The 72,089-nt window shown below is 32.9% G+C and overlaps 8 protein-coding genes across 10 annotated transcripts; 4 read left to right on the top strand and 4 right to left on the bottom strand.

Annotated features, from left to right (window-relative positions):
• The first annotated feature begins 21,368 nt into the window (after nt 1–21,368).
• LOC145119002 (uncharacterized) lies at nt 21,369–26,193 on the top strand. Its single transcript, XM_079054642.1, has 3 exons — nt 21,369–22,160; nt 25,677–25,765; nt 25,953–26,193. The coding sequence occupies exons 1-3, from the start codon at nt 21,497–21,499 to the stop codon at nt 25,986–25,988; spliced, it is 789 nt and encodes a 262-aa protein (XP_078910768.1). The 5' UTR covers nt 21,369–21,496; the 3' UTR covers nt 25,989–26,193.
• Nucleotides 26,194–27,136: 943 nt separating this feature from the next.
• On the bottom strand, nt 27,137–27,872 carry LOC145120516 (zinc-ribbon domain protein). The gene has a single exon (XM_079056323.1). The coding sequence runs from the start codon at nt 27,725–27,727 to the stop codon at nt 27,407–27,409; it is 321 nt and encodes a 106-aa protein (XP_078912449.1). The 5' UTR covers nt 27,728–27,872; the 3' UTR covers nt 27,137–27,406.
• Nucleotides 27,873–34,557: 6,685 nt separating this feature from the next.
• Nucleotides 34,558–35,991, top strand: LOC145118596 (agenet domain-containing protein). Its single transcript, XM_079054297.1, has 2 exons — nt 34,558–35,144; nt 35,450–35,991. Exons 1-2 carry the CDS (start codon nt 34,686–34,688, stop codon nt 35,909–35,911), a joined length of 921 nt encoding a protein of 306 aa, XP_078910423.1. The 5' UTR covers nt 34,558–34,685; the 3' UTR covers nt 35,912–35,991.
• Nucleotides 35,992–44,371: 8,380 nt separating this feature from the next.
• LOC145121411 (uncharacterized) lies at nt 44,372–45,304 on the bottom strand. Its single transcript, XM_079057161.1, has one exon. The coding sequence runs from the start codon at nt 45,302–45,304 to the stop codon at nt 44,372–44,374; it is 933 nt and encodes a 310-aa protein (XP_078913287.1).
• Nucleotides 45,305–45,324: 20 nt separating this feature from the next.
• Nucleotides 45,325–53,600, bottom strand: LOC145121410 (uncharacterized). The gene is made up of 12 exons (XM_079057160.1): nt 53,437–53,600; nt 53,261–53,329; nt 52,945–53,177; nt 50,374–50,516; nt 50,027–50,254; nt 49,489–49,728; nt 49,258–49,338; nt 48,913–49,113; nt 48,361–48,799; nt 47,545–48,263; nt 46,276–47,258; nt 45,325–45,804 (listed from the first exon to the last, which is right to left on the bottom strand). The coding sequence occupies exons 1-12, from the start codon at nt 53,584–53,586 to the stop codon at nt 45,325–45,327; spliced, it is 3,966 nt and encodes a 1,321-aa protein (XP_078913286.1). The 5' UTR covers nt 53,587–53,600.
• A 26-nt stretch (nt 53,601–53,626) lies between these two features.
• Nucleotides 53,627–55,550, bottom strand: LOC145121409 (replication protein A 70 kDa DNA-binding subunit B-like). The gene is made up of 9 exons (XM_079057159.1): nt 55,404–55,550; nt 55,014–55,281; nt 54,817–54,907; nt 54,619–54,740; nt 54,433–54,517; nt 54,207–54,342; nt 54,048–54,137; nt 53,929–53,999; nt 53,627–53,841 (listed from the first exon to the last, which is right to left on the bottom strand). Exons 1-9 carry the CDS (start codon nt 55,548–55,550, stop codon nt 53,661–53,663), a joined length of 1,191 nt encoding a protein of 396 aa, XP_078913285.1. The 3' UTR covers nt 53,627–53,660.
• A 2,406-nt stretch (nt 55,551–57,956) lies between these two features.
• Nucleotides 57,957–58,909, top strand: LOC145119106 (protein AGENET DOMAIN (AGD)-CONTAINING P1-like). Its single transcript, XM_079054737.1, has 2 exons — nt 57,957–58,170; nt 58,232–58,909. Exons 1-2 carry the CDS (start codon nt 58,141–58,143, stop codon nt 58,670–58,672), a joined length of 471 nt encoding a protein of 156 aa, XP_078910863.1. The 5' UTR covers nt 57,957–58,140; the 3' UTR covers nt 58,673–58,909.
• A 5,933-nt stretch (nt 58,910–64,842) lies between these two features.
• Nucleotides 64,843–71,406, top strand: LOC145120687 (uncharacterized). 3 transcript variants are annotated; one of them, XM_079056488.1, is made up of 9 exons: nt 64,843–65,180; nt 65,295–65,387; nt 67,212–67,316; nt 69,854–69,947; nt 70,029–70,276; nt 70,379–70,510; nt 70,594–70,687; nt 70,779–70,867; nt 71,053–71,406. In XM_079056488.1, the coding sequence occupies exons 1-5, from the start codon at nt 65,125–65,127 to the stop codon at nt 70,053–70,055; spliced, it is 375 nt and encodes a 124-aa protein (XP_078912614.1). In that variant the 5' UTR covers nt 64,843–65,124; the 3' UTR covers nt 70,056–70,276; nt 70,379–70,510; nt 70,594–70,687; nt 70,779–70,867; nt 71,053–71,406. The 3 variants fall into 3 exon arrangements, with proteins under 3 accessions (XP_078912614.1, XP_078912613.1, XP_078912615.1); XM_079056487.1 differs by having other exon boundaries at nt 70,379–70,687; XM_079056489.1 differs by lacking the exons at nt 64,843–65,180; nt 65,295–65,387 and adding an exon at nt 65,433–66,636 and having other exon boundaries at nt 70,379–70,687.
• The last annotated feature ends 683 nt before the right edge of the window (nt 71,407–72,089 follow it).

Below are 72,089 nucleotides of genomic sequence, written 5' to 3'. Positions count from 1 at the left end.
GGCCCAATGCCAAGTCCATAACCTTGAAAGTCCTTATGCAAAGCCCATTATTGGCCCAATTTACCAAATTGGGTCCAACTCCCTAATTGGGCCTAATTCCAAGATCCATTATCAAAACTTGGCCCAAAACATTATATTCATAAAGTCCAGAAAAGGCCCAAACCCAACTAGTCCATAAACAGCCCAAAATCCAAAGCCCAGTTGTCAAAGGCCCAATAGAGGACGTACGTGGGGCGTACTTATCACACCCCCAAACCAGAACGGAGGAAACGTTCGGAGGCGGAGGACGTCATGTTCACTATCATAACAATGCATAATAGTAAAACAAGCAACAACATCATCCATTGCATTAATAATATAGTTAATACAAGTGTGTTCTGAATGTATTTGTAAGACACCAAAAATAGAAATATCAAAATAAAAGACGAGTCTTGAATGTGCTCCGTCTTCTCAAAACCTGGTCCTGTGTACCTATCTACTGGTGACCTGAGAATACAAGTTATTTTGAAAGAGTAGATCAGCGTTTAAGCTGGTGAGTTCATAAGTATTTTAGTGTCAAATGTTTGCATTAGTTTGATGAAAATGTTTGTAAGTGTATGTAAATGTTTGTATACTTCCTAGAAAATCCTATATTTTATACTAAAATGGAAAGTAGTCTTCTACCAAGACCTGACTGTTTTGGTATGTTTGTTCTTTTGTAAAAATGAGTGTTTTCCCAAGTATATGACTATCATTGCCAGAAAATAGTTTACATTACCTTTTATGTGAGAAGATCACTATATGAATGTAATAGGAAAATGAAGATGTATTGTAGTATTGTATAAAGTAACTACAGATGTACTAACTACCTTAAAATCAACTTGTTTAATTAAGGTAAAATGTGATGAGGTTATAACCATGCTTGATTGACTAGTATAAAACACGACGTTCCAAAGACATCGAAATGGTATGACATTTGTCACCCGTAGACCTGCAGGTCCCACTGTAGCTAGCAGCAAGGTGTAGGATGGTCAATCCCGTATAGATCTATACACAAACTCACGCTCTCCCTCCAGGAGACTCTGGTTAAAAAACGTGACACAGCAATATATTGCCATGCCATGAAGTAGTGGCTCACATTAATGTTATCTTGTTCTTGTATTAGTATGAATGTTCCTTCCAGTTCTAGTGTATATTATGTTCCTTCTGTTCTAGTTTATAGTATGTTCCTTCTGTTCTTGTTATAGTATGTTCCTTTTTGTTCTAGTTATAGTATGTTTGAACTGAATCATGAATGAACTGACTCTTGTAAGTTTCATTGTTTTAGAAATAGTAAGTAGTAATCCACTAAACTATACCTATTATAGTTTACTAGTATGATTTTTTGACTGTTACTGATGTATAGAAAAAACTCAATTACTTACCAAGCAACTAAGTTAAGTATAATCCTTAAAATGGGTTTAATATTCACATATCTATTCAATAAGTATAACTATGATTTAACCGACATTCGGACTAGTGATCCTACCTCGAGCCAACAACCAAACAAGGAACAGGAGTCAAGGTATCTAGCAATAGTCCTAAGTCTGTTAAAGCATACTTATACGTTAATAGATAGATGAATATATTTTGACATAAAAGAAGTTTATAAAAGCTTTAAAAGAGTTTTCAACAAGTTTGAGTATAAGAAATACTTTTGAATGTAGTTTTCACATGTAAATGATTAACACAATTTCATTGTGTTATACTTGTATCCCCCCCCCCCCCCTAAAACCATTTAAAAGCATTTAAAAGTGTAGTTGTAGGGGTATGAACTTACCTGTAGTGAGTGATTCGAATGTAAGATCGATATAGGATGCTAAGTATGCCAAGTGAAGTCTCGAGCACAAACGGATCCTATTAAGCATATAATGACACATATATGTATATAATTAGTGTATACAACAACTAACATGCTAAGGTAAACAACCTTAGGAACTAGAAAACACTTGCAAAGAAGTGTTACAATCACATATGATTGATTTAATGGAGTTCACGGTCACACAAGGAACGGCCAAGGAGTGTTCACGGCCAAGGATGATTGAAGTGTTTACAGCCCAAGCTTGGTCTATGAAGTGTTCACGACCATGGATGAAGGGTTCACGGCCACACCCATTAAACTGCCATTTTATAGGCAGTAACCTTATACCCCCCTTATAGACTGGCTTCGTGAATGAGGCCTACTAACGGTAAGACTGACTTTACTCTTATACATATATATAAATATTATTAACTTATAATATTATAAAGTATAAGGGTTGAATTTTAACTTTTCAAATTCTAAGGGCTAACTTGGAATTAAAGTATTCATAAGTGAAAACTTTTCAAATTCCAAAACTTGAGGGCAAGTTTTGAAACTATTCAAAACTAATTAATTTCATAACTTATGAGTTTAAAGTAGTTTTAATTAAAAAAAAAACTCTTCAAGTTCCATAACTTGAGGACAAGTTATGGAAGACTTTAAACTAATTAATAAAAAAAATAACCTTTTTTTTATTGTAACTTATGGAACTAATTAAGGTTACACTTTTTTTTTAATTTAATGAAGAGACTCTTCATTTTGTAACCTTTGCCAACTTTTATGAGTTTTATGATTCTTAAATGTGACTTTTCATATAACTTGAGGACAAGTTACAAAAACACACTTTGGAATCAACTCTTAGATTAAAATGGATTGAAAACAACTATTTCACACAACTTTTCTATTAATCTAAGAACCTCATAAGAACAAGATAATTCAAATCATCAATCTTCAAGAAATTAGCATGAACATACAAACTAATACAAATCTTGAAATTATGACAATTATCTTAGAAATTGGATTAGCATGAACATTACCACATCAAAAACAAGTTTATAAGTCCAAAAACATCTTAGGGTAATGTTCCTAGTCCAATTCCAGCCAAAACAATCGAATATATGCATCCAACTCGATTTTTCAGCTACTTTTGCAAGTATAACAAGAAAACAAGCCTAGGCTCTGATACCACTGTTGGGTTATGAGCATTCTAACACTCCTAAGTGTACATGCAACCCTAAATACCTTGGATCTATGTTTTCTCTATTATACATACAATTATGAACATCCAAGGTATTATCCTAATCTAGCATACAAAATAATAAATATAACAAGATAGAATACATACCTCTTTGATGTAGAATGCCTTCATGAAGCTTGAGTGCCTAGTGCCCCAAGTGTGACACCTCAAATGGTTCACACAACACCAAATACACTTGGAATAACTTGAGAGAAATTTAAACACTCCTTGAAATCGTCTAGCCCTCACACTCACACATTAGTGCATGATTTCTTGAGCCATGGGATTCTTTTATATGGTGGCTATTAGGGTTACACCATGTAACTCATAACTTTACCCATTCCTTATGCTCCATGGATTTTAACCTCCATGGAGTATCCATGGGTCACCCCATGGACTTAGTCCAACATAAGGAATCTTGGATCACAAGCCCACATATATAAGAATGAATGATTTACACAATCAACTCATATATTTAATTAGTCTCCTTTTGATCACTTAATTAATTCCAAATTAATTCTTGATCAATACTAATTAAATAACCTTATTAATATATTAGAACTTATAATATATTAACCAACCTTAAGTGTTATTTCTCTCATTATAGTCTATCCAAATGCATGATGCCATGCAACCCAAATGGACCATGCCGGGTCGGGTCAAGTCTTACCAATTATAGTTATGGACTTAGACATTAATCCAACAGTCTTCCACTTGGATAAGTCTAAAACTATTATTGTGTATGACTTCAGGAACCGATCAGCAATCGTAGCTCTCAAAAGCTTCTGTCGAACTCTGACCTTGTCGATGAACTCTGACCTTTGTCAATGACTTGTCCATTAGATAAGGGATCATATATTCCTCCATTCTAGATATCATATGGACTGAGACATGGATTATCAATCATTCTCTCTGTCCATTTGTTGTTTCCCGATTTCCGATTCATGATGACTGACTGATTGAACAAATCAAATCAGTCCTGGCTTGGCCAAGCACTCACATGTATCATCTTTAAATCATCGAGGGGCCCACAGATATCGCTTTTAGCCCGAAGGTAAAAGGAATGGATAAACTTCGACTCATATGGCTTGTTCTACTACTTGTTGAATCATACACAAAGGCACGTTTTATAACATCGAGTTACCAATGCGTTTTCGTGCAATCAATGTATAACCAACTCATAGTAACAACTCATATCTCTAGGTTTGAAGAATATAAGATATTATCGTCTCATGATCACTCGTGATAAAATCCATGAAGTGATTCAAATGAGCACGGGTTGAATCCAATACTCAGAACTTATGAGCACTCATGAGTGTTGTAGCACCACTTTGTCCACCAACTTGGACCTCTACAAACCAACCCATGACAATCTTGATTCATATCTACTTCCAACATATGACCGACTGTGGATGGTTTGAATAACTTAATCATTCAGGAAGAGCGAATTAGTTATTCTGGAAGTCAAAACATGCAAAGTGAAACACAAGAATAAATGAATCAAATATGGTATCAAACCCTATGAATATAAATAAACACTTTTATTTATCACCATACTGATTACTCATTATTCATTGTTTCGGTTTTATCAACTTTATACTTGAATTTAAAACAATAGTTGTCCCATGCTCCAAGCATGTACACTATGTTTTCTAAACACTAGTCATGCCATACACCAAGTATGCATACTATGTTTGTCTATGATCTTTACTTTGTAAAATAGATCAATTGAACATCACTCCAATGATCCTCTTTTCATAGTCCAAAATCCTTACTACAAATGCAAGAATTCCAAATTCATGCCATTTACTGAAATCTGTTAGATTCTAAACTTATATGCATTGATCCTCTTAATGATTATGCACAAAGTCAGAAAGACTTGACTACAATCATTACAGAGCATTCCAAAGGAGATCAGCTCCTTGGAAACATCCTTCTTTCATTAAGTTTCCTAATCTTACACAGATTGAATAATTTCTAACTTTGAAACATTTCCATATTCCATTTTGACTATCACTTCTGAACAAGAGTTGCCTCCTTACAGATTATGTCAATATGGTCCTTCCAGAATTAACATTATACTTCCAACTGTCCTTGAGCAACCAATCTTTGGTAAACCTTAGATTGTCCTCGACAATTGCTTAATCATTTTAGTCATATCCAATTCTAGACCTTTTCCCTTCATAATGCCCCAGGCATTTGGAAAATTTTAGAAAGGATGAATATAGCACATGTAATCGATCCTATATCCGAAGCATATGGGACACGATTCATGATGTCTCACATAAAGACTAAACCAGTCTTTTGCTATAATATTTCCATTTCAATTTGCCAAGTTCTCAAAATTCAGATTATGAAAAGGGATGCCGTAATCATAATCGAATTTTAGAACGCAAATAATGGACCCATATATAGAGTTTCCTTATGTTGAGCCATTCCAACATGAAATTCATATATATATCCTTGATTAAATACGATTAAAATCTCAATCTAAGCTTTTTAGAATTGAAATGAAGTATAATTTCCTCTCCTTTAATTATAGCAAAACAACTTTTTCAACCCCTGCAACCTCACGAATTGAAACTTTTGTTTTATATAATTAACATTGCTAACTTGCAACCTTTGTCATAATTATCATGCTCCCACTAACATGATGATTATTAGCATAACACTTATGCTCCCACTAGCTTTGACATGTACTCAGAAATCAGCTGACTTTCTTACCAAAGTTCAGATTTCTGATACTAGATTGTTTTGATAAAACTTTATCAAAATCATACACCTCTCTTAGATAGCTCACATGTATGTCTAAACAATTTTAGAACTATGAAAAGGGATGCCGTAATCATAGTCTCAATTGTTTAGACCTTTGCCACTTCTCACAAGTCCATGTTAGTGTGCCGGTAAACCACACACGCTCCACTAACGACTTTGAGAATGCAAATATCACAATTGCTATCTAGCTAAAATCTACTTAGTGAAAGTGTTTCCTCACCATCATTTTCATGAATCGGAGAGAAACCTTATGACACTTAGATTTAATAGTGTATGTGTTCTTATCCATCTGAATTTGTCAAAACCATAATCACAAGACAAGGTTAGTGACAAATCCAAACTCATATTGATTAAACTTGTGCAATCTTAAATTCTTGCCATTTGGCAGCTCAGGTGCCTGCCATTGCTTCCAAGTAGTTGTGCAACCAATTGAGAACTCTCAGAACTCCTATGCAAAGCCAACTTGAATAGGCACAAAAATTTCAACACGATAGGTTATAAACCTCAAGTCGTGTGCTAGTGAAGGACTTTAGGTTTTATTCTTGATTAAGTCTTGAAACTTTCAAGAGCTTTAAGACTCCCACTGTCCTCTTGACATATAAGACTCCCTTGTCAAATATTCAAGAGATAGTCTACTTTACACAATTGGCCTAAGTTGGTCTCTGTTTTATCCAAAACATCACAACTTACCAATTTCAAATGTACAAGAGTAGATAACCTTTTACTCTTACATTTGACTAGTGTTAACAAACCCTCTTTAAGATATGTCACTCAAGTTACAATCTTGGAGTATGACTCTAAGAATTGTTTTGGAACGAAGTATGACTCATCTTTTTGATTTAACCATTTCAACAATTCATGACTCCTCTTCTTGACTTTAGAGGACCAATTGTGATATGGTATCTTAATCATTAAGATGATCATAAACATGATACTAAAGTACTCTCCCATCTTTTCAGATTTGAGAAACTTTTATCTTTCTGCCATACTTTGATTCTTCTTATTCGTTCTGTCTCACATTGAAACTTCTCCAATGCTACAGACTTATACTTAAACTTATAAGTATAACCATATTTACTGAACTTAAGTAAATCATGACGAATACTCTTCTTGATCTTTTGTGGTGGACTTGACCAGTGCACAAGAATGTGTACTCGATCCCTTAGTCCTTTCCTTATTCACATAAGGAATTAGTCTTAATTTTCCAAGCTGAAAGTTCTCATTCATCATACTATACAACTTGCATGATTCCAAGTTTCGGTCCAATTGAACCTTGGGTGATGAGAATCTTTCCTTATTTGGTAATATTAGACACTACCACAACCGAAAGAATCAAATCCATTTTTTCAATATTGCTATCAATGGAATCTTATAAGCAACAACTTTTCACAAATTCCATTGTAAGGATACTTAAAATAAATAAAATCAAAACCTTTTTTCTTTTATTTTAAAACTTTGCGGAAAAACTTATCCTTACAATCCATATGAAAACCTTGTTGTTATCTATTCCTAAGCAATATAAATATCATAACTCTTAAGTAATAGCCCAAAATTCTGATCACCGAACCATGCGATTGAAATCCATCTTCGCGATCAGAATCAGCATGTACTTAATAGAGTTAGACAATGGACTTTACCTGAAGTAGAGCCAAACTTATTGACTTTAACATCCTTAGGTAAATTTGGCAGCTTCGTAACCAATGCCCCTTCCTTTGGCAATAGTTACCTATGGATCCTTGATAATGGGACTATCTCAGACTTCGCCTCTCTCTTTACCATTGGGTCAACAGAGTTGACTATGGCCGATCCCTTTCCATTGGGAAGAGAGAGCTTTACTGGATATCCAATGGCATCATTGTCAATGTCCATAGCGTTTTAGGAAGTTGATCTTAGCAAATAGATAAGATCATTAAGGGTCTTGTCTTAGTCTGTTTCATAGGATTCCCAAAAGAACTCACTATGTGACTTAGAAAGTAGTTGAGCCACCAACTTTCTCAAGACTTTGACACCCAACTCTCCCGGCTTGTCAATATGTGACTACATCTCCAAGATGTGATCACACCTAGACCTTGCCTTGCCAATAGGGCTTAAGTGACCTTAAACTTTTTAGGAACTTGTGGGTTAGGGAGAATAATTAGAGGAGGTGAAAGAATTATGATATCCATGGGACATCATCTTCATTTAGGAAAGCTTGTTTCAAGAGATTTGGGAAGATCATAAATGTCTAGACCAGACATCTTTTTGGGAGATATTCAAGATAGTTGATTTAAAGTCCTTAATATGACACCCAATATGAAATATTAAGGCTAGGACCCAACAAACTATTTTATAACTTAGAAGAGGGATGCCGTAATCCAAGCTATAAAATATTTGAAGGTAGGTGAATGACGATTCACCAATTTCCACCATGAAAAACGAAATAATTTATTAGGTTTTAATTGGATTTGAAAGTCCTAGATCTTTGAGATTCATTGAACTGTTCAAAGGCATGTTTCAATCTCGAGTGTGCCCTTCAGGTTTTGTGACTGGGATGCCGAGGATCACAAAACAAGGTGTGAATAACCATGCAAATATACTTGGTACCCTTAATATTTACCCCTTAATCAGTGTGCCGGTTAACCACACACGCTCCACCGATACTATGATAAATATTAAGTTACCCTTTGCCTACCTTGTTAAGTCCAGGTTAGTGTGCCGGTTAACCACACACGCTCCACTAACGACTTAAGCAAAGTGCAAAGTGTAATTTCATGGGTTAGCACCAAATTCACATTTTCCTAAGTAACTAAGATTGGGTATTAATAAGAGTTTAGTTACTTAGTATTTATCATTAATACTTTTAATGAAAGGAGAATTATAGTCCTCGTCCTACCCGTTCGGCTAACGACCCTCCACCAGTCAAGGAAGCGGTGGGTGAGAGTGGACACCCATTAAACTGCCATTTTATAGGCAGTAACCTTATACCCCCCTTATAGACCGGCTTCGTGAATGAGGCCTACTAACGGTAAGACTGACTTTACTCTTATACATATATATAAATATTATTAACTTATAATATTATAAAGTATAAGGGTTGAATTTTAACTTTTCAAATTCTAAGGGCTAACTTGGAATTAAAGTATTCATAAGTGAAAACTTTTCAAATTCCAAAACTTGAGGGCAAGTTTTGAAACTATTCAAAACTAATTAATTCCATAACTTATGAGTTTAAAGTAGTTTTAATTAAAAAAAAAAAAAACTCTTCAAGTTCCATAACTTGAGGACAAGTTATGGAAGACTTTAAACTAATTAATAAAAAAAAATAACCTTTTTTTTATTGTAACTTATGGAACTAATTAAGGTTACACTTTTTTTTTAATTTAATGAAGAGACTCTTCATTTTGTAACCTTTGCCAACTTTTATGAGTTTTATGATTCTTAAATGTGACTTTTCATATAACTTGAGGACAAGTTACAAAAACACACTTTGGAATCAACTCTTAGATTAAAATGGATAGAAAACAACTATTTCACACAACTTTTCTATTAATCTAAGAACCTCATAAGAACAAGATAATTCAAATCATCAATCTTCAAGAAATTAGCATGAACATACAAACTAATACAAATCTTGAAATTATGACAATTATCTTAGAAATTGGATTAGCATGAACATTACCACATCAAAAACAAGTTTATAAGTCCAAAAACATCTTAGGGTAATGTTCCTAGTCCAATTCCAGCCAAAACAATCGAATATATGCATCTAACTCGATTTTTCAGCTACTTTTGCAAGTATAACAAGAAAACAAGCCTAGGCTCTGATACCACTGTTGGGTTATGAGCATTCTAACACTCCTAAGTGTACATGCAACCCTAAATACCTTGGATCTATGTTTTCTCTATTATACATACAATTATGAACATCCAAGGTATTATCCTAATCTAGCATACAAAATAATAAATATAACAAGATAGAATACATACCTCTTTAATGTAGAATGTCTTCATGAAGCTTGAGTGCCTAGTGCCCCAAGTGTGACACCTCAAATGGTTCACACAACACCAAATACACTTGGAATAACTTGAGAGAAATTTAAACACTCCTTGAAATCGTCTAGCCCTCACACTCACACATTAGTGCATGATTTCTTGAGCCATGGGATTCTTTTATATGGTGGCTATTAGGGTTACACCATGTAACTCATAACTTTACCCATTCCTTATGCTCCATGGATTTTAACCTCCATGGAGTATCCATGGGTCACCCCATGGACTTAGTCCAACATAAGGAATCTTGGATCACAAGCCCACATATATAAGAATGAATGATTTACACAATCAACTCATATATTTAATTAGTCTCCTTTTGATCACTTAATTAATTCCAAATTAATTCTTGATCAATACTAATTAAATAACCTTATTAATATATTAGAACTTATAATATATTAACCAACCTTAAGTGTTATTTCTCTCATTATAGTCTATCCAAATGCATGATGCCATGCAACCCAAATGGACCGTGACGGGTCGGGTTAAGTCTTACCAATTATAGTTATGGACTTAGACATTAATCCAACACTTCCTACTCCATGCATGGGACATATTAAGCCATTGGGACCTCATTTTTATCACTCAAAACCCCTTCAAGAGTCTAGAAGGACAGTTCATTTCGTCCAAATCACATCATGCACCATCTTGGGACTTTTTGGGACAATAAATGGTTCTTTAAAGCAAAAATGGCAAGATCTATACATATATGCATAAAGTTTGAAGCTTTTTTACCTTCTGGAGCATCTAGGGCACAGACCAACTTCAGATCTACAAGCTTGATCTTCTTCTCCAACTCCTTGATGCAACACCTTCTTCTTAAAACACTCAAGAAACACCCAATAAGCTCAAACACTCAAGGAAATGGCTAGGGTTTGGGGAAAACGACTCTAAGCAGTAGAGGCTGGGGTAAGGGAGGGTTTTGTGCTCATAATGTTTCTTATATAGCCCCCAAACCCTAAATATTAGGGTTTCCTTCTGTCATGAGTACGCCCAGCGTACACAAGAGTACGCCCAACGTACTAGGGCGCGCCTAGTACGCTCAGCATACCTTTATGTACGCGCAACGTACTCCTCCTAGTCCCAAAGTTGCAACTTAGCCCTTAGGCTTTTCATGGCTTTACCCTTCCATCCCCACGGACTATAAATGACAAATCTTGGGGTGTTACATATATTTATCTGACATAGGTGACTCTTATGAATTTACATGTATTGAAAGTTTTGTTTTATTTTGAATCTAACCATCCATGTAATGAAATACATAACCATGAGGGATGATTTGGAATGAAATACACATCTATCATCTACCGCATTGCCCTTTCTCATAAATTGTTGATTCTAACTACATGTTAATGGATTTGAAAAGTATCACTCTGATTAAAGACATGGATCTCTTTAAAGATGAGTATACCAACAAGTCGTCCGTCATTGAGACAATCGGACGTCAAAAACTGGGAGGAGGTCTTTTCAATTAAGATGGACATAATGGATCAAGAGGTAGGTACCTTATTTAAATTAATATTTCTTCAGTTCAAAAAAACATGTACATCAAAAATAAAATAAGTTAAATTACTATAGTAAATAAAGTAATAATGTCCCATTTCTACACATCAATTATGGCATGTACTTTCAAAGCACGATGTTTTATTAAGAAAAAATAAAATAAACAACTATAAACAAAACCTTTGTAATGCATAAAAACCAACCTCAAGTAATTGCATCAAGTAACAATACAATCCATAAAAACCATAATAAGCTTAAGTCATTTAAAAGCAATTCAGAAGAAAGAAAAAAAAACTAGATATGTGCTTTGATAACTTATCTATTAGTTCCTTTCATTTTAAATTGAATATCTTTAATGCAGGTTCATCAATAAGCTTAATACCATCAATCCATTCCATTATAAGCACAACTTTACAGGTTCCAGTATATTTTTGGAAGTTTAACCCATTTCTCGTTCAGAGAAGTTTCTACCTCTTGGATAGCATAAAAAAAGACTATGCATAAATTGTTGTGCATTGTAACAATTGTAGAAACGAGCACTGTTGAAAGTCCATCACCACTTGAGAAAAAAAAGCATATCGACAAATATGGAGTTGAAAGTTGAAACATACTCTTAATTATGTTTACGATCTTGATGATACCACCGAATCATCTTCAAAAAAAAATCTGGAAGTATCCATCGTTGGCGACATGGAAAAATATGTAGGTTTAAGAATGAAAAACATTGTTTACTTTTAATTGGATTTTTAATGTCGGTAGAATTTTTGTTAAAGTACATTTTCATTACATTTGCTTTAACTTTGGTTAATTAATCTATTTTACATGTTTTCTATTGATTGTCGATTTTTCTCTTTACTATGTTTAATATGTATGAAAAGTACTCGGCTAATACAAGTATACTTTTACAAAATATTCAACATCTTTCCAAAGTACTTGGCTAATCCTTTATTTTCAGAAGCAAAGATTTTATAGCATCGTACTATATAACCCTTTTGAAAGTATCATTAAATACATTTTATAGCATTGTACTCTCATAATCATTTTACAAAATTGTATCTTATTATATCCTAAAAAGGTTTTCTGGGAAAAATAGGAAATATAATATCAATTATAGCTAGCATTCTACTTTAAGAAACTAACGTTCATACTTGGTACGATACCGATAACATTGTACTTTGTAAAAGGACCAATATTTAACTTTAAAGACCACTAAACACAGAAGAATATGTGTTCTACATTTCCATTAACATCTTTCAATTTTGCAAATAACCAAAAAAAATTTCATCATAAGATATTTTTTACATAAAAACAAGATGCTTAATTTGAGATCAAATGAGTAAATCTATAACTATTAAGAATCATCAAACATAAAAACATATTATTTATATGTATTTTAAGTTGTCCACCCGTGTATCACGGGATTATAACCTTGTGTGTGTAATTATTCTTATAAACAGTTCTTATAAACAGGGTAGTTCAATCTTTAGGTTTCTACAATAGTTCGTCATATCTTTTTCATCATGTTGGTATTTCTTCGTGATACATTCATTCCAGCAGTCTTCTGTGCGTTTGGGGTATATGTTTTGTTTTACGGTTTATCTCTCTATTACTATGGATCTTAATGTTTTGAGGAGGTTTTTTAAGGTGGGGAATACCTTTTATCTTGGTGTTGCATAACTATGCATGGGTTTCATCAATAGGATCATTTTTTGGTGATTGGTTATTATATGGGTGAGATCCGTTGAGAACTCATAATTTCACGAAAACTAAAGGTGGAATATTAGATCAAAATTCATTTGTTAATGACGTGATCGTCATCTTACCAATCTTATTTAATATTTAAATTTTGGTGTTATTAGAAATAATAATAATAATAAGTCTAAAAATTATCATAATAAATCAAAATTTCGGACTTTTTTTTATAAAAACAATAATTTTTGATTTTTTTAAAAAATGCAGATTTTTTTAATTTTTTTAGAACACATGAATTTAAAAAAATGAAAATAAAAATATATTTATAAATAACTGCAATGTTTTTCGAAACAGTAAATTTTTAAAATCAATAAATTAAAAAAAATATAAAAAATAAAAGTTGAATATTAAAAAAACTATAATTCTTTTAACCAAAAAAATCAACGTTTTAAGTGCATATATGCATATTTTTTCAAGTGTATATATGCATATTTATTATATTACAATATTCGTAAGTAAATTATAAAAAAACTCATTTTTATTTACTAATGTATTAACACAATAGTACAAATATTTTATTCGATACAAAATAAAATATAAAAAACAAAAAATGTTACAAACTTTCAAAGCATTTTCATGTCTTCGTGTCAGATTTCCATATTTTCTTAAATTTATCACTTTTCACCTCTTTATATTTTCCATAAATTCTTCCGAATCTAAAAGAAAATTAAAAAAAAATGATTAATGCAGGAACACTCATAAAAATACATATGTATATATACCATATAAGAACATGTGGTTGTATCTTTTAAGATTCAAATGTGAAATTCACAAGACAATTTTAAAGAATAATTAGCGAAGAACACTCACACAAAATGCTTGCCTGCATATAGATATAATTCATATGTGGTTCACTTGTGATTTACATGTGAACCACATGTAATTCATATGTGATTCACTTGTGATTTACATATGAATCACATGTAATTCATATGTGTGTCACATGTGTTTTAAATGTGATTCTTATGTGAAATACATGTGATTTACATGTGAATCACATGTAATTCATATGTGATTTACATTTGAATTCGCATATAATTCATATGTGATTCACTTCTGATTTACATGTGAATCGCATATAATTCAGTTTGTAGAATTACCTGATCAATCTGGAAAAGGTACAAATCACAAATCAGATTCAATTTTGCTATTTTCTCCGTGCAAAAAGACATGAATGCCCTCTTGATCCTTATCATTGAAAATAGCCCTAGAAAGTCTATATAGTCTTACCTACCATGACGATGCCTTGTGATGCCATAAGATAATATTCCTTCTGATGTTTCTATGTACAAATTTGCCTCTTTTGCATTACGTCCTGCAAGGGTTACCAAACATTTACATAATACATAAATATTCCTTCAGATATTTTAAGTATAATGGATTTTCTTTTTCCATTGATACATAAAGAACGACTTATTAGATGAAGCAAGTCAAGGAAATTAGATTTTCCCTATTAAGTCTTAACCTCTTACAAATTTTCAGTCATTTTACAAATAAACCGTCCGAATGAGCGTAAGTAATCATTTTATCCTTGATTTCCAACAAAAAGACTTCACAATACATTAAGCCAAGTTTTTGGCTTAACCTATTAAGTCATTCTATCTAAATTACGTAAAAAAGAAACAACCATATATAGTTGTCTAGATTAAATGCTTAATCCATAAAGCTCATTAAGCAAAAAAACAGTTATATAAGTAACATGCTCCACTAACTCCAGAATTTTAAAGCAATATATGTTAAAATTTCTTGTAATAACTTTTAAAACTTGAAGTGGAAGATAATTGTGATACCTCAAGCATATTTCTCAAAAATTGTTCTTCATAGAAATAATCTCTACGTACAAACACAGAAGGTAATTTGTATGTCAAAGCTTCACTACAAGTTCCATATCCAATTTTTCCTGAAACAATTTATGTCAAATGAGTTTGGAATGCAAAAGGAGAGAAAAAAAATTATATATTTTTATCACTGACCAAGCATGCAGTTAGATGTAGTCATGACATCAGGGGTATACACGTGTTTTTCCAGCTTCTTGAAACTGTAAGAAAGCTCCTGTTGATCATCATGTGCCCCACAAATCTGAACCATAGAGGTAGATTTATGAACTCAAATCTGATCAACTCCGTACTTTACCAATTTATGAAATCAAATGCTCCAGAAGGGCCATTAATCAATTCCTCATAAGGAAGAATTAGGATCAGAGAATAATGGTTTTCAATTTCGAGTCAACCTAATTATTCACAGTACTAGATCGGGGAAATTCGATTTTAAACAAATTATTAACCATTGAGGTAGATTTTCGCCACGGAAAACAAGAAATTCAAAGATCACTAAATCAAATATTCATAGATAGACAAAAACATAATCTGATAAAGCAATCATCAAAACTAATGTATTAGCAACATACCTCTTTCGACACTCAACTCATACATGAACAATTGCATGTGTTCCATTTCTCCGATTTCAAAATAGGATCACAAATCTTTTCACTCCAAATGATAAGTAGAGAATGAAATATCGGTTGCAAAATCCGTTGTGGGCGATCGTCAATCTGCACTATGTGAGTTGTGGATTAGGGCATATTGTGGGATCGATCATTGAGATCGAGAGATCGGTAGATCTCTCGATTATTGTACAATCGTGCACCAAATCTGAATGTTGCACAATCATCCAGATCTGGCGAGGATGCTATCGTCGCCAACAGAGGGAAAGACGGATCAGACGTCGTGGCCGGAGAGAGGAAGGAGATGGTGAGGACGACGTATGTAAGAGAGATGAGAAAAAGAAGGGTTATTAGTTTTAGGGGTGAGATAATCTCATTCCTACTTTACCCTTATGATTTTTGTTAGAAACCCACATACACTATTTAGTTTTTTATTAATTACGGGATTGCCATATAAAATCTCAGCCTTTAAAAAATTTGATCTAGTGGTCCATTTTTAGTTTTGGGTTCTCGGGAATATATGAGGTCTCAAATGATCCTTCTCATATATATATATATATATATATATATATATATATATATATATATATATATATATATATATATATATATATATAGGAACTCAAAAAATGGTAGGAACCACGAGAACAAATCTCGAACGTTTATTAATTTAATTGGATGGTTTAGATCTAATGTGAAAAAACGATTAACCTTTATATCATAAGGGTTATTTATGTAAATACGGGAAAGGTGGAGGGTGATTAGATAAATACTAAAGGACATTAACGTAATTCAATTTTTTTTTGAGCGTTACCTCCAGCAATTCATCGAAGTTCGGACGAACGAATCATGTGACGTGCCTAATCCCCCCACCCCCCCCCCCCCAAAGACACGTGTCATCCTTATATTAAGTGGGTTTTTTTATTTTTTTCAATTTCGTTTTTTAGCTAATAACTTTTTTTTTCTTAAAAAAAATCCAAAAAAATCAAAGTTTTTAAAATTTAATTCTCTATAAATTGAGCACAGTAATGAAAATTTGAAAAAAAAATATTTTATTAATTTTTATAATTATAAAAAACCCAGAAAAAAAATCTCCAAAAATTATGAAAATTTAAAGAATACTTCTACTCACTATTCTAATGACTTTGTAAAAAATAATTTTAAAAATATGGTGATTAAGATACCAAACTTGATTTTAAAAGATTAAAAGTTTTTAAAAAAATATTGAACATAATATGATGCAAATAGAGATGATTCAAAATATTTATAACTCAAAAATACTATTATTCAATATGTTTATGATCCTTAACTTTTTCTGATCTAAATTATTTTGATTCAAATATTTAGTGATCCTTAATTATTATATTTTTTATGATTCAAAATTAAATGATTCAAAAATATAATGATCCAAATGTTGTATTATACAAAAACTTCATTTAATTCAATATATTATGATCCAAATTAATATGATACAAAAATGTATGATGCATAATATCGTTATGATTCAAAATATTATGATTTAAAATTTTATGATCCAAAAATAATATGATTAAAAAAAAGTATGAATGGAAAATATTATGATCGTTAATATTTTTCTTATTTAAAATTTTGTAATTGTTAAACATTAAAAAACTCAAACAGATATTTAGCTTAAAAAATCAAAAAAATAAGAAATAAATCAAAAAATAAAAACAAAAAAACCTTACTATCTTCAATTATGTAGTAAAGATATTAAAAAAACGACAAAATTGCAAAAATGGTCCCCGTGGTTTGCCAATTTCTTTGGATAAGGTCCAAAAAAAAGTTTATTAGCAAAAAAGGTCCTTATATGGTGGTTTAGTTGTGGTTTTGGTCCCTATTTCGTTAACTTTAACATTTGGCTGTTAACTTTTTTAAAATGACAATTTTACCCTTAGGGACTATTTTTGCAGTTAACTCTTTTTACCAAATTACAAGGACCATTTCTACAATTCTTCTTTTTAAATTTATTGAATTATTATATATTAATTCTTCTTTCTTTTTAATTTTATTGAACTATTATACATTAATTCTTTTTTGAATTTTTTATTGGATTAATTTTTTTATCTGATTATTACATAGCAGTTAATTATATTTTTAATATATAATATTTATATATTAATAACTATTATATTAGTATATTATTAATATCTTTTAACTATTTTTTTAAATTTTTTTATTGGATTATTTTATTTTAAAAAAAAAATTAGGTTTTTTTATTGGATTATTACATTTAATTTATTATATGCTATATATAATAAATAATATTTTAGTGGATCATTAATTTTTTTTAACTATATACTATTAATTCTTTTTAATTTATTGGTTCTACCAAAAGTCTTCGGAATACGCAAAAACACCGCATCCCGTTGTCGAAAATCATCGGGACCACCGCTAATCACCTTCATTGGAGGTCCGATGGAAACACTACCAACATGTTTCACCCAACGTCGCTATCCAGTAGCCACTTGCGAAAACCTCTTCAGAATTCGTCAGAATCCTTTATATTTTCCACTAAGCCCAGCATACGCTCCAGTTACACCATTCTCACTCATTTGGTCTTAACTAGTTAATACCTTGGCTCATATTACAGATCTGGACTCCCTAATAGCTCTTAACCTATAAAGTCAGTGACTTTAAGCCTTTGCATGGCTGAAATGGTCACAAACACACAAAATACTCACTCTTTTATCTCAAGAAGCTCATAACTCATGCATGGCTTGATTCCAACGACCAAGATTGGATTTTTATGACATTACACCACTAATACACTCAAAGAGGGATGGTCCTAGTCTCTGGAGCTCAAGATCTCATAAAGTCTCCACCTTTTTGGGACAAAACCCTAAAATACTCTACTAAGATGCACATAAAAAAAGAGTGGGAAAGTTTGAAGCTTTATACCTCTATATGAAGCTCCCAACTCTGATGTGCTCAGATCCAAGAGCCTGGACTCCCACTCCTTCTTCTCCAAAGCTTTCTCTTCTCTTCAAGAACACACAAGAACTCTCAAGGGCTCTCAAATGCACTCACAAGCTCTAAAACGAGGGTTAGGGCACACTTAGGGTTTGTTGTCTGAGAAAGGTGGCCAGAAATGAGGCCATCATATCCTTTATATAGGGGACTCACCCTAAATTAGGGTTTTCACTTTGGGCCTAGTACGCCCAGTGTACCCTCTGGTACGCCCAGCGTACTAGGTGGCTTCCACGTCAATTGCACGCATATGAGTACGCTGAGCGTACACTCACGTACGCCCCGCGTACTCATTCACCACCTTATCCCATAAAGGGACTAAAAGGGACAATCACTCAAAGACCAAGGGTTACGAGGTATACCTGAACTCGGGATGTTACAGTAACAGATAACGTCCGACTTAACACATTATTGGTTGCCATTAAGTCGGTTGTTTTTCTGTTACATTCAATATTGTGTTAAGGAGGTCCGATCCAAACACCCCTGGTCAGTTCCTCCATCGTTGCTTTCTACTACCTTGCGTTGCCACATTATCTTGTCAGAAATCGTCGATCGTTGCCTACAATCCGTAATTCTCAACCAAAACTACACCAATTGACTACCCACACTGTCGTCAATTGCGACAATGTTAGATATTGGGTTTTTCAAACCACCAGATCCACCGCTAAATCTTTTCAGGTAGTGCAGGCTTGAAGCTTTGATGTTATAAGGTTGTGCATCGGTTTGTGGAAGGCAACGAATGGAGGAACTGACCAGGTAGTATGATTTTGTGGCGTAAGCTGGTAAAATGCAACAAATGGAGGAACTGACAGGGGTGTTTGGGCTGGACTTCTTGGTGGTTCAAATAGTGATGGTTTTAGTGGAAAACGATCGGCTTAGTGGCAAATATAAAGGATTATGACGGATTGTGAAGAGGTTGTCGCATGTGGCTACTGGATAGTGGCATTAGGTGAAACAGGTTGGTAGTGTTTCCGTCGGACCTCCGATGAAGGTGATTAGTGGTGGTCCTGACGATTTTTGACAATGGGATGCGGTGCTTTTGCGTATTCCGAAGACTTTGTGGTAGAACCAATAAATTAAAAAGAATTAATAATATATATTTAAAAAATATTAATGATCCACTAAAATATTATTTATTATATATAGAATATAATAAATAAGATGTAATAATCCAATAAAAAAATCTAATAACTTTTAAAAAAAAACAATCCAATAAAAAAATTTAAAAAATAGTTAAAAGAAATTAATAATATAATAATATAATATTTATTAATATATAAATATTATATATTAAAAATAGAATTAACTGATATATAATAATCAGATAAAAAATTAATCCAATAAAAATAAACATTAAAAAAGAATTAATGTATAATAGTTCAATAAAATTAAAAAGAAAGAATAATTATTATATAATAATTCAATAAATTTAAAAAGAAGAATTGTAGAAATGGTCCTTGTATTTGGTAAAAATAGATAACTGCAAAAATGGTCCCTGAGGGTAAAATTGTCATTTTAAAAAAGTTAACAACCAAATGTTAAAGTTAACGAAATAGAGACCAAAATCACAACTAAACCATCAAATAAGGACCTTTTTTGCTAATAAACTTTTTTTTGGACCTTACCCAAAGAAATTGGCAAACCACAGGGACCATTTTTGCAATTTTGTCAAAAAAAAATTTTAAAAATGAAAAAATATAAAAACATTAAAACCGAGCATATATCTATTTACAAAAAAAATTGAATTTTTTTAACGAAAAAAAAAATAATAATAAGAACAAAATAAATGAAAAAAAATAGAAAAAACTCATTTAAATGACGTTCCATTAACGTTCGCCACACATGATTATTTCCCCGGGTTCGTATTACGTTCCATGCACGTGTGCCGCGTGTGAACACGTCACGACCAAGTAATCAGTGGCGGACGCAGAATGTTTTAGTAGGGGTGTCGCCCGTACTTCATGCCGGTGCACCTAATAGAAAAAACAATTTTTTTTTACACTACGTGCCGGAAATTGAGTAGTGGCCCTGGACCCCCCGGGCTCCACTAAGGTCCGCCCCTGCAAGTAATGTGTTTGACGTTTGTGCCCTTGACGAAATGATTGGTTGGGAATAGTCCCTGCGGGTTCCTACTAATTTTTGGGTTTTATATATATATATATATATATATATATATATATATATATATATATATATATATATATATATATATATATATATATATATATATATATATATGGAGACTTGGTATTTCGTTGGTTGCTTTGATGAATTTTTAAGTTGAGATCTAGAGAAGTTGGTTGCTATTTCAAGTGCTCTTCATTGAAAGTTAGATACTTTTCTACAACATGGTGTAGAATCGAAACTGATGCACTGATGTTTTTTTTAAAGATTAAATGCATTTAGGTATAATAATAATAATAGTAATAATCACTGCCTACTAAGTCCAACAACCTCTACTGTCTACACATTAAATATAAATTGTGCCGTCATACAATTGCCGTCTAGCGGAGTTTTCCATCTTTTTAAACTACTCAATCCCACTTTTAAGTTTATAATTAATCTCATCGTTTATGTCCATTAAAAAATTATTTTAAATCATCTCATCAAATATTCTTTACGTAAAAAGCGGTATTTTCCAAGGCCAGCACATTTTTCTAATAAGAAACTGGCAAACCACTAACTGAACACAACAACACAATCATTTGCTCCCATTTCAGGCCTGCATGTCGCTACCCTCGAAAACCAACAGAAATAACTGAACATACACGAAATTACCAAAATACCCTCCACTCTCTACTTTTGCATCATATACCACACATACCCTCAACGAAACCAAAGGCAGAGAGAGCTTCTGAATTTTTCCTTTTCACACTCTCTCTCTCTCTTTCCTTTTGTCTCCCTCCTTCCTCTTCCCAAAGTTGTTTCCCACCAAGAAAAAACAAAGATGGGATGTGGGAAATCAAAACACGCAGTTGTCACCGAGACCACCATCGTGAAATCCACAAAATCTGATGACGGGAAAGAAACCCGCAAAACCAAAACCGTCACGGAGAAAGGCGACTCGATGTCCGTACAAGAAGTCGAAACAACGACATCTGTTGTCGAAGACACCAAGAAGGAGACCACCACAACAAAAGTAGACCCCATCGGTACTGCCAATGTAGGGGCCAGTTTGGCCCCTACATTGGCAGACGAAGAAGTCACAAAAGAAGATGAGAAGGTCACCGATGTGGCCCCCACAGATGATGTGGACGACGTCATGAAAGCCGTGAAGGAAGATGAAGAAGTTAAGAATTCAGATACCACCGACGTGGTCCCCACATCGAATGAAGGTTGTGCGGAAGTTGTGAAAGATGACGAGAAGAAAGAATCCGCAATGACAGATGAAAAGGAGGCTAAGAAAGATAATGCGACTCCCACATTGAGGGAGAATGTTATGGAAGCCACATTGGTCGTGAAGAGTGACAACAAGTTTAAGGATTCCAAAGAAGAAATGACCTATGAAACACCAATGAAAGCCACCGAAGATTTTCCGATCACCGAGTTCACAACCCCAAAAGTCCAGGAACTAAAAGCCAAAGAATCGACCAAAGTGGAAACAAAGAAAGGTATGAAACTTAGATGATCAATTGAAATTCATTATAAATTAATATCTAAATGGTCAAAACATATAAGATCTTGATCGCCGCATGTTTGTCCTAGCAAAAATCAAGTGAGAATCCATAAATAAGGTTTCATCTTCAAACATAATATCACCTTCTGTCATCCTTATTCTAGGGACATTATTCTAGGGACATTATGATTTATCTCCCTTATATGACGCGTTCCCTTCTAAAATATATGATTAAGGGACCCTTTATCGTTAAATCTTACATGGGTAAAGAAATTGAATAGGTAGTGATATCCGGATAGAGTGTTGAATAAATGAGATCAGTTTTATGTTAGACGAATAAACTGTCCGAATCTGACTTTATTTTTAGAACCGGCAATTATTATTAGCGGACCACTACCTAGCAAGGTGCTAGGCAGGCCCAGAAAAAGAAAGTTACATTTGAGTTTGAATTACAAACAATTCAAAGGGCAAATACACCAATCAGCCCATTTAAAACGACAATCTACTCTCCTGTGCCTAAGCCAAGTGAATACAAGAGACTTAACACTATCAATGATCTGGAAGTGGGAAATTCGTATGCTCCTGAACACCCATTCACATCTTGTTTTCCATAATATCCACTTACACCAAAACAAACACAAATTAGGTTGTTTCTCCTTCTCCAACATCTCCCCCAAGTTTTCACAAACCCGATAAGATCCCCAATGGTTTGGAATTGTGGTTTTGGAATATTGCACCATTTAAATATCAGATCCCAAACATTACTCGCCACTGGGCAACGTATCAGAATGTGCTCCGTATCTTCGTCCTCAAGATGACATTGGGAACATGATGCGTTTATAATTGTGACTCCTCTCTTTTTCAACGCCAGGTTGGTTGGGATACGTCCCAGATTAGCCTTCCAAATAAAGGTATTGACCTTTATAGGGATATCATGAATCCACGGGATGATTACTTCGTTGATTGCCGGCTCTATATTATCAATTTTTAATTTGATCGCCTCTACGTGAAAAGTACCATCATCTGATAAGGGGCAGATCCATGAGTTCGGATCTGGAGATGGCCGGTGCTCACCAATGGCCTCGTACAGCATCTGAAAGCTATGAATCTGTTCATCAGTTACAGGGGTTGATCTCCATTCCCAAGTATAGCCCTCCACTTGCACTCTTTGACTAATCCTGCAAGCTTCACGTCTTTCAAGTTGATATAGTTCTGGGAATTGATCCTTTAGTGGCTCACCATCACACCAATCGTCCATCCAAAAGAGGGTATCGTCACCATTCTTCACTTTTTTCTTTAGAATGTCTCGAAAGCTTATCCCAACTTTAGATAGTTCATTCGTCACCTCCGCGATATTGTTCCACACACCTGCAATAGTTCTTTTTGATAAGATATTAGCAGGTTTGTTTTGCAGATTATGAATACCCATAATTACACGACTCCATAAAGTTGTTTTGTTTGTTTTTAATGCCCACCACCATTTGACAATCATTGATATGTTGAAGGCCCTGAGTGATCCAAGACCAAGTCCCCCTTTATCCTTTGGGGCAACGATCTTTTCCCACGATACCCAAGCAATTTTATACTTGTTATCACTCCCGCCCCATAAGAACTGCCTACGAATCTTTTCAAGAAGGTCAATAACTCCCACCGGGGCCACGAATATAGAGAAATAATACGACGGTAGGCTGCCCAGGATTGCTTTGGCTAAGGTTAATCTCCCTCCAAAGGAGAGTGCTTTCGATTTCCAAGGCGAGAGTTTAGAGTAAAAACGATCAATTATAGGCTTCCAATGCTTCTTTTGCTTCATGTTCGCGCCTACCGGGACCCCAGGTATGTGAAGGGTAGTGACGCTGGTTGACAACCCAAAGGTGCAGCCCATCGAGAAACCTCAGCCATGTCAACTCCGACACCAAACACCCTGGATTTGTTAAAGTTTACCTTTAATCCTGACGCCACCTGAAAGCATCTTAACACCCTTGCTAAATTTTTTATGTTGCTTTGACTCCACTCACCCACAAAAATGGCGTCATCGGCATAGAACAGGTGAGAGATTGACATTTCTGTATGTGGTATTTTTATACCTTGAAAAAGACCCTTCTGGCAAGCTGTTTTCATCGCAACGTTTAATCCCTCCATGACAATTATAAATAAGAATGGTGAGAGTGGGCCCCCCTGCCGTACACCTTTTTCCATTCCAAATTCCACCGTTGGAGACCCATTTATGAGTATTGAGAGTCTAGCTGATTGGAGGCATCCCTTAATCCACATACGCCATTTGTCTTCATATCCCATTTGGATAAGTATCGATTCAAGATACTCCCAATTAACGGAGTCAAAAGCTTTCTCTAGATCCACCTTGAAAAGTAGAATCTGTTTTTTCACCTTCTTGGCCCAAGCACATAGCTCATTTACAATCAGCGATCCATCAAGGATATTTCGTCCCTTCACGAAAGTCGTTTGAATCTCTCCGATGTTCTTGCCAATCACCATACTGAGTCTGTTAGCTAAGGTCTTGGAGATTATTTTGTATAGAGAGCCAATTAAGCTAATTGGCCTGTAATCACGTATGTGCAGTGGGTCTTTTATCTTTGGTACAAGCGTGATGAAGGACGAGTTACAACCCCACTCCAACGTTCCGTATTTCTCAAAATATTTAACGAATTCCATAATATCCCCCTTCAATACATCCCAGTATTTTTTTATAAACTCAAAGGTGAATCCATCTGGGCCAGGTGCCTTATCCCCTCCGCACGCCCAAATAGCTCCTTTGATTTCTTCAGTTGTGAAGGGATCTTCAATTTTTGATCGAGAGACCGAGTCGAGCATGCTAAATTCACTGCTGTTAAGTTTTGGCCAGGAAGGCCACCTTTCTTGAAATTTTTTCTGATACAACGAAAGAACTTCACCTTTAATTGCTGCCACATTTGTGTTCCAAGATCCATTGATAATCAACCCATGAATGTGGTTCTTGTTTTTCTTGTTGTTTAAATACCCGTGGAAAAAACGGGTATTCTCATCTCCATCAACTGTCCATCGAATTCTAGCCTTTTGTTTTAAATCAAGAACAACCAATTTTTCAAGCTCGGTTATCCTTTGAACACCAAGTCTCCTCTCCTGTAATTCCAAAACTGATAGCGATTTAGTTTCAGCAGCTATATCTAGTTCCTGTAACCTGCGTTTAAGCTTTCCGAATCTGACTAGATTATCACTTTACAATCTACATTACATTCCAAGTTTCCAATACAGTTTTTACAATATTAAATGATTTTTAGCAAAATTTATTAGTTTGAACATTAGAAGAGTTTGGTGGGAAAAATAATTAGCAAAAAAAGGTAAAGGTTGTTATCGTAATACTTTAAGCAATGTTCTTTTCTTTTTGCTAAACTCATTTAATTATTTTTGACCAGATCGAATAAAAAAGAAACAACCACTTATAACTGTCCAAATTAAACGATTCACTAAGTTCTCGTGAGAAGATTTTCATTTCTTTTTTCATTATATGTTGCAGAAGAAGATGTGAAGGTGACAGGAGCAGACATTGCTAAAACAGAGACCTCACCCGCAACAGAACCTAAGAAGGTTCCCACCACCGATGAGGTGCATATTTTTCCTTTATTTACGTCTTTTTTTAAAAGTCAATCATGCCATTTTTATTATCAAAAGCATATTTTAGTATAAATTTATAACATAAGATCTTCAAGTAAAATATCAAATAGACTAAACGTATGTTTCTTTTGGGTGAAACTTGTCTTTATGATAACTATTCTACAATTTTCATTTTTAGGCAAATGTTGTGGAAACAAAAGAGACAGAAACATGATACAAAAATGAAGGACAAGATGAAATCCTGGACAATGCATAAATGTGGCTCACGTCATATCATATGGTCGTGGTTTAATGTAATATCTTTGGAAAGTTGCTATATTTTTAGATTGTATACTTCTAGATCTACTGTGAACATACCTCAGAGATTACAATGTATGACATTTAGAAGTTTTCAAATATCCAGTTTCGTTCTTCATCTTTTTATTACCTTATTTATTTTCGAACAATACAAATAATGTCCTATTTGATTAACTCGACTAGAAAGTTTTGCGTTATTGTCATAAAAACCCTACAAACTGATGCCTTACGTTTTAAAAGTTACCTAAACTAATTTTGTATGTTTTAAGCCATTAAAATCAATAAATCTACGTCAAAGGAACCCTTTCGTAAAATTTTGAAGGGGTCATCCGGTAAATGTTGCTGATATGGATTTTGACCATGTAAAGGTCATAGTTATGCTGAAGTGGAGATGCCATGTGTACCCCTAGCTTCCAAACGTTGTCCTTAAGTTAAGACTTAAGAGTATCACCTCCAAAATCAGTCGTCTCCATCGCCTTCAATATGCCAAGGGAGAGGAAAGAAGTGGAAGTATGTAACATCATCTAAGCACTGCCACATCAGCATCCCAGGTGTTGTCTATGTGGACAAGATTTAGGCCACATCATCTCGATTTTACCTTATAACCTGTTCCATTCCCTTGTTTAAGAGGTAATTTTATGGTTCAATGCCTTAGAATGCACAAAAAAACACTAGAGTTTATGAGGTTTTTATGGCAATAACCATAAGTTTTAGGGTGGGAAACTTTGTGACGTGATCCAATGCACACCAAAAGAGCATATGCAATAAATTTGCAAATAGAATGGAAGAATTGTATACTTTTACTAATTTCATCCATAATTATAAATACATCTTATCACATGAAATCGTACACATTGAGAGAAAAATTCTTCAAAATAGAAAAGAGGGTAACTTTCACACACAACACATATATTATACAAAATCAAAATTCAATGGCATGGCTTTTGCATGGATTTGAAAGATTTGTTCTGTTATGAAGAAAACCATTGTACCTTACATTCTCTTCTATCAGATTATCGTTTATCTATGCCTTAGAGCTTGTAAATGTAAGCAATTTTGCACAGATTTCGTTCAATGTCATCATTCAAAATGTATTTTCGAATCATCCGACAGAAGATTCCTAGTTTTGTACATTTTTATTGGGGATTTAGTTTGGTGTGGATCAATATGACGAAAACTAGGGCTCTGCTGCCAATTCAAACTCAAAGAACACCTCATCCATCGACCTACATGTCGATGAAATACTACATGCTAACATTATACAAACTGAACATTGGTCAAGGCAAATAAATTGCTTATTGATATGACTAATTTCGATTACCAGCTTCAGTTAACTCAGAGAGCAGAGCCACAAAAGGGGCAAAATCTGAAATCAGAATCGACCTCCCGTGCGCAGAATTGACATCGGAGGCTTTCCGATGGCCGAAAGTCGGAAGAAATCGGAGACAGCGACGGCGGATAGAAAAGGCCGCAATTGTTGCAGTGCATGAGTTGGTCTTTTCCCGGCCACCGCCAAACCGGGACGAAAAAGAGTTTTAAGACGTTATTGGTGTCCACAAGATCCGCCGGTGACCGGCAATTGATACACCTCCCCGCTTCTTGCTTCAGCACCTGACGGACCTCTTGAGTAACTCCTCCTACGAAGAAGAAAAACATGCTGCATATGTGAGGAAATCGCGTTGCAACTATATGCTGTGAGCCTGAGTTTAGATTTATAAGGACTCGAATAGGAGGTTTCCGGAGGGTTCTACCAAAAGCAGGGCAAACACCAATCAATTTTTTTTTTTTTTTCCTTTCTATGTTTTCTATTTTCGAATACCATTGATAGAAAAAAGTTTTACACACACATACTTGATAAACACAAGCTGTACCAAAATCTCTTTTTGGATAACAAAACTAATTCATTTAAAAACAATATTTATAAATCTTATGGTCATAACATTACTATGCATGACCCGTTTGACTCTATTGAGGAGCTCCACAGTTTCTGACGCAAGGAAACCGAAAGTATCAAATACAAAAGGTATAAATATGTGTTGATTTTTCATGCACGCTTTCTCATGTTTTGCCACTTTGCGTGATGCAACTTTTAAAGCAGCTTGACTCATAGTGAAAATCTCACTCCTCAAGTCTACAAGAGGGGAAACATCTGCTAGATCCACGCATGCATGTATTTTGTTATAAATCATTTTGGTAAATTACATCAATCGTTTTTTCGTGTAGGTGCTAAAATGCACGTTCAGTTTTTATTTTCAAAAATTAACTCGTATCGTCTCTCATTGATTTAGCTTTGCACGCGTCACCCCTAAAAGAATATTTTGTTGCAAACTTAGTCCATGTTAGATTTGAAATTACCTTAATTCATTTATTTTTTATTTTTCAATTAACTTGATTCTTTTATTATGATTTTCAACTAAAAAAAATAAAGTTCTCTCCCCTTCACTTTCCCTAACCCATCCGCCCCTTCTTCGCTGCTAATGATCGGGAAGAAAAACACACAAGCGTATACAAGCACTGTTCTCCATCTCTCCATCTCCGACGATCCTCTTCCATCTAAACTACGACTACTATCTTCGACGGTCCCTTCTTTGTCTCCGTCGATGCTGCTATAGGGTCGTCGCTACTGTCACTGTTATTTGAATCCAAACTGTCGATGGAGATGATGTCGGAAACATGGAGGAGGAAAATCCATATGAATCGCACTGCAGAGGGGGAGAGGTGGTTTCCGACGGGTTCTACACATAGATAGAGATGATGCCGCCAACTAGGGTTTCAAATCGAGCTTCACCGCTTGTTTAGGTTTAGTAACACAAGAGATAAAATATGCAAGATGAAGGGGTGGTTGTCGGAGGTCCGATTCTTCACATTTGGTGGATTTCAGCATCATCGATATGAGGTTCCAAGATAGCAGTGAGATTCAGGGTGACCACCACTACGTCTATCTAAATCATTTTTCTTCTCCCACAACTTGTGGGTTTCGATTTACAGGTTTATAGTTTCATTTTCAGGTTTAGGGTTTAGTTAGATTTGATTTCAGGTTCTAGGTTTATCAATTTTATGTGGATCGTCGGATTTTGGGGAAGGAAAATGGTAGGATGGGTTAATAATGGTCGAACATAAGGGTCATCTTCCAAAATAAGTGGTGGGAGAGAAATATGAGTGATAGGTGTTGGTGATAGTTGGTGATAGGTGGTGGTTTCTGGTGGTGATAAGTGGTGGTTGTCGGGGTTGAGAAAGAAGACTGGGAAGAGAGATGGCAATGATATAATAGTGGTGGTGGTGTTTATATTTAATTAAACAATTTCTTTTAATAGATTAATAATTAATAATTAATAAAAAATCAAAAACTAAATAAATAAAGGTAAAATGGTCTTTTTATGGCCGGAGGGATGGAGCTTGTAAATTTTAAACTAACGAGGAATGGTCGGAATTAAGTTTTAAAAATAAAGACTAAACGTTTATTTTGGCATATGCACAAGGGACGATTGATGTAATTTATCAAAATAATTAACAAATGATCATACAAGTTTCACATGAATAAGTCGATTTGGTCTTATTCGAATTCGGATTTAAAAAAATAAATATGAATAGTTCAAATTAAATTAAAATAAAATATGAGACAATTAAATTATAATTTGATTAGATATTTAGATTGATTTTTCCCTTTTTTTTAAATTAAAATCATTCCAAATAATTAGTTACTTTTAGAAGAGCCGAAATTTTATTTAAACATATTATTCCATCATAATTAAACTTCAATTAATTTGATTGATCTATTAATTAGAATTTAGAAAGATTATGTTTACCTTAAACTTCAAAACTTAACACATGATAATATCAATTGGATATACAAAACATTTGAATCTATATTTATACCATATGAGATCAATAATTAGATCATTAATTTTGACATTTAGATGGATCAAATGATTATCAACTATTAAGAAACTCAAAACTCCATTAAAACCTTCATATATAGCTTCATAATTAACCAAATAGATTTATGTAACATCCCGTTTATTAAATAAATAAATAGACAAATTAATGAATGAATAGTAGCTCAAAAATCAATAATAATATAGCAAGGTGTTGGTCTCGAGGAGTTAATTGATACAATTTTGGGAGTTGGGGGTTAAAAGTATAAATTCCGGAGTGGTTTGTAAATATTTATGAAGGCAGGGACTGCTTGCTAAATTATTGGGATTTAATTTGAAGAGATTTGAGAGGTTAAGGGGTTGAATGGTAAGTTTTGGACCGAAAATGAAATGAATATATGGAATCAGGGGCTAAAGGGTAAATGTTGGATTAAAGCTGAAAAGATTTTGTGAGGAGGGGTTGATTTCGGAAATATGGACAAAGCTGAAATGAGACACGGGTTTAACCTTGTATCTTTCTTTTCTTTCCCTCTCGTTGGAATATTGGAACCCTAACCCTAATGAGAAACAACACCCGCCACCTTATACCTCTTAGCCACCGGCCGCCGTCACCACCCATCTAATTCATTTTTCCGACCAGCTAGCGGCCACCGAACGTCCACCACGTGAAACCTATTCAGCCACCGCCCAGCCGAGATCGTTTGCCGCTGCTTGTCGATGATCGCCACCACCACAATTTCGCTACCGGTGACACTGGGAGCAAACGGGACGACTGTCACTGCCCTCCTCCGGTGAAGACGCGACCAGTATGCCCCGCTACAACCATCCCCTTTCGCTTCCCATCTTCATGCCGTTCCACCGCCGGAAATTCACGGTAAGCCTTATTTCCTCCTTGTGTGCTTGACTTGGCCGTTGCTGCGTTTTTCCGGCGACGCCTGCCGCCCAAGCGGTGGCTGTAGGTTTGTATCTTCAAGTGTACATGTCGATTGCTGCTTTTTTGAGGATTATACATAGGTTATTTTGCCAGAAACCGACCGCCACCACCATGAGGTGGTGGTTGCCACCACTTGCTGCCGCCTACCACCGCATGGGTGGCTGTATGCGGGTCGTTGGAGTGTGTAAGTATGTTTCCTTTATGTTGGGTTGTTGATTGGGTGATTTGGCCGGAGAAAAGTCAAGGAAAACTACCACCACCACCGTTAAGTGGTGGCTGCCGTCGCCTGCCGCCGTCGACCACTACTGCCCGAGGTGGCAGTGGGTGGTGCACGACATAGTAAAACCCTAATCGGCCCAATAGCTTAATTTAGACTTAGTTGGTTTGTGATTTGGGTTGGAAACCCTAATTAGGGTTTAGAAAACCCTAATTTTAGAAAATGTTGGTTTGGACCTATCGGGACCCGTGTGTGGACCAGTGGACTGAAGTTATGACTTATGTCGATTCCATTGTATGATGGCTTAGTGGAATAATGGACTTAATGGGTTAAGTCCTTAATGGGTTAAGTGAGAACACTTATCCCTAATCGTCATTTCATGTGAAAACCCTAATTGTATTGGGTTTTGATTTGGGCCTAGATGTTTGGACTATTGATGGGCCATCCAAGAACAAGTATGGACTAGAATATTGAATTGGGCTTTAGGATAAGGCCCATTGGAAAGCTTTGGGCCCAATTTGGAAAATTGGGCCATAGTTGGGCCTTGGTTGATTATTTGACTTATTGGGCTTTCAGGGTATGATTTTGGGCCTTAATCTTGGACCAAGTTAGGCTAGGGGTAAAATGGTCTTTTACCCAAGTATGGACTTATGGTTATGCATTGGAACCCGATGGTTAATTGGGTTTTGTTTTGATGTTGACAACTTGGGGATCTGCCAGCCAGCAGCCCAAGATTTATTCGCGGGACTTCAGCAGTGCGAGGTGAGTCCTCTTCCAGTATGAACGGGTCTAAGGCACCAATGCCGACCCGTGTAGTTTATATGTTCTTGATAGGAACACGGAGTATGGGCGGGGCCCGTATCTCATTATTACCAGAGTATAGATATCAGTCAGATTGTTGGATTGCTATACTTGTTGTCTGTGTGATACTTGTATGTGGTTGTTTATGTATGTGAGTGTGGGCGGGGCCCGTATCTCATTATTATCGAGTGTGGGCGGGGCCCGAATCTCATAGTATCCGAGTGTGGGCGGGGCTCGAATCTCGTAGTATTATTTGAGTATGGATATGTGACTGCTTGATAGAATTAGATATACTTGTTGTATGTGTGATACTTGTATGCATGTTAGTAGCGGGGTGTGGGCGGGGCTCGAATCTCCTAGACAGCGAAGTGTGGATGGGGCCCGAATTTCCTAGATAGCGGAGTGTGGATGGGGCCCAAATCTACTAGACAACAGAGTGTGGGCGGGGCCTGAATCTCCTAGACAGTGGAGTGTGGGTGGGGCACAAATCTCCTAGATAGCAGAGTGTGGGCGGGCCCCGAATCTCCTAGATTATGGAGTGTGGGCGGGGACCGAATCTCCATGAGAGTGAGCGGGGCCCGTATCTCCTAGCTGCATGTTATGTGTATGGTATGTGGTAGTTTGGGGAGACTCACTAAACTTCGTGCTTACGGTTTTCAGTTTTGGTTTCAGGTACTTCGGTTTTCAAAAGAGGAGTTCGGGATGATTGCAGTACACACACCATTTGTTCAGCCTGGGATGTTTATACTCTGATATATTTGAGAGATGTTATGATATTCTTGAGATACACAATTTATGGTTTTTATATATTGAATGATAATTATGGTTTTATTAATGATTTAAAATGAAAATTTTAGACTGTATTTTTGGGATGTTTCAATTTACTTCAATAGAATAGATGTGGAACACTAAAATCCGTACCCAAACCACATTGAATCATTATTTAATTCCATAATCAAGTTAGATGATCTACCATTGCTAGAATACAAATCAATGCTTCAAGGAACAAGATGATTATCTTATATGTATCACACAGTGGAAATGAAGTCAAAACTTAGAAAGTATTCATCAATCACTTCACCAATAACCATCCATATGCAGGTAAATACTAAACTAGGTTTTAAATCTTCTAAAAGTATGATCTAAAATCTAAATATAAGACTAGTCCCTAAAATTAGACATTCTGAAAATGGTACCCTAATCGGAATTTTCTTAATATGTGTGATCATAATGTGAATAGGTAATGCCATTTAAGCCCCAAATTTAAATATATATGATACTATCATCGTACTCTCAAACGAACTTAAGCATAGAATGAACCCAACACCATAAGATAAGGCCAACATAATAAATGTGTTAAATCATAGTAATAAACACAATCTATGATGTAGACCCAAACAATAAACAAGCCTACTCCAATAGTCCAATGTTTGAATACAATATATTTAATGGGCCAAAAAAATGTAAACATGCCCAATACAAAAAGTTGGTCCAAGACACAAAAAAAAATTAAATCCAAACTTAAGATGGGTAATAAAATCAATACTTATCTAAAAAACCAATATAGTGCAAATTTCATTTATCCACGATTTTCCATTTAATACAACCATCGTCTAAATTTTCCATCAAGTGAGTTCTTTAACATCCACTTCATTAAATTAATGTTTCATTATATCTTCTTTGTTGCAATTTTCCTGCTTAGCTAAATAACTATAGCCATAAATTCCGAGTGTCGAGTGTCGTAGTAAAAAACTTCGTTTTTAAAGTAATTAACATCTAATCTAATAAATGAAAATCGTTTTGACACATGTCACACTCTTATTGATTTGGTCACATGTCATTTTGAGGTTTTTTTTCAATTAAATTTTTTCCACATGACATTTTGTGGTTTTCTCCATTTTATTAAATTTCACATAATATTTAAATGTAATAATTACAATAAATGTAATAATAAATGCATATCAATATTATTAATTGATATTTCTTTTAATTTCAAACTTTCTAAATTAAATCCTTATTAGTTTTCTATATTTATTTATCTAAATTATTAGTTTAAATTTAAAAAGAAAAAAAACATTTTAATATTAATAATTCATTATTTTTCTTATAAATTTAAATTTCTCAAAATGTTCTTAGCCCTAAAAAGACATTGCCTCTTTGAGCCTTGTTGCATCTATCCAACTATTCAAAGGCAATTGACACAAAAACAAAATAGCCTTGTTGCATCTATCCAACTATTCAAAGGCAATTGACACAAAAACAAAATGGGGGTCATAATATCATATGTGGGCACCACAAAGTGAAGATTTATGGATTTGAAGATCATATGTTGTCATAATATATGGATTTATGGATTCGAAAATGTATATGAGAAATCAATATGAACAAATGATAATATATAATAATAACTATTAAAACAAAGTAAAATAATACATAAAAAGACAAAATAAGGGTAGATTTATTTTTTACAAAGGGTACAGTTTATTGTTGGTAAAAATCATTAAATCCGAAAAGGGATTAACAGATTATTGTTGGTAAAAATCACTAAATCCGAAAAGGATCATATGAATTTTTTAGCATTGTATAGTTTAATTATATGTTAAGTAGTATATATTTTAGAGATGGGCACCACAAAGTGAAGATTTATGGATTTGAAGATCATATGTTGTCATAAATGGTTTACCCCTATGTAATAATGCTTTCTTCGTGGTGTCTTTAACCCCAGACTCCCAGAGAGAGGATCGAAAGAGAAGAAGGAAACACAAAAACCCTAATAACATCTGATCAATGGCAGAGGATCTCAATTCCCACCCCTTCAAAAAAGGAGCAGAGGTCGAAGTCAGCAGCAACGACAACGGCTTCCGAGGAGCCTGGTATTCCGGCACCGTAATGAAATCCAAGAACAAAAGCAACAACAATCATTCGATACTAGTGGAATACAAGACGTTAATGGCGGACGAATCTGGAACCAAACCCCTCTGTGAAACCCTCGACGTTGTTCAGTTAAGGCCCCTTCCCCCTCGCGAGAAACGCGATAGGAATTATAAGTTTAGCGATGAGGTCGACGCCTACTACAACGACGGCTGGTGGGAGGGAGTCATCACCGCCGTCCTCCCCGGGAATCGGTACTCGGTTTTCTTTAGAGCCACCAGGGAACAGTTGGAATTCAACCGGTCGGAACTCAGACTTCATAGGGAATGGGTCGATGGTAAATGGGTTCCACCAGTAGAAGAACAAGTACAAGAGGTACAGACATGTATATGAATTATAAATTATGTGATTTGCCATAGAAGTTTATGTGATCTTTTTTTAATGAAACCAAGAATTGGGGAATCCATGAGACAGATATGGGGGATTAGGTTTAGAAAACTCCATCATTTGACCTCTTCTAACAGTTTAAATTAGGTAATCATCTCCATGATTGATTGAAGTAAAATCCAACACTGTAGGAATGCAAGTGTCAAATAAGCGCTGAATTGTCGAATCAGATTGTTTGTTTCTTTTACTGTAATACTAACAAGATATGCATACTGAAACCTATTTTGCTGCAGGTGTCATTGTCTATAGAGTTGAAGATTAGCAACAAGGATAGATTCAAGAAAGGGGCATTGGTGGAAGTATGCAGTGATGAAGATGGTTTCCAAGGTGCTTGGTTTGCTGCTACAGTAATCGAACAAGTAAGTTCAGGAAACTTATTGATTCAGTATAATTCATTGAGAAACGATGAAGATACAGAGTTTCTGACAGAAGTGGTTGATAGCAACCACGTACGTCCTTATCCTGGTCAAGAGACTGTTGACCATTTCCGTGTGCTTGAAGAAGTTGATGCTCTGTACAATGATGGGTGGTGGGTGGGTGTGATTTCTAAAGTTGTTGGAAAGCAAAAATATGAGGTTTTTTTTAGGGGAACAAATGAGGAAATGGTGTTTAAACAATCTGATTTGAGGCGACATAAAGAATGGATCTCTGGAAAATGGGTAGCTTCTAATTTGGTAGGTATTTATAAGAAATAGCATGTTTTATTCATCCATCCTAACTATTTTGATGATTTGGTAGTACATGAATTGATATTTGTTGACCGATTAGGTCTCTACATCTCTACGTTTCGTTATCGATCATCTTGTAACATAGATATGGGGCGTGCGCATGCCCGAAATCAAAGGGCATTAAGGTCTTTTCATGAATGACATATCTTCTACAATTATGAGTTAAGAAAGGTTTTTTTGCTTTCATATAAAGGTTTGGGATGATACGAACTTGGTTAGAAGAATGGCTAGTGGTGTGAAAAGAGCACAATACAAAACAAATAAATAAATAAAAAATAAAATAAAATAAGTAAAATAAAAGAGAGATACTTGTGGTAGATGCAAAATTATATAAACAAGTAATTCATTATAGTATTGCTAGTGTTAAAGTTTTAATAAATAAAATAGAGGGTTAATGACCTAGGAGGGTAACGAACTTTGGTATTTGTTCATATTTAGGTAACCATGTTATATATATATATATATATATATATATATATATATATATATATATATATACCATTAAACTTGATTGACATGTTCAAAATAGGGTAATATGACTAGTAACTTTCGGTGATATTACCTTATTTTGAACAAGTCAAACAAGTTTACTGGTCAAATGTATACGAAAAAAACGTGGATACCTAAATATGGATAAAAACTAAAGTTCTTTACCTGTTTTACGAAAAAAAAACATGGTTACCTAAATATGGACAAAAATTAAAAATCGTTACATGTTTTGGTAATATTGGGTTCTTTACTCTAAGTAGTCATAAGACCCACCGGTGTGACATGGAATCAGGCTATTGGGTCTTGGTGTCAATCTGGAGTAGGTGTCGTTAGTGAGTTCCTAACTTGATTCCTAGCGACCATCAAAGAACAAAATCGTTAGAACTGTCTCAGGACTGTGCCCGGGAGCGACTCTTAGAACCGTCTCAAAGTGTCAAAGCAGGCTCTGACGGTCAAGTTAGACCAATGTGTATAAGGAGCTGGTTTATCATATATGGAGAATCATCTTGGTGGGAAGAGTGTATGAATATAATGGAGGAATGAGACATCCTCCCCATGGAGGAGGAGGTATTCTATTTATAGATCTATGTCAATGGACAATTAGGTTAAGCTTGGGCCAGCCTAGTTCATGCCAAACTAGTCGTGGGCTAGGTTGTGTTGCCAGACCTTTAAAGCGCAAAAAGCCTAGTCCCTTAAGTGCATACAACCTAGCCCCTAACTAACGACATCAACTTCTGATCTACAACCCAGATATGACACTAATACCCGATGACCCTATTCCATGGCATATCGGTGTGTCTTATGACTACTTGCACTTAACATAAAAAATAAAAAAATAATAAAAAAAATAAAACAACAAAAACGGGAAAGGAACTTTGACTTTTTCTTACATTTAAGTAACCATGTTTTTTTTCGTATACATTTGACCAGTAAACTTGCTTTTTATGTTCAAAATAAGGTAATATCACCTATCTTTATCAGTCATATTACCATATTTTGAACAAGTCAAACAAGTTTAATGGTCAAATGTCTACGAAAAAAACATAATTACCTAAATATAGACAAATACCAAAGTTCGTTACCCTCATAGATCATTAACCCAACTCAAGGACACCTTACATTTCATTTTTTTTAAAATTTACAATGACGAGTCTAAATTCTAAATTAATATAAACAACATTATGGTGAAGGGTAAGTGAGTAGCATCAAGTAAGTAGTGGTATCGTACACCCATGTATAAGACTTCTATTTAAAAATACCCATGTATAAGACTTCTGTTGAGAACTTCAACTCAAAAATGACTCGTTTATATATATATGTAAGTTTTTTGAATTCTTTAAATAAACTTGAAAGATCCAAAACCAAAACCATAAGTAAAAGAAAACCTTTAAATAAACTAGCCGTCTAGATCAAGACTTCATTTTCAGTTTCTCTGTTCTCTCCCAAACTATACAGTCCTTTGACCACTCTCTCATCCTCATGATCTCATCTTCCACCTCCCTAGCTCCTAATATTTCTATTTTGTCATCTGAACTTGCTATGACTTTTATCTATTCCGTCTCCCAACTATTACTTTTTCTTTTTCGCCTATCGAACTCATACTCTTTCAACATGTTTAGTGTTTCAACCTCACATGACACGACATATTTCAAGGTATACCCTTAACACGAAACCCAACACGAACTCGACATGAAAATAAACGGTTGACACGACAAGACACATTAATTAAACAAGTTGAGTTAGGATCAAACACTTTCAACTTGTTTACTGTTTCGATACAACACAAAACCCGCACGACACGACATGATTGCCACTGCCCCAAACACCAAAACGCAATGTCCAAACCCTAATAAACACATTTGCATTTTTATGTATATATTTTTGGGTAAATTATATCATTCGTTCCTCGTGTATGTGCCAAAACGCGCGTTTAATCACTATTTTTAAAAATTAACTCAGACCGTCCCTCGTTTGGTTTATCCTTGCACACTTCATCCCTCAATCACGATTTTATTGTAAACTTAGTCCATTCCAAAATTAAAATGACGATAATACCCTTGTATTTTTATTTTTCAATTAATTTAATGTTGTTGCTGTTATTATTATTATTATTATTATTATTATTATTATTATTATTATTATTATTATTATTTAAAAAAAAATAGAAACCCCCATCACTTTCCCGCTATAGTTTCTTAGTAATCATAAACATACACACAACTTGATAAGACCCAAATCGGAAACAAACACAAAGAGGAGACCCAAATCATCAGCCAAGTCGTCGACCACCACTATCGTCCCCACCTCTGGTGAATCTTTTCTCTCCATCTATCACCATCTCCACCGTCGCCACCCGTTTTGTGAGCCGCCGTCACCACTATCGATCTAATCTAAAACCTAACACCGCATGAAACCCTTACTATCGCTACCTCCATTCGATCTTGGATGATGGTTCTTCCATGGTGTTGACTGTGACTCTTCCAGATGCACATCAGAAAAGACAATGGGATATGACGATGATCTAGGTCTTTGAGTTGCGAACCTTCAGATGGTGACAGCGATTTAGAGTATTTTTCGAACCTCCATAGGTTGTAACATTGTTAGGGTTTCTGATCCGTCGTTGCCAAGGAGGGGTGTAAATAGGAGACGGTAGTGGAGGTCGGACATCAAGATCTGTTGATTTGTCGCCAAGTATGAGATCAAAAGTGGGGGGTTGATACCGTCAATGGGTGGGGGTTTGACGTGGCGCTCTTCTGCGAGAGGGGAGGGGGGGGGGGGGGGGGGGGAATGTTGAGGATGCAAGTGTGAGATCAGAAGAGGGGATCAGAATTGGAGGTTTGATGGCATCGGTGGGTGAGGGTTTGATGGCGTTGGAGGTGTTTGCAGTGACGGGAGATGTCGCCGGAGTCTGGAGTCGACTATTGTGGGTGGTAATGATGGATATGAGATGTACTAAAGAGGAAGAGGGAAATGAATTGATTTACTATTTATTTTTAAAAGGCAATTATAATATTTTTTGATAATAAACAAATCAATAGATACTTAATAAATAAAAACTAAATATAAAGTAAATAAATAAATAAATAAAGGCAAAATCGTCTTTTGTTGTGCGAAAAGATTAAACAAACAAGTTTTAAGCAAACGATAGATTTAAAAATAGAGACCGAACGTAGTTGATTTTCATTTTAATTCTATGTCACATGTCAACTTATTAATTATCCATTTTAAACTTTAAATTTTAAATTTCCCATTTTAATTATATTAAATTAATAATTGATAATTGATTTTTCATTTCAAATTTTAAATTCAAATTTGACACTCTAATTACATTAAATTAATAACATTATAATAAAAAATAAAATAAAATAAATATATATTATAAGATGATATAATTTCATGTATTTATTTAAAAATCTCAATTGTAATTTTATATAACTAAAAAAATATCTCTTAATTAATAATTTATTTAACACAATTTATTTGAAATAATTGATTAATAATTTTAAATATTTAATATGAAAATTTAATTAATTTTATAACCGTGGTTCCCACGAATTATAAAGTAGTATATATATAAACAACTAGGTTAAAACCCGTGGAACCCACGGGTGTTAATTTTAAATAGAATTAAAAAATTAATTATGTAATAAAATAATATATCATTAATTCACAAAACTTATGAATTCTAATATTTTATTTTTTAATAAGTTTGTGATTTATAAGTATTTAATTACACAGTAATTTGGTGAGATTAATAGAAATTGTTGTTGTCTTCGTCAGTTTTTTTCAACCCAAGTTTTGCAAAAAAGAAAATCAATCAACTTAACTTGTGCAAAGCTCGTTTAGAAACGCTAAAAAAAAATAGGTAAACATACTGATGAGTGATCACGACTTGATTTAGACTAACAATTATCTACAATTAGATAAAGAACTGGATTTCCAAATTAGTTTCTTAGTTCTAAGAAATGATCGAAACAACGACCAATATAAAGATAGAGAAACTAAGACCGATAATAATGTAGTTACATACATATATTTACATACTTGTATCCAATTTTAGTAATAACAGTAGAAATGATAGCATCACATGTCGAACATCTGAATCAACAGTTAAAAGAAGATGTATATTTAGAATTTTCTATTTTTTTTTGTTTGCACAAATTAGTGACGGTAACAATCTCAATTTCTCTAATCATTAAGCCAAAGTGCAATGGAACAATTAACCATTTCAAATACATACTAAAAAACATTTATGCAAGCCTTCATAGATTGGAAATAAAAAAATCATGAAAAATTGTTTCTTATAATGCTCAAATTAAAATACGATTGTTTATAAATACATAAAATAGTTGAATGTATGATTTAGAGCTTTTTTAATGTAATTCAGAATGTTCAATTTACCCTTCTAAACGCAATGTTGAGATTGTGAATACCCCACAAGTATTTCATACATAATAGAACCACAAACCACCTGAAAAAGAATTTAAAATCACATGATCATTTGATTTATATGACAACTATTTTAGAGCAAATTACCTAAATAGCCCTTTAAAATTTTAATAAATTAATAACATATTTTAAAACTTTTGTATTAATTGTTGATTATTAGCATTGGTGACTTTCAGTTTCAAATCTATAGAAAAATTTAGCTAAAAGTTCAAATTAGAGTACGTGACAGTGGAATAAATTTATAGAGTATATCTCATATTTCACCATTCCAAAAATATAGTGTTATGAACCTATAGAGGTATTCACGTATCACTTTTAAACTACAAATATATAGAAGTTGGAGAGCCATTCAAGCCGCAACTAATCAAAAAATTCCATCAAATCATAATTTTTAAATCTTTTTATCACGAAAATACACACAACCAAATGAAAAAGTATGTTCATTCATATTGTTCACATTTTAAAAATCATTAATTCTGATTTACCCAATAATAATGTTATATATCTCATTAAAAAAAATCAAAACATTAACACGAATTCAAAATGATAGAATTTGCAATCAATGCTTGTTGAGCAACTACATTAGCTTGTAAACGCCTAACTAAAATTGCACATAATGTCCTTGGAGCTTGTACATTTAGGCAACCTACTTTTACATTTGACCAAATAAACATACCGGTACACACCAATAGCCAAACTAATACATTTACATAGAAAAACATAAAAATATGCACAGATGGACCCAAATACACACAGATGCAAATATAATTTAACAAATAAAATGATTAACTTCATTCGACAAACACATTTAAGATAAGGTTTAGAGAGAGGCCTTGATGGTATTGAAGGTGACGTTTTTTGCTGTGGTGGCAAGGGTTGTTGGAGAGGGACGACATATGAGATTACCTTCATAACCTCAAATCCACCATCTTTCTCATATAAACTGCAGATTTCTATATTTCTAGTAAACCAACATCAGACAATTAAGCTGGCAACCCAACATCCACCTATTCACCATGGATATTAGTTACATTGAAAAAGGATCATTATGAGTTCTTATTCATCATGTTGTTGGAAACAAACCAGAGAAACAAACAATAATTGAATAACAAAGTTGCAAGAGATATATGAAGAAGAAGAAGAGGGATTGCTGTGATAAGATTCTCTGTAAAAAACGCATACCCTTTTATTATTACCACAACAATCAACCTTTACATCTTGATTACACCCACAAATATACGTACAACAATACTGTAACTGTCAATTGACAGTTACTAACGCCCCTACCCATCACATCGGTTCACAATATACCGATTCAACAAAGGCAATGTTCACAGTCTAACAATAAAACCTATTAAATACTACTTAATTTATATTACCTTGTCTAGCTTATACCTTTCAACACATCTCAGAAACATACTTCACCCAAAATGGTAATCCTCCGTAAGATTAAAACACAAAATGACCCTTGTAAAAATTTCACATAAATAGTATTTGTTAAAGGAAAAAAGAATTACCAATCTAAGAAGGGAAACTATGTAAAATATTAAAAAAACATACCTCAAAATCCATTCAGCAAAAATATAAAGTCCAATTCGAAGATGAGCATAAAGCCCTGCTTTTTACACACTCTTTAAGAATAAATAAAAGTATTATAATATCAACCATTGCTGATATTAATTGATCTGTAACTGAATTGCCAACTTCAAACAATGATTCATCTCAAGGTTTTACTTAGCAGCCACATGATGAATAGATTTTTTCATCAATACAATTTAAACCTTTGATTCATCTGAAGTCAGAAATAAGTAAGTAGAAGAGAGCTTTTGTAATGAATTGACGTATTGCATATGTGCAGATAAAAAAAAAAGAGAAAGCATTTGGTTTTCTTATAGTGATTTGAAAGAGTTCATGAGGGCAAAGGCCGACAAAGAAAAGATGGCATGCAACACCATGTAGTACTTCCAATTAATTTCTCTGGCATCTCCATTCCGATTTGAAAGAGTTCAACCAACATCTTCATTTGTCGAAATAATGCCATCAAATTAAAAAAATGCATACTTATAAATCGAGAAAACAAAATTAAATGTGTTTACTGGTTAACAAAAACCACACGTTCGATTGAAGCTGTATATGCAACAAATTGGAATCAGCGATCAAGGTATATATGACGTGGAAAGAAGCCCTAGTCCACCGATTTCAAATTTGGATAGAACTACATCCCTGATTCTTAAATTCAAATGAGGTTAAAGAGAATTCAAATTTCAAAATTTCAATCTCAAAAATCAAGGGATCAGATAGAAAATATGGCAGAAAACCAGAAAGAGGGTGTGTGAGAGGTTTAAAACATAAGCAAGAGGGTGTGTGAGGGGTTTAAAACATAAGATTTAGGAATAAATTTAGAAATGTTTACCTTCATGATCATGCTAATCAACTCAAATTAATTAGGAAACGATGAAATCTTACGTTTTGAATGGATTGTGGCATTAAAAGAGTGAAACGCGACCTAGAGGGAGCAAGCCTTGAAACGCGACCTAGAGGGAGCAAGCCTTGACCTCTTTCATGGTGGAGGCAGTGGAGGAGGAGAAGAGAAATACACTGATTTTTGCTGATTTAAGGGATACTAAGAATAACTAAGAAAAGGAAACCGAAAGAAGAAAAGGGAATGAAAGTCGTGATTTGGTCCCTCGTATCATCGTCAGATACACATAGTCCCTGATTTTGTGGGACAGATTGATGATTTCATTCGATTGAAACCAATTTAAAAAGATAGTATACAGGCGTCTTATGGCAAACTGTGAGAGATTTCAGGAGAACACTAATTTGATGCCTGGATTTTTGGGATTGTGTTGTTCAAATTCAAATTCAAATACAGAAGGCAAAATGCCAAGGGGTTAATAATTAGTTTCTGGGCAATTTCGGAAATTCACATAGAAATTGTGGGCGGGAAAACTCGATGGGAAGGGGTGGAGCGATTGACACGTGGAGGCTTAGGTATTGTTTTATTGTTTTACTCGTGTATTACACGGGTTTTTATTAAAAAATTAATATAAATTGTCAAGAATTACATGTTTTTTTGTAATAATTTTACATAAATACAAAATCCTATAATGAATAAAGTTACTATTTCAATATATCTAATAAAATGATACATATTTGTAAAATGATGACGACAATAATGATGTAAACATTAAACACAAATTAATTAAAATTTGCTACATATAAAAAAACAAAGTGATGAATAAGTAAGTAAAGTTAATGTATAATAATAAAAACAACTATTAAAATATTGACACCTATTTTTATGAATTACAAATTTCCAAAGACTTCCTTAAATACAACATTAGATGTCGTGTTGGTAAGTTTACTATCTTTATCTAAAATTAATATCTTTAATCCAACTTTACTTTTAACTCTCGACAATGCAACATACAACTGTCCATGAGTGAATACCGGTTGTCTCAAAAACAACCCCACCCTCGATAGTGACTATCCTTGACTTTTATTTATTGTCATTGCAAAACATACAGCCAGTGGAAATTGCCGTCTTTGAAATATGAAAGGAATCCTTTTATCCGAAGGCGTCAAAGACATTCTTGGAATAAACGTACGGTTTCCGATATTACTTCCAGATATTATTTCAGCTTCTATAACACGTTTACCCAATGCAATAACCCGTAACCTCGTGCCATTGCACAATCCGCATTTCTGATCAATATTCCTTAGTAACATAACCGGAACACCGACTTTTAAAACCAACTTGTGAATTGGCATACCTGAAGGTCTAAGACCATTTAGAACATCAGGAGAGTATAAAGTTTCATCAACTTCATCATGAACAAAATCAGCATGAGAAAGAGTATCTGAACTTAAATACTCTTGTGGATCTCCTGGAAATAATTTTAACAAACGCTCGTTAATCTCTTCAACGACTTCATTCTTCGGTGCGAGGATTGCTCTTTCTTGAAAATAAATCGGATTGTTGGCATTTTCAACAATAGAAGGATAGACAAATCCAATTAAAGAACCAATAGGATCAACTGAATCAACAATGAGAAGATATGTGGGAACATCAATAATTGCCTCGCCATCATTCAAACCACCAACTTTTCCTTCTCCTATATCCAAAATCCATTTTGCAAAAGATTCAGTTTCTTGAATATCAGATGTGAGAACACTTAACCTCATGTTTTTTGTTAATGTTAAGACTTTGCAACTTGACCAAATATAAGAGGAACTTAAAGAAGCGTTCACAATGTCTTGCCTGCTTCCATTAGGAACAACTGGTAGAATTTGTCTAAAATCGCCTCCAAAGACAATTGTTTTTCCTCCAAATGGCAATTTTGAGTTTCCACGAAAATCACAACTCAATATATCTTTCAAAGAACGATCCAAGGCTTCAAATGCATGCTTATGAATCATAGGTGCCTCATCCCATATAATCAAAGATGTTTTTTTTTTAACAATTCGGCTACATCACTATCCGGTGCAAAAGAACAAAAGGAATCCTCAGTTAGATTTAGAGGAATTATAAAGCGTGAGTGTGCTGTTCTACCTCCGGTTAGTAACAATGAAGCAATACCACTTGAAGCAACATTTAAAACGATATCACCTTTAGATCTTATAGATGCAGATAAAGTCTTCCAAAGAAAAGTTTTACCGGTACCTCCATAGCCATAAACAAAAAACACACCTCCTTTTTTCTGTTTAACAGCTGTCATGATTTCATCAAAAACTGATCGTTGTTCAATTGTTAATGAATCAAGTAGTTGATGAGATTCTTGTTGTAGACTGTTCATATCAAAATCTAACTCCTCAGTAATCAAACGGTTGTTTGAAGAAGATATCGAATCATGATCAGGGTAAGGCATCCCAACAAAATCTTTAAGGCTTGAATTGTTTTGGAGTAGAATTTTTTCAATCTAATATAGCGTCAAGTTTTTAAGTTGATCGTCATTAAGGGATAAACCTATACAATTGCAGAGTTAATTATTAAAAGATAAATACAGACAATTATCACGTAATAAAAATAATGTGTATAAAAAAACTTTTAAATATTTATAAGAAACATATAAATTTCAAATAATAGTATATTTAGCATTTAAAAATTATATAAGTAATGTACAAAATGTAATGAATGACAAAAATAATAATACCTGGAGACTTTAATCTTATTCGTTGATTGTAGAGAATTCCATCGGATAAGTATTGACAAGTATTTCCCAAACATAACATGGTTTAGACAAACTATTAGACTTTAACATAGTTGCAAATAGAAACCGTAAATAATAACCAGATCCTGAATGACTTGCTTCCTCGATGGCATCAATATATTCTCTATCATCTTCTAAAAGTCCAAGAACATAACATGCATCCCTAAAAGTAGGACATACTTGTCCATTAACTGTACGAATATCTGGAAATGATTTTGGACCTTTGACTTTATTTAAAAGAATTCTCAAAAAATATGCTTCACCGAGATTAGGTGAAACTGTGTGAATCCTCCCAATAGAAAACCCTTTCTTTCTTGGCTCCCAACAACGATCTTCTTGTTTCCATACAAATTTTGTAGGAAACTCAACATAAGAAAGTTTTCGTGCATCCTCATTATGTTCATTACAGCTCATCCAAGATAAGAACATCGAAGAAGAAACAGATTGTTTGTTGAGGACATCTTCAATATCATCATCTGCTCCGTATACAACATTTTGTTTTCCAGGAAGATGGAACGGAAGCCTTACAACTGAAGGATATCTGTAATGAACATCAAATCCATATATACGCCACGAAGCTTCACACGCAGACAAATACCTACAATCATAGTAGTTCTTTATTTCATCAACCGGAGCATCATCATTATCACCTCCGTTGTTGTTTTGTGCAACTTCAACAGTAGCCCGATCAGGACCCTTGTTAATATATTTAAACAAATATTTGATGGAAGCCGCTTGATTGCACCACTCAACATTAATATGAGCTTGATATCGTTTCAAAAGGGTTTTGTGATATGGAACAACACTTCTGTTGTCTAACTTAACACCTGACTTTTCTATAAAAGATCCATCATTACGTCTCCTATACATTGGATAACCATTTGAATCAACGGAAGTATTCTCCAAGAATGGCTTCGGGAAGTTTTTCGAACACTTGTTTTCACTCATGCATGGGCATTTTGGATTATCAGAACCACATGGACCATGCATCATGAACTCACTGACAAGTGAGTACAATTCTGGATCATCATCTTTGTTTGGAATTTCTGCCGAAATAACTCGATCAATATGTTCAACAGTAGGGAGTTTGTAATCAGGGTGCATGAATAAACATATATGTGCGTGAGGCAGACCGCGCTTTTGAAACTCCACCGTATAAACAACTGTATATTTAAATAAATATAATATTATAAGATAATAAAAAACATAAAAAAAACATTTTAATAACACTATTATTGTAATATATGGTATCTGCTTTGACCAAACCCAATAACCTCTTCTTCTTTAAGTCTTTAATCAAAGAATCCAACTTAATTTTGAATCATCTAGAAAGGATATCAGGCCTATCTTCGGGATTAAGTGTGGTGTCAGCTAGAAACCTTTTAATTTCAGGCCATTTTGGATTGCATGTTACGGTTATGAAAAAATTTGGGTATCCAAAAAACTTACAAAGCGACATGGCATCTAAATAGTTTTGCATCATGTAGCGTGCACCACCCGTAAAAGAAGAAGGCAAGATAACACGTTTTCCAACATTGGAAATATCAGTATTACCATGACTTTGTACACTTTTTAAAGTTTCATAAGATTCGCATCTAAGAACTTTTTGCTGGTTGCGTATGTAATATAGTCTCTCAGTTTCAATCATCGTATAAGCATCAACCAGAAATTGTTGAAAAAGCCTTATTGAATTAAGAATTAATGAAAAAACATTAACTCTGTCTTGAATTCTATAAGCAAAGAATTCTCTCATTGTACAGAAACGACGTTTGGTATTAGTTGAAGGATCAACATCCCTGTGAGGTATATCAACTCTATATCCATCATCTCCATATGGAAGGTAAGCCGGATGTAATTCGTTTATACGTTGTAGACTTCCTGATTTAGTTGTTACGATGATATCTCTATTATCAATTGCATCGCCAATGTCACCAACAATTAAAGCAGCAACCTCAGAAGCAGTAGGTAAGTTATATGTCCTTCCATCTTGTTGCCTTCTTCCTATAAGACGTAACTTTAGATCTATATGAGGATTTTCATCAAAACAGTCTCTGGCCATTCTATAACACTTAACCAACTCATTGGTCGAATCCAACATGTCCTTCAAAAATCTAATGATTTCAATATCAAGAGAATGAGAAGTTGATGTGCAACCTTCGTTCTGTGTACTGTTAACAACAACGGTTATATGTAAAATTTAGCAAGTAAATAATTATATCAAAATTATAAAAGTAATGGTTTATAAAAAAATTAATAAAGTTATACCTGAAAGCGCGTTGTCTATTTGTTATTTCATTTTCAGTATCATATATGTATAGTTGTGAAAACTTTGGTGTGGATCCGTCTATAGGTAAAAGACTTCCCATACAATGGTAATTTTGACCGCTAAGTCTGAAAACATATGGAGCATTGCCCCTATTAATGGAAGAATCAACTTTTCCACCCATTGAAGTAAAGGAAAACATCGAATTGAATCGACGAATATTCTTCATGAAATTTTTTCCTTTTGGATCAACATTACGAAAGAGATTTTGATAATTTGTTGGAGCTTGTTTTAATTGAGGAAGCTCGACTTTTCCGTTACCACAACACATGGAATAAGAAGTTTTCTTTCCGGAAGTATTGCCTTTAAGAGCTTCATATGTCCATAATTGTGCATGACAAATCGTACACACAAATGTCTGGTCACCATGGTCCAAGTAATCTGTTTAATAAAAACATTTGTAAAACTTTGAAATAATTTAATGTTGCAACAAGTAATAATTTAAATATAAAAGGGGATTATAAATAAAAATTAATATTTTCCTTTTGCAATACCTGATATTAACTGTTGACGGATTTGTTGATCACGTAAATCTTCATCTGATGTTAGGTCCAAAATGGGTATCTGAGATATATTTGGAATCTTTCTTTTTCTATTTAGTTTTCTGCATGATAAATTGCTGGAAGAAGCTTGAGTGACTGAAGATGAATTCGTAGCTCTCATGTCACCGGACAAGGTAGAATATTGTGCATTTACTAACAATAAAAGTATGACAATTAGTATTAAACTTATAAAGTAAATATATAAAAAATAAAAAATAATAAAAAAATGAATACATATTATTTTATGTGTACCATATATAGTAACAAACAATAAGTTGAATATAAACGTAGTCGTACCATTCGAAATGTTGGACAACGGAGTTCTTGTAAAAAAATCAGAAGCATATTGAAAATGTTGTTGATCACGACCAATATTACCTATCAATAAAAGATAAGTTCATATAAATATGTATTAATTAGGGAACAATTAAGAAACATGTAAAATAACATAGTATCTTATTACACTATTTAGAATAAGTTTATATGGATACAATTTAATTAGTAAGATGCATGATATATATCATATACCGATTGGTACGGTGGACATGTGATTGGATCTTCTTGTATCCAAATAAATTTTCCTTTCTTTTCGTTTATCTTTAGCCTTGTTCGACAATGGACTGTCGATATAAATATTCGAAATAGACTGAACCCGTGTTTGCTGATATCCACATGACAAAGTTGGGCTGACATTTTCATTGTTACCAACAATATTGACAAACTTGGTTGATGAAGGTGTTTGAATGTTGGTAGTTATATTAGAAAGCACTGTAAAATAATATAAAATATGTAAGTTATAATGCAGATACAAATAAGTGTAAGTTACATATAATAAGAAAAAAAAATTAATGATATAATTAGAAATGATATATATATATATATATATATATATATATATATATATATATATATATATAAGCGATTTATAAAATAATAATGTTTAATTAATTGTAATGTAGCAAAGAGCGTAGGTAATACATAATAATATTTAAGATCCAGAGGATTGTGTGAGATTAAAAATATAGTATAAAATAAAAATTAGTCTATCCGATAAAAAACGATATACCATTAGATGATGTAGACATATGATTAGATCTTTTCTTATCCAAATATAATTTTCTAAGTTTTCTGTTCTCTCTAGCAGCATCAGACAATGCATTTCTAATATTAAAAGTTGAAGTAGATTGGAAACTTGTATGTTGATATGCGGATGATATATTTGGATTCAAATTTTCATTGTCATCGCGAATATGTGTACAATTGTTTGAAGATGATAAATGTTGCCGAGAATAACCTACATTGAATATATAATAATAAGAATGGCTAATTAGAAAATGCGATGATTATATGAGATAAAACGTCAGAAGATATAAAACAATATTTGTTCAACAGCCGTTACATATAAAACATTACTGAATATGAAAGTAAATTGAGATGTAGATAAAGAATTACCAAATGACAAGTTGGACATAACATTGGATCTTCGTTGATCTAAATATAATTTTCTATATCTGCGCCTTTGTTTATGTTCGTTTGAATCCATATCGTGTTTGTAGCTTAAGAACAAAAAAAATTATGTAATAAAAAGTATATCGACAATAATTTCATTAAAACTTAAAATTGAAAATTATAATAAACGGAGACATTAATACGATTAATATATAGTAGTTAAAATTTGGTAATATTTATGAATTGTATACTTTACATTAATAAAAATCAAGACTTCCAACAAAGAAGTGTATATTAACATAACAACTAAAATAAGATTTTTATCAAAAAACTTAATTTTAAAAGATTTAGGAAAATATAGATAAGCATATATATTAATACTTGCATCAAAAAAATTTATATTCATTTTGATATAACAAATAAAGGAAGGATTTCATAAATAATAAAAATAAGAAAAGAGAAGGAAAACCCGTTTTTTAGATGAGGCCGTCAAATGTGTTGCCAGAATGTCGATTTTTGACCTGGTTTAATATAAGATTCAGCACAAGAGATTAAGAGATTAATAAGACAAAGATACGGAAAGATTCATTGAAAATGACAAAAATACCCTTATGTAAAATGGATATACGTTCATTAAAAAAGTTAAGCAAGATTCTTTTGTCTTCTTACATGCTATGCTTAATGAAACCACTGAAGTTGTCAAGTATATTTATATGTATTTTTTTTAAATTGGAAGTAGATTGAATCTATGCAAAAACACATTTAGGTCAATATGGACCAAATGTGCAAAATAGTGAACATTTTATTGTAAAAATGACGCTTTTGACCCTTGGTCATACATCAATCATAAATAGTTGGGGACAACAAAAAGTATTAGTATTTTTCAATTTAATTAATGAACATCAAAACAATAAAAAGTCACAATAATAGTGATAATAGATCATTCCATTATTTTTCCTGTTTCCATTCCATCACACAAACCAAATATAACCACTTTCAAATAAGTAGGAAAACACATAAAACAACACAGTTGAAAAGAAACATGCATAACAGTTAATTATTTTTTTTAATTAGATTGCTGTAAATGGTTTCAAGTTTGAATCCCAATGTTGAAAGCAAGGACTTAGGATGGAAAACAGGGTATAGTAGTTCATTATCAAAGAATAGTCAGTTGTAATGTTCTGCAATTCATCATCAAGTTGGACACACAGGAACATAAAAACTGTTAAGCAGGTACACACACATACACATTGATAAACATAAACTGATGTTAAAAAAACAACGCACACATTAAAAAAAACACAAAAAGAAACAAAAGATAAACAAAAAATTTGAAAGTAGTTTTTTATAAACTTACAGAAATGATTGAACTCTGTGATTGTGATTGAAAACACGATTTTCCACTGTGATGATGCAAAAATTTGGAACACGATGTTGTAATAAACTCAATATTTCAAGAGACAGTGATAACAGATGAATTAGAATGAGTTATACATAATAAGTAATTTATAAAAATTATTTTTGGAAAGGATATCAAAGTTTGGTTTGAAATTATAGAGTATTCCAAAATTTTAGCTGTCATGAATCAATCTTTGAAACGTTTCCCAAGTTAGCATGATATTGAAAGGGATTGACCAAATTTGTTCATGATTATAATTGCTCTATGTCATTCTAATCGTAATTCCTGCATATTAGGCACTAACTTCTTACATTATAAAATCGATTTAAAAAAAAACGTAAATGAGGATTCCATAAATTAAGCTACTATATAAAGATAGAAAAATTAAAATTCATGAAAACAAATATCTTCCTTTTTTAAAATAAACATCTGTTGCATCATATCACAATTAAAAGTTTTGGAAAATTGTAATATACGACTATACTATTGTTATTTATAAAATTATTATTTTATCACTTATAGTGGCCATAGTGGTGACTATATTTTTGTTATTTATAACATTATACAACATTTCTACTTTTGATATTTTAAGTTGTCAAACCGTGTAAAACACGAGCTTTAGGCTAGTATTTGATATAAATAACAAAATTGACTATGCAAATTATGAGATTTAAAATGTAGCATAAAATTACTTATACATCAAGTCAAATTATGTATAAGAATCATGGACTGTAAAAGAAAGTTGTGAAGATTTAAATATATATCCAATAATAAGAGTAAAAAATTCTTTGTATTTGGATGACCGGTTAAATTTTGTTGTAGGATGTGAAAGAGACTACTAATAAAAATGCCTTTATTAACCGAAATATAAAAGACGATTATGAAGAAAATATGAATGTAATGTCCAAATATAAAGTGCAATATAATGATCCCATAAAGAGTCAAATCCAAGTTGCTTATAATAAAAGAAAAAGTAAAACCTAACACGAATGAATATTCATAGTGTACCAAACACTAAATATTAAAATCCCAAATAAAATGCAAGTAAAAGTGCCAAATATTAAAAAAAATGTCTAAGAAAATAGCATAGAGTAGCAAAGAAAGATCGAAGTTATTGTCTTCATAAACATGATCACTTTTCAACTTTAGGAATCAACAATTTTGTTGTTCCACCAACTTTGCCATCTCCAATACGGGGTGCATTAGGTTTCGTTGCTGATTCATAAACGTCATCATGAAGATCGTAAACATCTACAAGTTTACGTTTGGCACTTGTAGGCGGTGAATTGAGGTTGTTGATTGTTCTTGATGATATGCCAGAGGGAATATTCGACACAGGGGTATTATCAGCAGTGTGGGAAATATCATCCTTAAATAAAAAAAGAAATAATGTTGTTTAGTAATATAAAGGATAACATATATAAGAGTAAATGATGTAGTAATGTAGTTTACCTTACAACCCACTGTTTCTTGAGATGCAAATTCTGAGCCAATTATATTAACAGATTCAGTATCCATGTCCTATAAAATTAATGATAAAATAAAACAGTATGTTGGGTTAAGGAATCTAGGAAATAGTATTTTCAAAATATGTATGTTTTAAATTAATTAAATTGGTGTATAGTTACCTGTTCAATCCTACTCTTTTTCTCAATTTTCTCCAAAGCAGAAATAATGTCAACATTATCCGTTATTTTGGAAATGTTGTAAGAACGACCAAATCTTGAAACATTAAATGTCTTGACAACAATCTTGAAAGCCAATTTTTTGTCGATCATGGCATTCAACTCAATAGGAAACTGACTTGTATTGCCAAACTACAAAAATATATTAATAAATAATAACAATTAAATCAATGTGTGAAAATTAAGTTGTATTTAGCAAGATGGTATTGCATATAAGAAACATATACCCTTTCATATTTTGATAATAAATCAGCAGCAGATAATTTCAGAATATTTCTGACTTCACGATCAAAGATCGTAAGACTCACAACACCAACTAAACCTTGAACTCGAACTTTGATCATAAAACTAAAAAAACACATAAAAATTTTAAAAGTTTAAATTAAATATAATAATATTAAAGAATAATATACTAAGTTAATATTTATTACACACCTTGGTTCAGCAGTAATAAGTTTGTCCTTGCACTTTTCATTTGTACAAACCATAATCTCTTTCTCTTCTAACTAGTCCAAGCCATTGACCGTCTCATCTGAAACCTTAACTATTTGAACCTTTGACTTGCAATGTTTGCAAGCATTATAATACCAGTTCCGTGTATCTTCAAACATCTTTATTGTGCCAAGAATTACCGCACAACCTCCCTATGATATTAGGTGTATTAAATATTTAAGTGTTGAATTAACTAAATAAAAAAAGAATAATTCATATACTTCGTTCAATTCGTGAATAGCGGATATTTGGTGAAAAGAGTTTTTTTGAAGAAAGTCATCATGTAGTGAATACATGATGGATGAACTCGAGGTACGTGAAACCGAGGAAGTCAAAGAGCCTTTTTTTGCTTGTAAACTAATTAAGATAATTAATGTTAGATAGTATAACTCTATATTATTGAAACATTAAAACGTAATGAGAAATCATGTAGAAATTTCACATAACCTTTTTTTGAAAGTTGTTATCTCCTCAGTGTCATCTTCAATATAAAGTTTTGTGGCCAAGTAGGTGTTATTGACATAAGGACGATCTGAAAATGAAATTTAATAATTTTCCACATGTTAACAAATTCATATCATAGATATGTTATTAATATAAATATTAGAAATTAACAATTTACTAAGTAAGTACCTCGGACAAGCTTCAACTTAGCACATTGAATAAGCAATACAAAATGACCGGTATGCTTAGAGACATATGCATTAATTTCATCAGCATACCTTCCCCATAGGGTAACAAAAACTTCATGTCCTCTGTAAAAAATGATGAAAATTACTAAAAAAATATATAATAAAAAGAGTAATTATAGGTATAAAAAATGAAACCCACTCTAAATCCTCCATTTTGAATGTGATTTTCTTTTCCTGTCTATCCTTTGCAGGTTCCAATGGAAAACACCGGAAAACGTTTCCAATAACATCTATATTATACAAAAGGAAAAATGTAAGTATGTTTTTTTGTGGTGTAAAAAATGAAATTTAAATATTTTAATCCATTAGGAATGGGTTGAAAGGAAATGCACTAACCAAATGAAATTTTTGGGTTTATTGCATTATCATGAAGTTGTTGGAAGTCTGCAAAATCAAAAGAATTCTGTGGCCCGCAAAAATCTATGCATTTAGTTACCTTCGTGTTATACTGGAAATAGAGTTTGTGTGGACCGTCAACAAACTTTATAGCACCTTCATTTAACCATAATGTGGGTTTATGAATGTAGTAATCACCATATTCTTCAAAAGATTTTCCTTGAAGCGATGCAAATGGTTTGTCCACATTACATTCAATTTTTGAGCCCTTAAGATAAAAAATCAAATATTAATTAATAAGCATACAATAAATGTAATGATATATAAAATATGTAAGTTATAATACACATACATATAATTGTAAGTTAACATACGTAAGTTATAACATACCATTTCATCCATCAATATCATGCCAATCATACGAAGTTGTTGATTCCATGAAGTTTGTCTCCACAAACGAATGACACGGACCTTAATGGTATAGTCATCTTGTGAGAGAGCCAACTCACTTATCATGCTAATCTTCCTGTTTTCCATTAATGTATGCAAGAATGTAGTAATGAACATAAGAAAACACCATTTTAATTGCATAAATGACAAAACATTTAGGTCAATCATGTACCAAATGTGTAAAACTGTCAAATAAGGTTAGAGAGAAATCATAATGACTAAAACTTATTAATTTACAATTATATTAGTTTACAAAGGTATTAAACATAACATGAGTAATCCGAAGATACCAGAAGTGTCCCACAACTATAATCAAAACATACGATGTTCAACAGGCTCACCATATTGTAGGGGAAAAAATTGTATTCGGTATCTTCCGAGGAGAGTTACTTTATTTGAAGTTGTTATAAAATGGAATTTTCATTTTTTTTTACATAAAACAGTAAAACAAAGTCGGTTCTGCAGATTGAAGATATGCAAATAGACATTTAGGTCAATATGGACCAGACGTGTTAAATAGCCAACAGATTTGTAAAAATGACGTTTTTGCCCCTTGCTCATAGAAAAATCATAAATAGTTAGGGGACAAAAAAAATTATTAGTATTTTTCACTTTAATCAATCAACATTAAAACATAAAAAAATCAACAATAATAGTGATAATAGACCATCCTATTCCATATTTCCTGTTTCCATTCCATCACACCAAAAAAATATAACCACTTTTAAATAAATAGCAAAACAAAGTCAGTTATGCAGCAATGCCAAAAATACAAAATATGGAATAGTAAAACAAAAATATAACCACTTCCTTTTTTGCTATAATAAAAACATATTTGTTTTGAAAAACCATCCCAATTAAAGCATACCTTTTTTGTAGTTTTTTTTTCTAATAACACCTGTAACAGCACTGATGTTATCATGATTCTAAGAGGTATTCAGTTTGTTATTTGCTATGGGTAATGAAACGACTGGAGTTATGAAGAATATTTATATGTTTTTTTTTGAATTGTAAGTAGATTGAATGTATGCAAATTCACATTTAGGTTAATATGTACCAAATGTGTAAACAACCAAGAAAAATGTAAAAATGACGTTTTTGACCCTTGGTCATACAAAAATAGTAAACAGTTGGGGACAGAAAAAAGTATTTGTATTTTTCACTTTAATTAATCTACATTATAACAAAAAAAAAAACAATAACAGTGATAATAGAGTATTCCATTCCTTTTCCTGTTTCCATTCCATCACATGAAACAAATATAACAACTTTCAAATAAGTAGGAAAACACCTAAAACAGCATAGTTGAACAAAAACATGAATAACAATTAATTTTTTTTAATTATATTGTTGTAAATGGTTTCAATTTTGATTCCCAAGGTTGAAAGCAAGGACTTAGGATGGAAAACAGGGGCTTTTATAAGACAATTTATTTCATTCTAAGTCTCCTGTTTAACAAAAGTCTACATAAAAAATCCTTGTTCATCTTATTTATTTACAGCTTCAATGTTGCTCCAGAACTTAAACATAGAGAGTTATAGACATTTAATCATACGTTTTAACGCCCCTGTTTTCATCTACCACATTTTGATACATGGAATGAAAACTCAAAAGTCAGAATCATGCGTTTTATATTGGATTGATTTAGGAACATAAACAGTTAAACACAAACACACATGAACATAAACAGTTAACGCACACACACGCATACACATTGAGAAGATGTTAAAAAAACAACACACACATTAAAAAAAACACAAGAAGAAACAAAAGATAAACAAACAATTTAAAAGTAGTTTTTTTTATAAACTTACCGAATGGATTGAACTCTGTGATTGAAAAGAAGATTTTCCACTGTGATGATGCAAAACTTTAGAAGACGATGCTGTAAACTCAATATTGCAAGAGACAGTGATAACAGATGAATAGAATTGAGTTATACATAAAAAGTAATTTATAAAAATGATTTTTGGAAAGGATGTAAAAGTTTGATACATTCCTTGCAAAAATTACGTGAGTGAAGGAATGTTTGAAAAGTTTCTCCAAATTAACGTTATTTTTAAAGGGATTGACAGAATTTTGTTGATGATAATTAAGAAGGTTTATTTGAAATTAATACCTCCCTTGCAAAAATTACGTGAGCTTTTAAGTAGTTATTGACTTTCTTTAAATTCAGGGAAATTGATATATTGTATTTTCATTACGGATTTTTTAATTTAAAAGCAAAAAAATTAGAATTTGCCAAGTGGAATTAAAGGTAATTGGAAAAATAGATAAAATGCCATGTGGCATAGTGAATAAGGTGATGACATGTGGCAATGTTATTTTCTTTTATTAGGGTAGATTATAAATTATAAATTATAATTATAATTATAATAGGGGACTATTGATATGTGGCTCCTTATTGTACACGTATGCTAAAATGTGACCGTTGTAGAAAGTGTTATTTATTTATTTTGTATTTGCTTTTTTACCTTATAGCAGCCTATCAAGTATCACCTTTGCGGTTAATCTCGGATTAAATAAGGGTTTTGACATAAGCCCTACGCCTCCTCTTTCTCCCCATATGAACTCTCGAACAAAAATTGGGTTTTAGAAATTGAAACATTCACGGCTGAATCCTTCTCCAAAATTGTTTCTTCGATTAAATTGGACATAATACTGAAAGCTAAAATCAATGACAACATTTGAGGATGAACAATCGAAGGTAATAAACTCTTTCATGAACTTGCGTCAATGGTTTCATAATTTTCCTTTATTTTCCGCAGGTATCTTGCAACAAGGATAGATTCAAGAAAGGGGATTTGGTGGAAGTGTGCAGTGATGAAGATGGTTTCCAAGGTGCTTGGTTTGCTGCTACAGTGATTGAACATGTAAGTTCAGGAAATTTGATGATTCAGTATAAATCATTGAGGAACGATGAAGACACAGATTTTTTGACAGAAGTGGTTGATAGCAACCACATACGTCCTCATCCTGGTCAAGAAGCTGTTGACCATTACTATGAGCTTGAAGAAGTTGATGCTCTGTACAACGATGGATGGTGGGTGGGTGTGATTTCTAAAGTTATCGGCAAACAGAAATATGAGGTTTACTTCAGGGGAACGGATGAGGAAATGGTGTTTAAACAATCTGATTTGAGGCGACATCAAGAATGGATCTCTGGGAAATGGGTATCTTCTAATTTGGTAGATATTTTCAAGAAGTAGCATGTTTTATTCCTTTCTGCTAACTATTTTGACAATCTAGTAGGACAAGAATTGGTATTTGTTGACAGATTAGGTCTCTTATTTTGGTTACATTAAGGATCATCTTGTATTTTGGAGGGCATTAGTGTCTTTTCATTGGTTACATCTCATCTTCACAAATATGGGTTAAGAGAGTTTCTTTACTTCACTATAAAGTTCTCCTAATAAAATCTGAAGTCTACAACGACTTTTCTTTTACTCTTTGATCAAATCTTGAAAAGTAGAGAAATTGACATAGAACCTGTATTCTGAGCTAGAAATGCAGGTGATGGCAATGGCGTAATTATGTATATGTTTGTGTTGTTATGTACAATTTTTACAACTATAAAACGGAGGGTATTGATTGCCAAATGCGATCTTTAGTGTAACTTTTGTGGCTGATATCCTGTGTAGGAAGATGGTTTCAATGACAATGGAATTCGGAAGAATTTTTTTTTTCTTTCTGACAAAAGTGAATTCGTGATAGCTTTCTGACGAGTAGCTCCCTCATGATTGATTTTGATCTTTATGCATTTTTTTGTCATGCATAAGTAACAAGTATTTCACTAATAGTCTACGAAATAACTCCTTTCGCAAAGTCATTTGGTGTAATAAAGAAAAGGGTAAACCACTATGTTGAACACACCCTAGTGCCCATTATGTAAGGTAAATCGCAGGGTGTCATTTGGCCTTTTTTATAAGCTGTTGGAGTTCCAAGAAAATAAACCACACTTTCTTAAAATAAATTATTGGTTTGCACATTGTTTAGTAATTGTGCATATGATATATTAACGACTAGGAAAACTATTTAACATACACAATGTTCAACTTTTCTGCTTTCCGCCCACCTAAACAATCTTGAAGTGGTTCGACAAATTTGATACCACCAACGGTTTTCCGTGCTAAATCCTCGAACACGTCGGTCTATATTAGTTATTGGTTACAATTTAATCCCAAATTAATTTTTGTTTACAAAAAGGACAAAATACCGACTAAAACTTCGGAATAACTCTTCGTGGCCGGTTTCGCAGATTTAGCCAGTATTCCGGGTTTTTTCATTAATTGATCAAAATTTTGAGGTTTTTCGTTAATTGATCAATTATCCTTAAACTTATTATAAACTAGGCGAATGCCCGCGCGTTGCGCAGAAACAACTATATAGTTGAAGTTTTTACAAATATATGTTTTTTTTAATATAGCAATAACGTTGTTGTTAAATTTGATATAATAATTCGTATACTAAATTGATATAATATATTGATTATTTTGAATTATATACGTCTATTATAACTACATAATCTTAATCGTTTGAATGATTTCTATCTACGAGTTACACATGAATAAAATTAAATATAATATATGGTTTAATGTTATTTATAGTTGTTATTGTTAATGAATTTTTTAAAATTTATTTGCTTAATGTTTTAATTTCTATCATTATAATTATTTGAAACATCAAACATTATTTTTTGATTTTAAAGGTAACAAATTGTCATTTATATATAGTTATTTTTAACTATTGTTATCGTAAGTTTTTTTAAGCTACTTATTTGAAAACTTTTAACGATTATAAAAATATCTTTAAGTGGAACTGAAATTTGTATTTAAGTTGACGTTGTAATGTTATATTTAAATTAACAATTTAAGTATTTTGTCCAAACTGTTCAAAAGTTGTAGCTTTAAACTGATAATTGTGTACATACAACAACATATTAAATCTAATAAATTAAGTATAATATGTTAAAAGTTAAAGACATAACTTTGTAACCTTATAAGTAGAAGTAAATATATTATTTTAAAATTGAAATTTAGTATATTTATGATTACACTTTAGGTTTGATATTTATTTAACCTTATTAACCAACTTATAATCATTGTTAGAAAGACACTACAACTAATCACTTTTAACTATTTACAAAATATTCTTTGGGTTGTTAAAGTTAAACTAAAACTTATATTTAAGTTGACCCTGTAATGTTATATTCAAATTAATAATTTAAATATTTTATACAAATTGTTCCAAAAGTGTATTTTTAAAATGATAATGGTTTACATCCAACAATATATTAAAACTAATAAATTAAGTATAATATGTTATAAGTTAAGAAACATAACTTTATTAGTAGAAGCAAATATATTATTTTAATATTGAAATTTAGTTTATATATGATTACACTTTAGGTTTCATATTTATTTAATCTTATTAACCAAATTATAATTATTATTAGAAAGAAATTGAAAAGTCATGAGAGTTTCAAATGAATGTGGTGAAAGGAAAAAAGTATGGGAGTTTCAAATGAATGTGGTGAAAGGAAAAATGCTTCCTTTATAATATAGTATGATATGATGATATGATTTCACTCATCCGCGTCTCAAACTACTACTCAATGCTGTTTTTCACTTTTTTTTATCCACCTCTCCAACTTGTACTCTTTCAACTTATTTAGTGTTTTAATCTAACACGAAACAACATACTTATAAGGTTATACTCTAAACAAATCAACTTGACATGAAAATAAATTGATTGACACGAAAATGAAGGTGTTGACACGAGGTCGGTTTAAGATCAACTAGGACATAAATGATAATTCATAATATATTTCATGTCAAAATCTTTAAGTGTGTCTAATATAACAACCATTTTACCTTATAAACACATAAAATAAAGTCTAGGATTAAGATATGTAAACTATTTTACATTTTAAACACATAAAACAAAGCTTTTAGGATTAAGATATGTAAAACATAAGGATTAAGTTAATTATATATACATGCATGCCTTACAACTTGGAAAGGCGAATAAGAAAAAGTGAAAAACGGAAAAGAGTAGTAGTTTGAGATGTGGATGAGTGAAATTCACAATCAATAAGTTTAAGGATAATTGATCAATTAACGGAAAAACCCCAAAATTTTGTTCAATTAACGAAAAAAACCAGAATCCTAGCTAAATCCGTGAAACCGGCCACAGACGGTTATTCTGAAATTTTAGCCAGTATTTTGTCATTTTTTTATAAACGAAACTTAATTTGGGATTAAATCATAAAATGACCTAAAATATTAGGATTTTATTGGAGATTTCCCTACGGTTGTTACCTATATCCATCCTCATAATGCTTCTATAAAAAGCATGTTAAAGGAAGGCGTTGCAAAAACGGATGCCACTTGCCCATAAAGTTTTAGAAATACTCATTGTGGTTCACACTTCACAGTAACAATGTTTTTTCTATGATGTTACTTATATTTATTACTGATATTTATTGAAAATTTTAAGTGTTTTAATTTTTTGGATTTTAAAAAACACGTTTCATAGAACCTATTTAAAATTTTCATTAATGTTTTTAAACAAGCAAATCATAATCAAATATCGTGGAAAAGTTCCCCAAAATCCTTATTATATTTACGTACAAATAACATCATGTTTTAAAAAAAACAAGTACATGGGAATGAATCATAAATATCAAAACATAGTGCAAGTGACAAGTCGAATACTACGCCTCAAGTCTTCACAAATTCAAGTCGTAACAACAAGGGTTTTTATTAATTTTTTTTTGTCTTCACAAAATCATAATAACAAGGGTTTTTGTTAATTTTTTTTTTGAAACAGCATCCTTAAATCCACATATGTCCTGTGTCCATGACGAGACTTGAACCCTCAAACTCAAGGAGGGAGGACAATACCAAATAACGCTGGGTTAGAAGCCCTTTGATAGGGGTTTTTTGTTCATAAACAGTATATTCGGTTCATCAGTCTACACTTAACACTTGTAATGATACATTGTAGATGTCTAAGGCCAGTGGGTGTACCCACTACCCATAACACAAAAGAATTCAACCACCCAAGCGCCACATTAACACCACTTTCATACCACTTATCTTGTAAATACCTACCGTATCACCAACCATTAATACTCCATAACTCCACATCAACATAACCTTGTGGGGGGGGGGGGGACATGTTATAACATTTACCTCATAGACATAACACACCCTGTTAGATATTTGAAAACGACAAACAAATTAAGTGGAAGCTTACTCGCAATATTTCAGCGAGCACCCCGGGTTCGAGCTCATTTAAAGGGCAAACCCAACCTCCATAGGGATTTCCAGGAAAAATTCTCCACATGTGGCACTGCAAAAGGTAGTTTAATGGAATCAAACTCTCAACCTCACGTCTCACGTGGGTATAAAATCTGGTGCATCAACCCTAGCTAGACATTACTTGCACACCATGTTAGGTGCATACCCATAGCCTAAGATGCAAACACAAATTTCATTGTTCACCAATTTTACTGTTTTAAATCTTTTTCCATAACATTGGGCTACTTTGTATTGTGATGATGTGATCCACTCCTAAAGTCTATATTTCTATATGAGCTACCACATGGGTTACCACCCCAAATCTCGTAGGTTACAGTTACATGAGGATATTACACACACCTATTATGAATTTACAAATTACAAGGCTCTTTTCTATATTTCATATTACCATGTATGTAGGTATAGTTTTCTGGGAAATAGACTTACTAAGGTAATTAACTTTTCTGTCTGTTCACATCTGGGTAACTATCTTTTTTTACACATCTAGGTAACAAACTTTTTGGAAGTGTTCACATATAACAATTATGACCGGCTGTAGCAGGTTACATCCGGTCATAATGGTCATATGTGAACACTTCCAAAAAGTTCGTTACCTAGATGTGTACAAAAAAAAAGATAGTTACTTAGATGTGAACAAACCAACAAGGTAACAGTAAATTACACGAATGGTCCCTATGGTTTGGGTAATTTGTGCGTTTGGTCCCGAACTTATTTTTAACTCGGATGATCCCCAATGATTATTTTTCTTGTGCGTTTAGTCCCTGTCTTACCTCAAAAGACTATTGTGCCATTTTTTAACTTATTTTTTAATTAATTTTCTTATTTATGTAATTATTTGTTATATATTTAAAAAAATAATAGACCCCACATATTTGTCTCTCCTCACCCTAAACCTGAAACCACATTTGAGAAATTTAATGGGTCCCAACAATCATCATCCCATCTCTCATCCTTCTCAACTTCTCTTTACTTTCCATCTTTAGTGACATCGACGTCTTCATCATCCCTTTTTTTCAGTCCTTCAACTCCGACGAACCAACACCACAACCTTTATATTGGGTTGTGGTGGTGGAAAATTCAATGAAGTGACAGTGGGTTGTGGTGTTGGTTCGTCGGAGTTGAAGGATCGAAAAAAGAAGGGATGGTGAAGACGTCGGTGTCACTAAAGATGGAAATGAAATAGAAGTTGATGAGGATGAGAGATGGGACGGTGACTGGTGGGACCCAACTTAAATTTCTCAAATGTGGTTTCAGGTTTAGGGTGAGGAGATACATATATGTGGGGTCTATTTTTTTTTTAAATATATAAAAAAATGAATACATAAATAAGAAAACTAATTAAAAAGGGCACAATAGTCTTTTGTGGTAAGACAGGGACCAAACGCATAACAAAAATAAACAGTAGAAATCATCCGAGTTAAAAAAAAAAGTTAAGGGCCAAACACTCAAATTATCCAAACCACAGGGATCATTCAAGTAATTTACTCTTATTTTTTCGGTGTGTTCATATCTGGGTAACTATTTTTTTTGTATACATCTAGATAACAAACTTTTTTGAAGTGTTCACATATGACTGGATGTAATCTACTATAGTCGGTCATAATGGTCATATGTGAACACTTCCAAAAAATTCGTTACCTAGATGTATATAAAAAAAGGATAGTTACCTAGATGTGAACAAACCGAAAAGTTAATTATCTTAATAAGTCAATTTCTCTGGTTTTCTTATCATGTTCATGTGTAATACATTAAATACTAAGAACATCACAGTAAAAAAAAATCTGGCGAACCTTTACGGTCAAATAAGCTTCACAAAATCAAATAAACTATTGTTAAAGATATCTTATCTTAATAAAAGAATCATCTACTTGCCACTTGTCTTCTTATTATACCCCTTATTTGCCACGTGTCGCTTTCTTATACACCTAGATCTTATTTTCCCACTCAAACTTCACCCATTTTCTTCTTCTCCATAAAATGTTACAATCAAAATCAAAATTCAAACCCATCCCAAAATTATGGCCGTAAGTTGCGCACTGACATCCCTCTATATCTGCAAATTGACGAGATAAACGGATTGATTTATATTTTTGATTGAAACCTAATTTCAAATCACTTCTCTTTTCTATTAATCGCTTAAAGAGGTGAATTCGATCCTATCTGAATTTTTACTCCACCATCGCCAGCCACCTTCACACCTCCATTGTTACACATCCATCTCTCTTTTCCCTATAACCAGGTTCAATCTCCAACATACAAAGTTTCCAACTCCATGATACGAACAAGAATAACACACCCCCTTTCTCTTCACTCGCTTCTGACTTTTACAGTTCTGGATGGTGAGTTTTTCTTCAGTCAAAAAGGTCCCAAACTCCTCAAAACTGGATGAACGGTGGGTTTTTCTTTCTTGGTTTTTGTGAGTTCAAATTACCAATTTGTCTGTTAAATGGAATATTGATAATACTGGAATGTTGATAAAGAATAATGTTCATTTGAAATGTTATAGGCATTATCATTCTAATTTGTATATTGGTGCAATTGTACAAGAAACTTCATCTTCAGCGTCTCGCTGGAAACATCCTCGCTTATTAAGTTTCTGGTATGTGTTGGCTTATTTCTTCATATTTATTGGTCTCTTGAATATATTGGACCTTTCACGTACACAATAAGTGTTTAATGAAATGCACGAACGAAATCTTGCATGCATATTCTTCTAATAAGTTCAACACAATTGCTATGTATTGATGTTTTTTTGTTTGTTTATGTGATTTGTTGTCATTTATCTATGTACCTGATGGTTTATGGCTTATGTGGACTGTAAATTTGTACATTAGTATCTGCAGCTTGAAATAAATGTTAGGAAAATATAACCCAAAACTGTGCGAAAGAACAAAATCCGAAAAATTATTGACTGAGGCCTGTGTTTAACACAGTTTCCTTAAAACAAATTCGCCCTATATGGGTGTTTGTTTCCTAGGATACAACAGTAGAAAGCAATTCTTCTAGATTTCTCGAACCCTCACTTGGCCCGGATGATACATTGGTTGCAGCAGGAGAGAAAAGATGAAGCAGAAGCGTAAGAGAGGAAGAGAATTATTTCGTTTCATCCGGTGTCATGAATCAGTCACATAGACGTTGTATATATACTACCCAATGTAACCGATGTAATTAAAACGAAATCGTAACTGTCACAATTTAAATAAGAAAATTAATCAAGAAATCAAAACAAAAATCTATGATTAATTGCTCTTAATTCGTTTTTGTAACTGTTAACCAAAAGGAAAAATTGCAAAAAAGGTCCTTGAACTTTTCTGGTCGACCGGTGGTGCATTCATGCCCGCAGGACGAGCGCTCGCACACAAGTTCAGTGGCCCGAAGCCAATTTGGACCATCTTTGTGTGTGATCTTGTGTACATTTGCCATCTTCCTGTCTCTGTGTATGTGTTCCATTTTCTCCATTCTCGCCCATGTTTCTGGCATACATATACAAACCCACCACCACTATCTCTCAAACTGAATGTGTGTGTGTGTGTGTTTAACTATATGTGTATGTTGATTTAGTTGATCTGGGTATGGATCTAACCTATGTTGAGTCCTTTGGTTTCAAAGAGACTGTGAAGCTAGGGTAAATACTTCAATTTGTAAGCAAATACACTCTCTTCTTTCTTCCTTTTATTGGTTCATATTGAGAAGGAGAAAAATAAGTAGCTTAATCATAACATGTCTTTTTCAAAGCCTTTTACATGCATGGATCTTGAAATTATTTGTGAAGGCAGCTTTTCAAATATCAGACTAAACCAAAATTCACCTCACAAGGTGATCTTTATCATGAAGGAGAATAGTTTGAGGTAACATACCCTTTTATCTTCACCATTTACTAAAGTTATTAGAGATTGATGCAATCATATTTATATATTCTGCTGAAAATTTGGTAATTCTCAAATATGTTTATTTCTGCATTAATAGTTTTGGAAGAGAGATTCTCTTAAAAAGAATACTTCTACACGATTACATAAGTAAAATGACATTGCAATTTGGTTAACTTTCGTTCGTAAAATGTGAGAATATGTTCTTCTTTTATGTATTTCACTCTTTTCAGAACCTGGTTATCAAAACAAAGTTTTTTTAATGGTTAAAACTTAAAAGAGTACAATGGTTTTAACCATTACAGAGAATAGGTAAGCGCCTGAAGAGTATGAATGTTTTCTTTATATATTTTTCCCATTAAACGATGTTCTAATTATTTTTGAACAACGGGTGTGCATCTATATATCTAATGACTGTATCCATGAATAAAGGGAATGTTTTCTCACAAATTTCACCTAATAAGATAACGAAGCAAAATATAATGGTTTTAGTCCTTATTTTCTTTTTTGTTTGTGATTTCTCATGTTTTTTACTCCAATTTTGGGTTTTTTTCCAGTTGGCCTTCACAACCCTTCACCATTGTCGGCCCTTCACCACCGTCGGTCTTTACATCCCCTTCCGGCGAGCTCCTTCTGGTAATTCGCAACCTACACCGCCGGAGGTAAGGTTCCAGATTCTGTTTTTTTTCTTGTTTTCTAATTTTGGTTGGAAATCTGATTTTTCTCATGTTTACGCTCATTGTGTTGTATTGTATAACTGTATAAAACTGAAATTGGGTATAATTTGTTTGATTTTGTGTTTAGGTGTATTGTATAGTTGTATGAAAGTTGAATTGGATGTATAAAATGTAAAGTGCTTAGGTTTATTAGTTTACCTCATTTAGATATATTACATAACTGTAAGACATTGGAATTGGAATTGGATGTATTGTATACATTTATGATTGTGCTGGTTGTTTAGGTTTATTAGTTTGAGTGCATATAAGATGAAGTGATAAAGTGCTTAATTGATAAGTTAAAGTGTTTGTATTTAATTTTATGATAAGTGCTTAATGTATTTCTATTTCATGATAAGTGCTTAATTTGTTTTGTAAGTGAATGCTTAATGAATAGTTGCTATTGGTTTGTATTATAAAGTGCTTAATAGGTAAGTGTTTAATATGTTTTTATTTTTATGATAATATGGTTTGAAAGTGCTTAATTTTGTTAATGACTTAATTGTAATCATTATGACTTTAGCTTATTTAGGTAATACGATTGTTTAAAATACCATGTCATAATTGAAAAAAACAAAAGTAAATTGTTATAATAGAAAAAAATAAAATAATATTTAAAGTACAATGCTATAATTAAAAAAAACAAAAATAAGATGTTATAAATACTACAATTATGAAAAAGAAGTGAAAATAGAACGCTTTAATAAACAAACTAATAAAAGTATGTTGCTATTAAAGAAAACCTAACTACAAAGATTATTATTAGCAACGTACTTCTATTGGTTATGTTTATTAAAGCATTCTATTTTCATTTCTTTTTTATATTTATAATAGAAAACAAACTAATAAAAAACGTTGCTATTAAAAGTACGATGCTATAATAGAAAACAAAAGTATGATGCTATAATTAACAGAAGTATGATGTTATAATTAACAAAAAAAAGTATGATGCTATAATTAACAAAATTATGAAAACACGTTGAATCATTCATTTTTAGTTTAAGTTTCTTATTTATAATCATCAATAGCCCATAAATACTCGCCCGAAATTGATTTAGAAATTAATTCGGGTTGTCCCCATTTTGGGATTGTTTTTTAAATACTTTATCTCATTTAGGATGTGAATGTGTATTGCATTACTGTTTGTTTAAGAAAAATTTAGTTGTCAATTTCTCTTTGCTCCTCAGGTATATATTTCTTTATATACTTGGGAGCTAAGGGGAAATGTTGTCGAATTTTTATCAAACAAATAATCATGCAATACACATCCACATATCAGATAAGGTATTTAAAAATTGGGTTTAGAATCTTACCCTTGTGAATACTCAATCCATTTCGTCTGATTTTTACTTCTCAGTTATATATTTCTTTATATACTTGTGAACACTCTATCAATTATGTCAGATTTTTACTTCTCATAGAGTAAACTTGGAACTCTAACTTATGTTTTATAGCCACTATACAATCTAACTTTCAATAAATATGTATATAATATAATTTTTAATAATGAAACAGTAATAACGATTGATAATAGTTTGAGTGGTGAGAACCGAATGTCTCCAAAATTCTTGGAAGGTCTTAAACACTTTATGGAGATTGCTGAGAAACATGTCAACTCTGAAGGCAAAGTGTGTTGTCTGTGAAAAAGGTATGTGAATGTGCACTGACAGTTATTGCCTACGGTTTATGCCCACATACATGACCGTGGGTTTCTAGAATCATATACTTATGGGATCATCACGATGAGAATCATACTACTTCGGATTTAGACTACAATTCAACTCTAAGAATAAACACTCTAACAACCAATGAGATGTTTGGTGTAATTAATGAAGTTATGGTGGAACAAAATACAAATAAAGAAAATATAGATGAGGAGGGATGAGGTATAGACCCGAAATTGGATGCTTTGTTTGAAGAGCTCAATACCGAGTTATACCCTGATTGTGAGATATCTTACTTAAACTTTCTGTCAAAGTTGTTGCATATTAAAGTGATTAATAAATGGACAAATAGTTCTTTTGACCAACTTGTAAAGTTACTAAGAGTTTCTTTCCCGAAGAGCAAAATTACAGCCTCACACTATAAATGGATAGATAGTTCGTTTGATCAACTGGTTTTACCTTGGTTGTCGACTTAGGCACCTTGCATATGCAGACGACTTTTGGTGAAGTTGACGAATCAAGTGTGGTTGCTAGGAAGAATGTTGATCATACTATAAAAGATGAAAAATTCATCAACGATGATGATAAAGGTGGTGATACGTACTCATCAGATAATTATGAATATATAAATAACGAAAACCATAACATCGATGATAATATTGTACCTGTATCTAGTGATGATTATGATTGACGATACGTTACGATTATTATATATCTTGATTGCTCATGATATTTGTTAAATTTTCTAATACTGCTTATACGTTTTGTTTAAAGTATGTTTATTATATATTTTGAATGTTTATAATATTTGTTAAACAGATGTCAGCAAATGTCACGAAGGTACACTGAGGAGGTGGTGGGGCCAGACCTCCACACCGGGGCGCACACAGTTTACCATCGGGTTGTAAATCTTGTAAGTTACATGAAATTCTTACGTATTGGATATATTTTATGTTCTAAACTACTAAATTTCCAATTCTATGTGTGAATGTAGAAAACCCGAAGAATGTGCATGGCCTAGGAAAGAACTTAAATTTGTATGAAGCGAATGACGATAACAGTACGAACCCTTTAGTCGTGACCCTTGATACCTCCGGGGAGACCTACAGATTCATATGGGATAATGGGCAAGTATTAGTTAGATTGATCTCAAATAAGGTAGGAGAAAAGATATCGTTGCATTATCCATCTTGGCGTCGTGTTCCTGTCAAGTACAAAGATGTTATATATCACGAATTAGAAGTAAGTATACAATATTTTTTATATGTATTGAATTTTACACTTGTTAAATATTTCTTTTACAAATCAAATATGTTTTTTGTAGACCTATTTTGATCTTGACAGGTTTTAGGTACAGATTTGTGGGAACCCATTCGAGCAGGTATCCAAGCTGACATGCAAAGAGCGTATAGAGATAACAAGCATGATCCGAAAAAACATTTTGACAGGGTCGACGAATATACGGACGTGGAAACTGTAAGAAGACGTCCACCGACTAATTTGGATGTCAATTTTTGGAATGACATAATTCATTTGTTTTTTTTTACCCCGAGATATAGACGTATGTCAGAAAAGAATAAAGGTACTAGGGCAAAACTTCCACATACAAGTGCTCATGGTTGTAGGTCATATGCTCAAAGACGTCGGTTAGAGGTAACAAAATATATTTCTATTATATAAAATTGTTGTTAACACTTTTTTTTAAATACATTTATTGCTTTTGGCTTATTATGGGAACAAAAAGGACTGAAGCCGCAACATATTGAGGGTTGGAGACAGATGCGCTTCAAGGAAGGCTCGAGTTTGTGTATAAGTCAAAAGCAAGACGATTGGGTAAGTAATAAACGGAATTAATACGTTGTTTAAATATGTTAATATTATTAATTATAGTTTTTTATTTAAGGTATATTATTATTATTTTAGTGTTTATATTTAGTTGTTTGTTTTAATTATTGTATGTTTGTTGTTTTCTTTATTTTTGGAAACGATCCATGAAAAGTATGGTAAAATGCATACAGAGGTCGGGGAGGGCGAAGATATAAATGAGCAAGAATGTCTCCGTTGTGCCCTCTGGACGAGACACAGACATGCTCGTGGAGTGTGAAAGAAACCAACCAACAACATAGGTCTAATCCAAATCAGCGGGCTTCCAAATCTTCCCAATCTTAATCCCAAAGTACAAGTGATTCCCAATTTGTTGCATTAACCAAACAAATGCAACAATATACACAACAATATAATGACTAGTTGGCGGCCGCAATTCCTAACTTCCAACCACCACCAATTCCTAAATTTCTATTCAATCCCAACTTATGAGGAACTACCTCTCAATAAACCGGCGAGATTGAGGAAACCGAGGGTACGAAAGAAGAATATGATGATTAATTTTTTGTATTATTTTGAACAATGTTAGTTTATTGTATCTCATTTTGGTATGTAATAGACTTGAATTTGAATAATATGTGTTAATAATATTGATTGAATGTTTGTTTATTATGGATATATGCTGCAAATTGTCTGGATTTGTTAAACAAACATGAATGGTAATTAACAGAATCTGTAAATAAAAAAAAACATAAAGTGACTATCCCGACGACATGTCATCGCTATAGAGTTGGTCTATCCCAACAACATGTCGTTGGTACAAGTAATTAATAAATTTTTTTTTTCCCGAAAATCATTCACGATGAAACCTATGCCGACAACATGTCGTCGGTATAGGGGATACCTATCCCGACGACAATTTCCATCTATGGCGACAACTTCTTGTCAGTATAGGTTTAAAAAATGTTGTCGGCACAGGGTATATTACTGTAGTGATTTCACTTTTTATTTATTTATCTTCACTTTTAAGTCTATGCAACTATTTTTAAGTCTATGCAAGTATGAGGCGTTTTAGATGATTCAATAGATAATTAAAAGGAATTAACATATGAAATAAGGGGAATTGAGTAAACTAACCACTTTTTTGTGTGTGTTTTTTTTAAATAATTTGTTTAAATTAATTTTTGCAAAATAACCATTTCCTCCGGAATGGGCCGTTCCGGAAACACAT

This window comes from Lactuca virosa, chromosome 6 (assembly GCF_052849685.1).
Source record: "Lactuca virosa cultivar CGN04683 chromosome 6, Lactuca_virosa_CGN04683_v6, whole genome shotgun sequence".
Taxonomy (NCBI): Eukaryota; Viridiplantae; Streptophyta; class Magnoliopsida; order Asterales; family Asteraceae; genus Lactuca; species Lactuca virosa.
Note: the sequence above shows the minus strand (reverse complement) of the source record. Positions and strands in the feature narration are given on the sequence as shown.

Excerpts from the sequence above, each read along its gene's own strand:
- LOC145119002 (XM_079054642.1), top strand. The coding sequence starts at position 21,497 with ATGGGATGTGGGAAATCAAAACACGCAGTTGTCACCGAGACCACCATC. Across the intron at positions 22,161-25,676 it reads CAAAGTGGAAACAAAGAAAG|AAGAAGATGTGAAGGTGACA; the intron begins GTATGAAACTTA and ends TATATGTTGCAG. Across the intron at positions 25,766-25,952 it reads AGGTTCCCACCACCGATGAG|GCAAATGTTGTGGAAACAAA; the intron begins GTGCATATTTTT and ends TTTCATTTTTAG.
- LOC145120516 (XM_079056323.1), bottom strand. The coding sequence starts at position 27,727 with ATGTTTTTCTTCTTCGTAGGAGGAGTTACTCAAGAGGTCCGTCAGGTG.
- LOC145118596 (XM_079054297.1), top strand. The coding sequence starts at position 34,686 with ATGGCAGAGGATCTCAATTCCCACCCCTTCAAAAAAGGAGCAGAGGTC. Across the intron at positions 35,145-35,449 it reads TAGAAGAACAAGTACAAGAG|GTGTCATTGTCTATAGAGTT; the intron begins GTACAGACATGT and ends ATTTTGCTGCAG.
- LOC145121411 (XM_079057161.1), bottom strand. The coding sequence starts at position 45,304 with ATGATTCATAAGCATGCATTTGAAGCCTTGGATCGTTCTTTGAAAGAT.
- LOC145121410 (XM_079057160.1), bottom strand. The coding sequence starts at position 53,586 with ATGATCGACAAAAAATTGGCTTTCAAGATTGTTGTCAAGACATTTAAT. Across the intron at positions 48,264-48,360 it reads AATAGACAACGCGCTTTCAG|TACACAGAACGAAGGTTGCA; the intron begins GTATAACTTTAT and ends TGTTGTTAACAG. Across the intron at positions 45,805-46,275 it reads TTCGTACAGTTAATGGACAA|ATTGAAAAAATTCTACTCCA; the intron begins GTATGTCCTACT and ends ACGCTATATTAG.
- LOC145121409 (XM_079057159.1), bottom strand. The coding sequence starts at position 55,550 with ATGGAAAACAGGAAGATTAGCATGATAAGTGAGTTGGCTCTCTCACAA. Across the intron at positions 54,741-54,816 it reads TTCAAAATGGAGGATTTAGA|AGGACATGAAGTTTTTGTTA; the intron begins GTGGGTTTCATT and ends CATTTTTTACAG. Across the intron at positions 54,343-54,432 it reads ATAACAACTTTCAAAAAAAG|TTTACAAGCAAAAAAAGGCT; the intron begins GTTATGTGAAAT and ends TATCTTAATTAG.
- LOC145119106 (XM_079054737.1), top strand. The coding sequence starts at position 58,141 with ATGACAACATTTGAGGATGAACAATCGAAG. Across the intron at positions 58,171-58,231 it reads TTGAGGATGAACAATCGAAG|GTATCTTGCAACAAGGATAG; the intron begins GTAATAAACTCT and ends TATTTTCCGCAG.
- LOC145120687 (XM_079056488.1), top strand. The coding sequence starts at position 65,125 with ATGGTGAGTTTTTCTTCAGTCAAAAAGGTCCCAAACTCCTCAAAACTG. Across the intron at positions 65,388-67,211 it reads CCTCGCTTATTAAGTTTCTG|TTGGCCTTCACAACCCTTCA; the intron begins GTATGTGTTGGC and ends GTTTTTTTCCAG. Across the intron at positions 67,317-69,853 it reads CGCAACCTACACCGCCGGAG|ATGTCAGCAAATGTCACGAA; the intron begins GTAAGGTTCCAG and ends TTTGTTAAACAG.